This window comes from Miscanthus floridulus, chromosome 4 (assembly GCF_019320115.1).
Source record: "Miscanthus floridulus cultivar M001 chromosome 4, ASM1932011v1, whole genome shotgun sequence".
NCBI lineage: Eukaryota > Viridiplantae > Streptophyta > Magnoliopsida > Poales > Poaceae > Miscanthus > Miscanthus floridulus.
Window position 1 is genome coordinate 25,431,590 of NC_089583.1, and position 69,792 is coordinate 25,501,381.

Here is a 69,792-nt window from a genome sequence, read left to right on the forward strand (position 1 = left end):
CCCAAAGGATTTCGACAGCCGCCCCAGGATAACAGAGTCAGGGGCAACTGCAGGCGAGCCTATATGGGGCCGAGACCCAAGCGAGCGAAACGCCTGGGATGCCCAAAATTGTGTCCGAGACCAGCAGGAAAGTATCCGAATGGGATCCCACCATAGGGAGGCACCGAGCCACTGAGGCCCAACGAACGGCCTCGGCACCCACTAGAGAAATCCTCTGGTACTCTTGGAGTGTGTCTCTGGACCGCTAGCCGTCCCCTAATGAACGGGGTTCGGACCTCCACTTGGACTACCCAATAACAGCTCACCAGAAGTGCCACCGCTCGTGCCCATCGAGGGTAGCGAGGCACATTCCAACCCTCCTTCCGAGCGAAAAGGAAGCGCGAGGGTCGCATAAAAAGTCAGGGGAACCCCTGACGGCCTTCTCGCCCTATGCGGAGGCTAGGGGGCTCCTCCTGCAAATATGCCGAGACCTCACGACCCGGGCTCGCGCCCAAAGGGGCCTCGGCAAACAAACCCTCACGCGCGAGGGGCGTATAAAAAGTCAGGAGAACTCCCAACGGCCCTCCCACGCAGAGGCTAGGGGCTCTTCCTGCAACCTTGCCGAGACCAGAATGGGCTCAGCAAACTAACCCTCCGTTCAAACGAAAAGGACACGTGAAGACCAGATAAAAGGGCCAGAACACCCAAGGCAAAGACAAACGGTCCAAAACCGTGCTAGAGGTTTCGCTACAAACACGATAAAAGGGCGTCGAGCCCGTTACGGTCCAGGGGTTCGAAGGCTGGGCCTCCAAAAGGTTTCGACAGTCGCCCCAGGGCAACAGAGTCAGGGACGACATCTGGGCGAGCCTACGAATGGCCCAGACCCGAGCGAACGGTCGCTCGGGGCGTCCTAAGTCGTGTCCGAGACCGGCGGGGAAGTATCCGAATGGGATCCCACCGTATGGAGGCACCAAGCCACCGAGGCCCGCAAATGGCCTCGGCACCCACTAGAGAAACCCCCTGGTACTCTTGGAGTGTGTCCCTGGACCACTAGCCGTCCCCCAGCGAACGGGGCTCGGGCCTCCACTCGGACTACCCGCTAACAGCTCACCGGAAGTGTCCACGCTCGTGCCCATCGAGGGTAGCATGGCACGTTTCACCCCTCCTTCTGAGCGAAAGGAAGCATGAGGATCATACCCAAAGTCAGGGGGCCCCTGACGAACCTCTTGCTCCGCGCAGAGGCTAGAGGCCTTTTTCCCTGCAGCCTCGCCGAGACCCCCGCAACCCGAACTTGCGCTTGGGGGCTTGGCAAATGCAATAAGAACTACTCGTTCAGACACGGAAATGAAGAAAGCCCCTGGAGGAGTAACTCCACTCCCCCAGGGGCTTGGGGGCTACACCCAGCGGGTGCGCTCGCACGCACCCACCAGAACCTCAAAAAATAAGCCCCAATTCCTACGGGGCAGGTATGAACCAAGCCTCGGCAAACCCTCAGGGGGAGTGCGCGCACTCCCCCCGAGGCTTGGGGGCTACTGTCAGGTACCTTAGAATGGGGTACCCCAAGCAAAACATCAAATGGGTTGCCCCAGTCCCATCTAAAAAATAACGATGATAAAAGCAAAAAGGTAAGTCGTGGGTCCCTCCCCGTTGCGACCAGGCCCACTGGGTCCTCCTCCTCCTCGCCTCGAGCCCCGAGAAGGAGGTCTCGACATCCTAGCGAGGCTCCCCAGGGAAGGCCTCGGTAGGGAACGCCGTCTCCGCCTCACCCGAGGCTCTCCACAGAAGGCCTCGGCAGGAGGCGCGTTCTCCGTATCGCACGAGGCCTCTCGCGCGGAGCCTCGGCAAGGAGCCTGATCCCCGTCTCGCGCGAGGCCCCATTCTCCGTGTCGCTCGAGGCCAGCTCGCCCGCAGTCCGTCGCCCCCCGCCTCGACCGACCCTCCCAACAGCTGGTCACGTCCCATTAATGCTTTCAACCACTTCCGTGATCTCAGCCGGACAGCGGCTCAACGTCACAGAAAGACCGACACGACCCAAAGTCGCATCAGCACCATACCGGCCAGGACAGGGCACGGCGGGGATTACTGGCCACTGTGTCCAAACACTATGACCACGATCAGCCGCCGTCAGCGCCTGGGACAGGATATGGTGGGGATTACCAGCCACTGTGTCCAAACACTGTGACCACGATCAGCCACCGTCAGCACCTGGGACAGGATATGGCGGGGGTTACTGGCCACTGTGTCCTACCACTGTGTCCACGATCAGCCGCCCGCTAAAGGCCTCGGCGTTGTACACCAAGGCCTCGGCACTGTACACCAAGGCCTCGGCACTGTACATCAGGGCCTCGGCAATATTGGGGTCCGCGCCTGCCGAGACCCCCCACTGCAGTACCAGCCTCGGCCCCGACCAAGTTTCGGCCTCATGCATAGTCCGTCCCCAGTGGCTTATGGTCGCCGCCATGTCCACTCCGAGGCATTCCTAGGGCTCCCACGACGCACAGGATCTGATGGGACGACCACGCCATCCCAGTACTCCAAGGATGGGCCACTCCGACGACCACGCCTCCACAGGAATAGGCCACAGGGCTTGGACATGCCGTCCCTGGTGGCACGACGCCGCATAGTAATACATGTACTGCCCTTGTCCCCCCTTCAACTATAAAAGGAGAGGACTTGGGCCACTTAGGGGGGAGGCCTAGAGAACACACACACACGCACACCTTCCAGCCGCTTGAGAGCAACGTCTCAGACGGCCCCGCAACACCCTGCCGAGACCTGGGACAAGTTCCCTCTCTCCCTTAGCTTGTAACCCCCTACTACGAGCACTTCGGTGCAAGGAATACAAGTTCTATCCCTCAGACTGGACGTAGGGCGCCGATTGCCTGAACCAGTATAAACCTTGTGTCTCTTTGCATCACCATCCGGAATTGGGAGCACGCAGAACAAATTCACTAGTCGGTTGAGGACCCCCCGGTCCGAAACACCGACACCACCCAAGTGTTGTTTTGGTGAATAGGCAAGTCTTCAAGTTTGCATCTTTGGAGGTGAAGTCAACTAGATATAAGTTGTTGTATCTAAATCCATTGAATATCACTTGATTGTTATCTACCTTGGATACAACAACCTCCTTCTCGGTGAATAAGCATTGAAAGCCAAGATCACACAATTGCCCAACGGATAGCAAGTTGAAGCTTAATGAAGCAACATAGAGCACATTGGAGATGGAATGGTCATTTGATATTGCCACTTTGCCCAATCCTTTAACCTTGCCCTTTGAATTATCTCCAAATGTTATTTTCTCTTGTCCATCTACCTCTTCATCTAGTGAGGTGAACATACGAGGATCATCGGTCATATGTTGAGTGCAACCACTACCAATAACCCAATGGCTTCCACCGGTCTTGTAGTTCACCTACACACATGAGATTCAAACTTTAGGAATCCAAACTTGTTGAGGGCCCTTCACCTTCTCAACAAGTGACTTAGCCACCCAAATCTTCTTAGGCCTACTCTTGTTGGGGGTCCTAAGAACATGACTTTCATCTTTCCACTAGAATTTTTTTAAGCATGTAGTGAGCATTGAAAGCAAAGGGTCTAGCATGCTTGGGCAAGGGTTGTGGTGGTGGAGTTTGACACTCATGAGCAAAGTGGCCTTCTTGTCCACACTCAAAACATCTCTTTGGCTTTGGCTTTGGCTTTGATTGTTGGTGTTGAGCTTGGGCCTTCTTCTTCTCTACACTTGCCATATATCCAATGCCACTTCTATCCATCTTCATGACGGTATTCATGAGTAGCTCACTTTGAAGATGCTTGCCTCTAGCAAACTTGCTCAATCCCACCTTGAGATGCTCTTTCTCCATCTTGAGCTTCTTGTTTTCTTCCTTGAGAATATCATTGTTCTTCTCTTCCTTGAGTTTCTTGTTTTCTTCTTTGAGCTTCTCATTCTCAAGGATCAACTCTTTGTCATGATCAAGAGTTTCTAGCACAATGGTGTTGTGACTTTTCATCACTTCAAGATCTTTCATGAGCTTCTCATTGTCACTCTTGAGCTTGACATACTCTTCATAGTCATTGCACTCAACCACTTGTTTGCCTTTGCTACTAGATCTATGCTCAATGCTTTCATCAATTAAATCATCACATGAAGTAGCTATATCAATCTTGACAACATGGTTAGTAGCATTATGTGGCTTATTTGGTAAAAATTCTTGAGCAATAACAAGAGTATCATGATTAATCTTAAGAGTAGTGTATTCATATTTTAGCTTGTTGTGGCTAGTGATGAGTTCATTGTGCACCCACTCAAGTTTATCATGTTTATCTTTAAGCTCTTTCTTAGAGGATTTGAGCTCCTTGAGTTTGGATGATATAGCATCATTAGTTTCTCGAAGCTCATCATTAGCCTTTTCTAATGTATCACACTTAGCTAAGAGTGAATCATTTTTAGCATCAAGCTTTTCATTTGTAGCTCTACTCTTTCTAATGATCTTAGTGTATTTTCTTAATATTTTGACAAGATCATCATATGTAGGTGAGTCATCATCATCGCTATCGCTATCATCATCACTAGCATGTTCATCATCACTACTATCATCACTCTTAGTTAACTTGCGTTCACCTTTGGCCATAAGGCATAGGTGTGTAGAGGATGATGGCAATGATGGTGGTGAAGATGCAAGATCAATAGCAATGGTGGCCACCTTTTCATCATCACTATCATCATCGGATGATCCACTTGATGAATCAATGTCCGTGAGCCAATTACCGACAATGTAGGCCTTTCCACCTTTCTTCTTCTTGTAGAAGTCTCTCTTTTTGCCATCTCTCTTCTTGTATGGCTTGTTCTTTTTCTTCTCATCTTCATCTTCATTGCTTGAGTCATCTTTCTTTCCCTTGTTCTTGTTCTTAAACTTGTCTTTCTTGGGCTTTGTACATTGATGAGCTAGATGGCCAAGTTCGCCATAATTGTAGCAATCCATCTCGGAGATTGGCTTTCTTCTTGAGCTAGTGAAGAACTTCTTCTTCTTGCCATCAAACTTGATGCCACTCTTGTTTAGCCTTTTTAGCATCTTGGCGGTCTTCTTCACCATGAGAGCAAGGCTTTCTTCATCATCTTCATCACTTGAGCTCTCATACTCAAGTCTTGCTTTGCCCTTATCTTGGCTAGCTTTGAATGCTAAGTCCTTCTCTTTCTTCTTTGTAGAGGATGAGCCATCTTGTGGGGTGATGTGCTTGTACATCTCATGAGCATTGATCTTTCCCAAGATTTGTATCGGTGTAGCGGTGGAAAGATCACCTTGGTATAGCACGGTCACAATATGGCCATATTTGTCAATGGGGAGGACACTCAAGATCTTTCTCACAACGTCGGATGGCGACATTTGAGTAAGTCCAAGCCCATTGACTTCCTCTACAAGAACATTCAAACGTGAATACATCTCATTAGCACATTCTTTAGGAAGCATCTCAAATGAATTTAGCTTTTTAATCACAAGATGATAGCGTTCCTCACGCTCACTCTTAGTTCCCTCATGGAGTGCACAAACATCCGACCATAGTGCATGGGCGTCTTTGTGGTTCCTTATGTGGTTGAACACATCTTTGTAAAGACCTCTAAAGATGGTGTTGCGAGCCTTTGCATTTTATTTTTCATAGTTCACTTCATCGCCTTGAAGTTGTGCGGGATTCTTAGGTGTTGGGAACCCTTGAGAGGCGGCTCTAAGTATTCCAACGTCTAGAGCTTTTAGGTATGCCTCCATGCGAATTTTCCAATATGGAAAATCATCCTCCTCGAAGATAGGAGGAGGTCCATCCCCGTGAGACATCTTACTCTAAGCGGTTAAGCTTAAAAACGTGAGCACGAGGCTCTGATACCAATTGAAAGGATCAAGATGCCCAAGAGGGGGGTGAATTGGGCTAATTCTAAATTTTCTTGCAATAATCAAATCCTACGGATAGCCCAATTAACCCCTTGTGCCTAGAAAAGTGTTTCTATCAAATTAACGCACAAAAGACTTGCAACCTATGTTCCAAACTTACTCTAGCATGGCAATTCTATGAATGTAAAGACAAGTATTGAATTGCTCAAAGTAAATACTTAAAGTAAATGCTCAAAGTAAATGGAGAGAGGAACACGGCGATGTTTTGCCGAGGTATCGGAGAGTCACCACTCCCCACTAGTCCTCGTTGGAGCACCCGCACAAGGGTGTAGCTCCCTCTTGATCCGTGTAAGGATCAAGTGCTCTCTACGGGTTGATTCTTCGACACTCTGTCGCGGCGAATCACCCAAAGCCGCTCACAACTTGAGTTGGGTCACTCACAAGCTCTGCCGGGTGAACACCAAGCTCCCAATCACCACCAAGCCATCTAGGTGATGGCGATCACCAAGAGTAACAAGCACGAACTCTCACTTGACCTCATGAAGCCTAATGAGAAGATGGATGCACACTTGTCTACTCTTGATTCACTAATGAGGTTTCACTCTTGGATTCTCAAATCACAAATACCTCACTAGGACCTTGCTCTTCTTGGCACTCACAAACGTGTTTCTCAGCTGTTGAAATGAGCAAAAGTGCCTCCACACACGAGTGGACCTTCTATTTATAAGACAGCCTAAAAAACGAACCATTATGAGCTTCTGCGGGGTGACCAGACGCTCCGGTCATACTGACCGGATGCTCCGGTCAGTTCAACCCGCGCAATAGTTTTTAAGTGATGACCGAACGCTGTCAGGGTCTGGTCAGTAATGACCGGATGCGTCCGGTCTCTATTGGATGCTTACTGTACTCGACCGGACGCTGGATACTCAGGGTCCAGTCAGTATTGACCGGACGCGTCCGGTCATATTTTCTCAAGTCTAGACCCTTACTGGTGTCGACCAGACGCTGGCCCTTAGCGTCCGGTCATATTGACCATCCAGCGTCCGGTCACACCAGACTTGTTCTCCTTGGTCAAATGAACTGATCGTACCCTACGGCCAGCGTCCGGTCAGTATTTGACCCTCCATTCACTTCCAACTCTCAATCATTTGTGAATGAAGTTTGCTCCATGGGATCAAAGGGCTTCATAGGAGCTACCTAGAGCTAGTTTTAACAAGTGTGCACCACACCTAACTCACTAGACTCAACTAGGTCAAGCTACCCGTCCATACCCCCCTTAATAGTATGGCCAAAGAAAAACAAAGTCCTAAACTACTCTAAGTGTCTCTTCAACTCCAATCGACACTTAGAACTAGTCATCCTTAACCTTGTCATCCATCCTTTGAAAACTAAAACGATTTCCAACGAGGGGGCATGACAACTTTGATTGCCCGATTGATCTCCATTTCCATGACCTAACTTAATTGCATCTGCAAAACACACGTTAGTCATAGTAATCTTGTATTGTTATTAATCACCAAAACCCAACTAGGGGCCTAGATGCTTTCACGTTGTGATCGGAGGTGGCCTAGCACTCAATGACACAGGATTTATACTGGTTCAGGCAATGTGCCCTACGTCCAGTTTGGGTTGGTCGGTGACTTTATTCCTGAACCCAGGTACTCAAAGCTTGCAGTGGGGTTACAAACGAGAAGAAGAAAGATAGGGGAGCAAGAGGCTCGGTCGGACTCTGGTCAAAGCACCGAGAGCGATAGGGGCTCCGCTATGAGCTAAGTGTATGAGCGTGGGCTCGTGGTTTGAACCTAGCGGTTTCTGTTGTGGTGTCCTAATGATCTGAATGAATATGAGAGAACTGGAATGGTGAACCTTCCTATTGGAAGAGAGTGCATCCTCTTTTATAGACGAAGGGGATGGCCTTACAAGTGAGGGAGAGGGAGAATGTCAATTGCTAAGTCTTGCTTCCCATGCCGTCGGGTACAAGATAATGGTAGGCACCTACAACACTGTTGAGTGTCAAACGCACATGGGAGGTGGTGTTGCCTTCTTTGGGTATGGCAGACGTCGGTGCCTAGCACACTGTTGATGCCTAGAGGCACGTGAGGGGCTTTGCCAAGTTCGCCCGGTATAATAAAAGCCGGCGCCTACAACACTGTCAATGCCCAAAGACATATAGGGGACCTTATCATAAGGGAGTTGATGGCGCCTACAACACTGTTGGGGTTCTGACAAGTCTAAAAGGTTGCATGGCACCCTTCTGTCATATCTTGTCGGTACCCAGGGTATGGTCCTGGTATTGTAGTTTGACTTTGTGCCCTGCCCTAACTTTTCCGTCCATTTCATGGTCCTTTCTGAGCGGGCGTCCCCGGTCGGCTGGTTTCAGTTGGAGAAGAGTAGTGTGTAGGGGTTCGGCTAGGCCTTCCGATCGGAGGGCCATCCGGAGGTGGGCTGGAGACCGAAGCGAGTGCTTCCGGTCGGAGCCAGAAATGGAGTTGGCCCAAGCCTTTCGGTCGGAGAGGCCGTCCGGAGGTGGGCTGAAGACCAAAACGAAGCCTTCCAGTCGGAGAGGCAGGCTAGAGTTGGAAGCGGGCGTCGTTCCTCCTTGGCCAAGCCTTTCGGTCGGTGACCAGATCCCCTTTCTGACATGTCTTTTTAGGTACTTGGGCCAGCCTATGAGTTTGTGTGTTGTTTGCAACGTTGTCTGCTGGGCTAAGCCTTTGTTGAGAAGCCGATCCGCGAGGGACTCCGGGTTTATGAACCCGACAGGAGCCCCCGAGCCACCGGGCGATTCAGGTAGAATCGTCTAGGGGATTTTTGTCTTGACGGCGGGTGCGCGTGAGCACACCCGCGGGTGTAGCCCCCGAGCCCCCAGTCGATTCGGGCAGAATTGTCTGGGGGTTTTTTTGGAATCGCCAGTGGGGGAAGTTTTGTTTCATCGGTGGGTGCACGCGAGCGCACCTGTGGATGTAACCCCCAAGCCCTTGGGTGATTCGTGCAGAATTATCTGGGGGTTTTTGTTAGCGAGGTGTGTGTGCGTGTTTAGTAGAGATGGAGTCATCAACCAAGGTGTCTTTGCATAGCCGAGGTGGTTAGTTTTAGGGATCGAACGAGACGGAGCTCATGGATCCAGGCGTCGATGCACGTCGTGGGTCGAGCGAGCTTTGGGGTTGTGGATCCTAGCATCGGTGCGTGCCATGGGATCAGGTGAGTTATCTCAGGGATTGGACGAGTCAGAGCTTGCTGATCCTGGCATCGGTGCGCGCCGTGGGATCGGGCAAGTTAGAGTCGTGGACCCTGATGAGTTAGTTCAGGGATCAAACGAGTCATAGCTCCCTGATCCTGGTGTTGGTGCACGCCACGGGATCAGGCAAGTCGGAGTCATGGACCCTGATAAGTTAGTTCAGGGATCGGACGAGTCGAAGCTTGCTGATCCTAGCGTCGGTGCGCACCGTGGGATCAGGTGAGTCAGAGTCATGGACCCTGATGAGTTAATTTAGGGGTCGAACGAGACAAAGCTTGCTAATCCTGGCATCGGTGCGCGCCGTGGGATCGGGCGAGTCAAAGTCGTGAACCCTAATGAGTTAGTTCAGGGGTTGGACGAGATGAAGCTCGTTGATCCTAGCATCGGTGCACACCGTGGGATCGGGCGACTTGGAGTCGTGGATGCTGATGAGTTAGGGTGCAGTCAAAGCATAGTCAGATGGGGCGAGTTCAAGGTCGTAGACCTAGGTTTTTGGTGTGCCGTGAAGTGTAGCCGGATGGGGCAAGTTCAAGGTCACAGACCTAGGTTTTTATCTTGAGCCCTCGAGTCCTATTGGGCCTTTGTAGGGATTGGTTTTTGAGTTGTGTGCGTTACCCTGTCCTTGGTTTCTCACAACCGGAGGGGCTGAGTTTTGTCGCTTGTCCCGATCGCTCGGGCTCGAGTGACGTGCTCGGTGAGCTCGCTAACAGGTATGACCGAGTAGAATCCGGATTCATCGTTCGTGACGAGGTTGGCATAGCCCTCTTATGACATTCCACTACTCCTTTACCTACAACCCGACAGATGCCTAGGTCATTCTAGAGACCGATCCGGGTGGCCTGACGGCCTCCACTCGATGGAGATTTTATGGGCTTGGTAGAGGCTTAGGATCAAACGAGAAGGTTGAGATGACTCAGTCTACTTTGGGGCAGACCAAGCGAGGGCCGCATGGGGCTCATCTATGTTTTCTCCCCTGGCTTTGTCGTTGCTCATGTAGAATGAGGCAACTACCACTTTGTGACGCAACACGGAGTGTTGTGATGCATTTTGTTGCATGTGTGATGCTTAGTTCCTGAGCCCTCGGGTGATTCATGCCTGAATCATCTGGGAGGTATGGGCGTATGAAATGAATGCGCATATGGATGTATGAATGAGTTATATAAAGAAATAGTTAGGGTCGGTAGTGTTACATTGATGACTCGAGTGATGGGGTTTGCAGAGCTCCAATCGGAAACATCCGACCAGGACCCATGCTTGTCGTTCATGACAGAGTTGGCATGACCTACATGGGGTGTCCCTTTGCTCCTTACCTATCTCTCAGCGTGTTTTCCTGAGCCGTTTGATCGATGCGGGAAGTCCGATGGCCTCTCCTAGCGAAGATCCTGTTTGTTTGGGTTTTTCAAGTACAACCTGGGAAGGCGGAGGGCCGCCTACGAGTGGTGGCGCTTTGGTTCCCATGCCCGATGTGCGGTAGTGGTGAGCCATACCCAGGCCATGTCCCGTTTCGTCGGTTAGTGTGCTTGTGTTTTTCCTTTGTTGATTGGGTCCTCCGGACCACGAGATCACTGACTTCGAGGGTCCTCCCCCAGATCTTCCTTTCATGGTACCTGCGGAGAGTTTGTTGATAGCAAGCGGAGCGGATGATGGTCGTCTCGTGGGCCTCTTTGAGTAGGTCGACTATGTCTTGCTGAGCCTCCACGGCCCGGGCGTGGTCGAAGGCCTTTACTCTTGGGGCACCGTGGTCGAGGTTGGAGGGTAGTACTGCCTCAGCTCCATAGGTTAGGAAGAAGGGTGTGAACCCTATGGATCAGTTCAGGGTTGTTCTCAGGCTCCAGAGGATCACTGGGACCTCTGCAACCCATCGCCCGATGTACTTGTTAAGTCGATCGAAGATGCATGGCTTAAGTCCCTAGAGGACCATGCCATTGGCATGTTCGACCTGACCGTTGGTATGTGGGTGTCCGACTGAGGCCCAGTCGATCCTGATACTGTATCCATCACTGAAGTCCCAGAACTTCTTTTTAGTGAAGTTAGTCCTGTGGTCTGTGATGATGCAGTTAGGAACGCCGAACCGATAGATGATGTCGAGGAAGAATTTGACCGCCTCTTTTGAGCGGATGTTGGTGATGGGCTTGGCCTCTATCCACTTGGTGAACTTGTCGATTGCTATGAGCAGGTGAGTGAAGTCACCTGGGCCCTTTTTGAGGGGTCCTACCATGTCGAGGCCCCATACCGTGAATGGCTAGGTGATGGGGATGGTTTGAAGCTCCTGTGCCGGCAAATGAGTTTGTCGAACATAGAATTGGCATCCCTCACATCTACGGACGACCTCCTCTGCATCTCATAGTGCGGTGAGCCAGTAAAAACCTTGGTGAAAGGTTTTTCTGACCAGCGACCTTAGGGCCACGTGATGTATGCATATTTCAGTATGGACCTCGAGGAGGAGCTGTTTCCCTTGATTAGTAGGGATGCACTTCATGAGTATCCCCGATGGACTTTGCTTGTAGAGTTCATCACCGATGGCAACGAATGTCTTGGCACGTCGAGCGATTCGTCGAGCTTTAGTCCTTTTAGGTGGGAGGACCTCCTCGAGGAGGTAGGCAAGTAGCGATGCTCGCCAGTCGGTTTGATCGAGCACTAGTACAGCGGAGTCGGCAAGCGACGTTGTTGTAGAAGTACTAGGGTTGGGGCCCCCGAGCGTCGGTTTGGCCTTGGGGTCAGAGCCCCCTAGCGCCGGGTTGGCATCGGGGTGTGCCTGGACCGGACCTTCCAAGACGCGAGCGGGCAGCTCATGGAGGTCGTTGATGAAGACTCCGCTTGGAGAGGGATCTCACTTGGTGGCCAATTTTGCGAGAAAATTGGCCGCATCATTGTCCTTCCAGGGGACGTGATGTAGCTCGATCCCTTAGAATTTGTCCTCAAGCTTGTGTACCTCCTGGCAGTATGCTGCCTTGAGGGGCTTTTGCAGGAGGACTCCTTCATGACTTGATCAATGACCAACTCCAAGTCACCGCGAACATAGAGTCGCATAGCGCCGAGCTTGATGGTGATGCGCAGTCCATTGATAAGGGCCTCGTACTCCACGGCGTTGTTTGAGGCTAAAAAGTGGAGGCAGATAGCATACCGGAGCCTACTCCTGTCTGGGGAGATCAAAACCACTCAAGCCCCTGAGTCGGGTGCCATTACGGACCCATCGAAGTACATTGTCCAGTACTCATGGGTGACGTCCGGGGTCGATAGCTGCACCTCGGTCCATTCGGCGACAAAGTCTGCGAGAGCCTGAGATTTAATGGTGGTACGGGGGATGTACCTGATGTCATGGCCCATGAGTTTGGGTGCCCACTTGGAGATCCGTCCCACGACGTCATGGTTGCGGATGATGTTCCCGAGCGGGTATGAAGTGGCGACCACAACTTCGTGGTTGGTGAGGTAGTGTAGGAGCTTCTGGGTCGCCATCAGCACGGCGTATAGGAGTTTCTGCACCTAGGGGTACTAGACCTCGGGGTTGGTGAGTACCTCCCTGATGAAGTATATGGGCCACTGGACCTTAAGGTTGTCCTGGCTCCTCCCTTTCGATGACCAGGGCGGCGCTTACCACATGGTTGCTAGCCACAACATAGAGGAGAAGGGGTTCTCCCCGTTTAGGAGTGATGAGGATTGGGGCCGACGTCAGGGACGCTTTGAGGCTCTCTAGAGCCTGCTGAGCTTCCTTAGTCCAGGCGAACGTGTCCGTCTTTTTTAGGAGCTTGTAGAGTGGCATCCCTCGTTCGCTGAGCCAGGAGATGAATTAGCTTAGGGTAGCCAGACAGCCAGTGAGCCTTTGCACGCCCTTGACGTTGCGTATGGGGCCCATGTTGGAGATGGCTTAGATCTTTTTGGGGTTGGCCTCGATGCCGCACTCGGACACAATGTATCCTAGCAGCTTCCCCTTTGGACCCCAAAGACACATTTTTTGGGATTCAGCTTGATGTTGAACCTTCGGTGGTTCGCGAATGTCGCGGCCAAGTTTGGGATCAGGTCGCAAGCTTGAGCCATTTTGACCACTATGCCATCAACATAGATGGCGATTGTTGGTTTTGGCCATTCAGCCTGATTAGGTTGATCGAGTAGGTCGATCTGGATGGTGAAGCATTGCTGCATGCACCTTTGGTAGGTGGCATCAGTGTTTTTAGGCCGAAAGGCATGGTTACATAGCAGTATGAACCATACAGGGTTATGAATGAGGTCATGAGCTAATCGGACTCTTTCATTGCGATCTGGTGATAGCCTTTGTAGGCATCCAGAAAGGAGAGGACCTCGCAACCCGAGGTGGAGTCGACTATCTGGTCTATGCGCGGCAAAGGAAAGTGATCCTTTGGATATGCTTTGTTGAGGCTAGTATAATCAACGCACATTCTCCATTTCTCGATCTTCTTTTTAACAAGAATAGGATTGGTGAGCCAGTCAGAGTGGAACACCTCTCTGATGAACCTGGTTGCTAGGAGTTTGGCGATCTCTTCACCTATGGCCCTGTGCCTCTCATCGTCAAAGCAGCGTAGACGCTGCTTAGCGGGCTTTGAGCCCAGGATGAGGCGTAGCGCATGCTCGGTGACCTCCTGTGGTTTGCCCGGCATGTCAGAAGGTTGCTATGCGAAGACATTGTGATTGGCGCGTAGGAAGTCAATGACCTCATATTTCTATTTGGCTGGGAGCTGGGTCCCGATTCATACCATTTTGGCTAGGTCGGTAGGGTTGATTCCCACTGCCTTGGTTTCCTTGAGTGGGCGGAAGGCTGTCAAGGAGGCTGGTTTGTTGCTGTCTGGGACAACTAGGGTCGACGACTCCTCGAGCCATGGGAGCTCAGCTGAGTTGATGACCACAGTGGCGAGCTCAAAATGCTCATGGTTGCACGTGAAGGCGTGCGAGAAGGCGCTACTCATGGTGATGACACCATTTGGTCTCGGCATCTTTAGCTTGAGGTAGGTGTAGTTAGGGATCGCCATGAACTTGACGTGGCATGATCGCCCCAAGATGGCATGGTAGGACCCTGGGAAGTCCACCACCTTGAAGGTAAGCACCTCTAAGCGGAAGTTGGCCTTGTTGCCAAACGTGATGGACAAATCGATTTGCCCAAGTGGGTATGCCTGTGCACCTAGGATCACCCCGTGGAAGGGAGAGCCCGCTAGGTAGACCTCTGACCGAGGGATGCGCATGGCATTGAGGGTGTCGACGTAGAGGATGTTGAGGCCGCTGCCTCTGTCCATCAGCACCTTAGTGAGGCGCTTCTTGTAGACGATGGCATCGACGATGAGCGGGTAGCATCCTAGTCTCGTGATGTGGGAGGGATGGTCCCTCTGATCGAAGGTGATTGGAGATTCTGACCAGTTGAGGAAGGAGGGGACGGCCGTCTCGGCGGCGCATGCCTCCCTATAGCACACCTTGTGCTGGCGTTTGGTCCAGATGGCGTCGGATCCGCCGAAGATCATGATGTACTCCTCAGGGTCGGGGAACCATCTCTGTCCTTGCCTGCTGCGCCTCCTTTCTTGGCCGCTGCCTCTTTGTCGTCTCCTTCTTTCGGCCTGCCGGCCTACCGGAGGAAACATTTGAGGAGCTCACAGTCCTTGTAGAGGTGTTTGACAGGGTAGGTGTGGTTGGTGCATGGGCTATCCATGAGTTTGTTGAAATGGTTAGGCAGGCCCTGCTAGGGTTGCTTGCCCATGTGATCAGCTACGGTGACCAACGCGGTGTTGTCCGATTGGCGCCGATCCTTTTTGTTCTTCTTGCCCCTCTGCATGGAGGGGCCCTAGTCTTAGTCCTTATGCTTGGCCTTGCCCTTGTCCTGGCCTTTATTGAAGACCGCTCTGACCGCCTCCTTGCCAGAGGCATGGTTTGTGGCCACATCGAGCAGGTCGTGGGTGGTACGGGGTTTCAGGTAGCCAAGCTTGTGGATCAGGGACTCACAAGTTGTCCTAGAGAGGAATGTGCTGATGACGTCCGCATCAACGACATCAGGGAGGGAGTTGCATCGTTGGGAGAACATACGGATGTAATCCCACAGGGACTCGCTGGGCTCCTGCTGGCAGCTCTTGGGGTCCTAGGAGTTCCTAGGGCAGACATACGTCCCCTAGAAGTTTCCGACAAAGACCCTCTTGAGGTCCACCCAGTCATGGATGCTGTCGTGTGGGAGAAATTCAAGCCATGCCCGAACATGTTCCCCGACATAGATGGGGAGATACTGAATGATGAAATAGTTATCATCCACCCCTCTGGCTTGGCAGGCGAGCCAGAAATCTTCGAGCCAAATACTGGGGTTTGTCTCCCCGGTGTACTTGGTGATGTTGGTGGGTGGCCGAAAGCACCATGGCAACGGCGCCCTTTGGATGCACCGGCAAAAGGCCCATGGTCCTAGGCCCTCTAGGCTAGGACTTTGGTCGTTCGGCCGGTGACCATGCCCGGGGCGCGTTTCATCGCTCCCCTCGATGGTCCAGTCAAGGCCCGTGTCACCTGACCTTGTCATCGCTCGATGAGCATCATCATCACGTCAGGCCTGATGTTGGTTGCTGATGACGCTGCAGGCGTCTTGGTTCGGATCGAGCCGTTCGCGTGGCGACGGTCGGTGTGGAGCATGTGCCAGGTCAAATCACGGCGCAACTGTGGCCTCCCATGCCGCGCTCGGTGGCTGTAGCAGCGAGCGGATGGAGTGATCCATCTGGTGCGTCCTAGCTCCCCCAATGGGATGAGAGGGCGTGTGTTGGAGTCGCTATGCGGAGCTTTTTGCTTGTTGTACGGTGGTGGTTTCTACCAGCACCCGAAGGTTCCAGTAGACTGCCTGCTCCTAGGGGTTGACGGGCTCGGGAGCACCGCACAGAAGTATTACCATAGCGGCGATGTTCTGGCTAGCCCGAGCAAACTATGGGGGGTTGTTCCCCTCATTTATGATGTCGCGCCAGACCTGACGGGCGTGACCCCGAGCGCCGCTGGTCGGGACATGTGCAAGGGGCGTGGCATGCTGTACCGAGTGCGCCGACATGGGCGGCAGCTGGCTATGCCACCTTTGCCGCAGCTCCTCAGTGTGCCCTTGTGCAAGCACGAGTGCCCCCCACATAGGGAAGGAGGGGTGTGAGTCTGTACGGACTCCACAACCACCAATGGCTGCCCCAGAACATCTGCCATAGCACACTCCTAGGATGGACGGTGGCTAGGCGCCATGTCACCGATGCTAGAGTCATCGCTCCCAACCTCATCATCTAGGAGTTCGTAGAAATAGGTCGGAGGGTGGCTCACCATTCCCACGAATTCGGATGTGAAAGGAGGCAGCATCAGCATTTTTCAGAACCCCCAGGCATACATGTCCATGGAGGACGCAAGGCCATAGGGAAACTGGTCATGCAGTGGTCGCAGTACGGACAACGCGGTCCCTCCAGATAATTGACAAAAAATGGTAAATAGTGAGTAAATAACAAAACATATATTACTCACAGTGAGGTTTGAGCAAAGAGTTTACTCGGAAAGAAGCGCAGATGCCGTGACGTTGAAGTCATTGTTCGTCCTGGAGCCGATGGAGGGCACCCCTCCGATGGGCACCGGGATGATTGCCTCCTCGTGGAGTTGTAGTACGCCAAGCCGGTCGGCGATGAAGTCTAGGCTTCCGAAGAGGAAGGCCTGGGATGGCTTGAAGACGGGTGGAACCCACATCCCAGCAGGTGGGAGTGCGGGAAACTTCAGTGAGCCGAAGTGAGTTGTATCGCCTGAGCCCGCCATGGCGAAGGTGGCAGAAAAGTGTTGAACGTACAACGTCTTCCCCACGGACGGCGCCAATTGTCGGTGCAGAAAGTAACCAACATGTAAATATTTGTAGTTTTGCCATACGTTGTGATCAGAGGTGGCCTAGCACTCAATAACACAAGATTTATACTGGTTCAGGCAACTACATCCAGTTTGGGTTGGTCGGTGACTTTATTCCTGAGCCTAGGTGCTCGAAGCTTGTAGTGGGGTTACAAACGAGAAGGAGAAAGATAGGGGGAGCAAGAGGCCCGATCAGACTCTGGTCAAAGCGCCGAGAGCAACAGGGGCTCCACTATGAGCTAAGTGTATGAGCATGGGCTCGTGGTTTGAACATGGCGGTTCTATTGTGGTGTCCTAATGATCTGAATGAATCTAAGAGAACTAGAATGGTGAACCTTCCTGTTAGAAGAGAGTGCATCCCCTTTTATAGATGAAGGGGGTGGCCTTACAAGTGAGGGAGAGGGAGAACCTCGGTTGCTAAGTCTTGCTTCCCACGCCGTCGGGTACAAGATAATGGTAGGCGCCTACAATACTATTGAGTGTCAGACGCACATGGGAGGTGGTGTTGCCTTCTTCGAGTATGGCAGACATTGGTGCCTGCCACACTGTTGATGCCTGGAGGCACGTGAGGGGCTTTGCCATGTTCGCTCAGTACGATAAAAGCCAGCGCCCACAACACTATCGATGCCCAAAGGCAAGTAGGGGAGCCTTATCATAAGGGAGTTGATGGCGCCTACAACACTGTTGGGGTTCTGACAAGTCTGGAAGGTTGCAGGGCACCCTTCTATCATATCTTGTCGGTACCCAGGGTATGGTCCCGGTATTGTAGTTTGACTTTGTGCCCTGCCCTAACTTTTTCATCTGTTTCATGGTCCTTTCTGAGCGGGCGCTCTGGTCGGCTGGTTCCAGTCGGAGAAGAGTAATGTGCAGGGGTTCAGCCAGGCCTTCCGGTCGGAGGGCCATCCGGAGGTGGGCTGGAGACTGAAGCGAGTGCTTTCGGTCGGAGCCAAAAATGGAGTTGGGCCAAGCCTTTCGGTCGGAGAGGTCATTCGGAGGTGGGCTAGAGACCGAAGCGAAGCCTTTCGGCCGGAGAGGCGGGTCACAGTTGGAAGCGGGCGTCGTTCCTCCTCAACCAAGCCTTCCGGTCGATGACTGAATCCCCTTTCTAGATTGTCTTTTTAGGTACTTGGGTTGGCCCATGAGTTTGCGTGTTGTTTGCAACATTGCCTGCTGGGCCGAGCCTTTGCTGGGAAGCCAGTCTGCGAGGGACCCTGGGTTTATGAACCCAACAGCTGTTTTGACCGACGTTGAGCGGTTTTGACCACATGCGGGAGCAGGCCGGCCCTGGAGGGTAGGCCCAGGGTGCGCTGCGCATTTTGCATAAGAGACCCTAGATTTTCATGAAACTAACCTTCACTCCATACTACTATTCACATGAGTCAAAACATTTGTATTTAGCACCCATAAAAATCTCGTCTTCACCTTTCCCAGTCCCTAGTCGGCTCCAGAGCAGAGCATGCCACAGGGGGCGACGCCCTGTGGCCAATCCGGCCGGGAGGAGGCTCGCCGGCGGCGAGGGAGGGGGGCGCGAGGAGCGCGTAGCCCACGCGCTATTTCTGGAAGGCCACTAGTGCGTAGTTGGGGTAGTGGTGGGGGCAGAGCGTGGCTACCCACGCAAGCAGTAGCATAGCGTGCGCGCACACACACTCCCAGTCACCCAGGCACACAAGAGGACTTGAGGCCGTTGACATGGCTCGCAGCGTGCAGCTTGCTGTGACGATCGCCGTCGTGGCCGCGAGTACCAGACGCGGACGTTTGTTTCTATTCTTGTTTTTGCAAGTCCCTGGCGGCTCCAGAGCAGAGCACGCACAGCAGGGCACGGGCGGCGACAGGAGATGGCCGATGACGACCCTTCCACGTGCGTGTGTGTGCGCGGAGAGTACGAGGTGGTACCACGGGGGCGTTCCGGCCAGGGGCAGCAGCGGCAGCGACCCGACACGCCCGTGCGTGGCCGGCTGCCTGCACGCCCGTGGCGGCGGTGGCGTGGCCGTGTTCCGATGTACAAAAGGTGAAGTGGTGCGAGCAGTCGGGCGAGCGAGGGATAGGGACTCACCAAGGTTCAAACGCAGACGGTGGTTATCTTAGATAAGGTCGGGGCGGTGTCGGCCACGTGCGCGGCGGAAGTGTGCAAAGACGGCGACGAAAACGCACGCGACGGCGAGGGCATCGGGCTCGATTCCAACTCAACGGCGTACGTGTGTAGGGGACGGAGGGAGCTTAGCGAGGCCGGCAGTCCTTTGAGTTCCGGGTGGCAGGGTTTGGTTGGGGCTGTCCACGCGAGCGCCTAGTACGGTGGCCATGTCGGGCTATGGCGAGCTTCGTGCGCTCACGCTGGTCGACAATTCTCACTACGGTCTTCTCCAGGGTCTAGATATGAACTTGAGGCAGGGGTGTACGAGAGGAATTGGGGAGAGATGGATTGGGCACGACGAATTTTGGAAAGGGATGTAGGGACGGGCGATCGGTCATGGTGATCGTGTTCTCAGATTTTATAGCCGCACGGCAAGGGGTTCACTGGCTTGCTTGGCGACAAGCACGCGGTGGCGGCGGTGGTGGCGCAGTCGCTGGCCATGGGGCTGGTGGCCATGGCGCTGGTGCTAGCGTACCGCAACTTCACGGGCGACCGGGACATGCAGGCGGCCGTGGGGAAGGTGGCGCACCTACTGGCGGCGACCATGGTGCTCAACAGCGTGCAGCCGGTGCTCTCCGGGGTGGCCATCGGCGGCGGCTGGCAGGCGCTGGTCGCCTACATCAACCTCGCCTGCTACTATGCCAGTGCAGTTCGGTTGAGTCGATGACGCGTGGGCCGCACATTGGACAAAACCGCTCCACGTTGGACAAAACAGCTTCACCTGCGTCCAGATGCTAAAAGTGAACGGTTTTGACAGTTGGGGTACTGGCATTAGACGGTTTTATAGTTGAGGATCAAAATTAGACCAACATGATAGTTGAGGAGCTAAAAGTGGACTTAATCCTATAGAAAACCATTTTCGTTTTCTATCTTTGGCTAGCGAGAAATCCGAAATAAAAAAAAATTATCAAAATCTCTATTCCTAGGAATTAGAAATGATATATAGTCTTAGAGTTGTTTGACAAAAGGACTCCAACCAAGCAGCCTCTAGTGGTTGAATGAAAAGTTAAAGTAATTAAAAAATTATTATTATCAACGATGTTTTTTAGCAGAATACTAATTCATAAGACATGAGATCCTAAGGAAAAAGAATTAAATACGTGTACCACTTAAGCTCCATGAATTCGAAAAATGCATTTCTAGATATCACCTATAAGCCATGCAACTTTACATCTATGGCCAAACGCGCCCTACTTCATCGGTGTTTTCTTGCTGTTGTGACAAGCCTAACATGCATTTTTAGAGTCCATAAATACATCCAAGTTTGGTACACCATGATTAGTTCGTATAGAGCCCATGGTGCATTTAACTCTAACGAAAAATGGACATATATTACTTGGACAATGTTTGTACTATTTCATACTTTAGGTTCGATAGTTTAATTTAAATATGCTAGTTTGGTATCAGTATGATAGAAATTGGTTTATATAGTTATGGCTCGTTTACATATTACCATCTAAATAAGTTAAAATCACACCATAAAAGAGCGAGTTTTTTTTTTGAAGCTATCCCTCTTTCATAACCGTTAGATCTTGACACCGTTTCACATGAGTCTTCCGTCATCCGAGATCTTACTCTCCCTCATTAATAACCGCTCGATCTAAACGCCGTGTCATATAAGCCTTCCGTCATCCGAGATCTTACATTACCCTACGCCCCCTCGGTCCCATGGCTCGACTCCCTCTCAGTCACGTCCTCACGTACGCCTAAGCAACGGACTTAGACATAATAACGTGTGTGGAGGAAAAATCATATGCTGTCTTTTACAAGATTTAGAGCTCTTTTTTATTTGATTTGGAGCTTTAATTTGATTTGGAGCTTTGGACGATTTTTTTCTTTCCTTTCCTTTCCTTCGGAGAGCAGAGTCTTTGGGCGCTTTGATTTGATTTGGACCTTTGAACGATTTTTCCTTTCCTTTCCTTTCCTTCGGGGAGCAGAGTCTTTAGGCCGTCCAAAACGGGAACGACGGACAAGTAAACATCGCTTCGCTGAGGCTCCTCCCGCGAGGACGAGAGAGTCCTGTTAGGAAAGTGCTGCCTCCCTCCCGTAATGCTCTTGCCGTGTTTTATTTTTTTCCCCTGATAATAAAATAACTCTGCTATTCCTTATAAAGATAAAGATAAATAGTAATACAATATTATGGGTCTTTGAATGTTTGACCTTTACTTAATATAAACAAATATTTCTATCAAATTGTTGGTTTTAATTAGAAACAAATTTTTAATATGACATGAATTAGTCCATGGTCTAACTAAATCAATCTGTAAACTCAAATCTTGAGCGGTTTCACGTCCAATCTAATCAGAACAAATGTTTCTTCAAGCTGTCTGCATATACCAGTACAACTTTCAACAAGGATTGACACGTGAAACCGAGAAACGACAACTAAATATTAAAGTTACATATTTTATGGATCCTTAAAAGAAGTCACATAACTTAATATCTAACTCTACCAACTCATGGACAATCAGCATACAAACTCAAGTTATGATACTTTTGCTAGTAAATACTTTGTTCTTTACAATGGGAAACATGTATCAAGGTTGTTTTTAATTCAATCAATAATTCATAGGATATTATCAATATTAACTTATATTATAGATATCATGATCATCATAAAATAAATAATAGCTTCTAATTATATAGAAAGATAAACAGTAAATAGATATGTAACATTGCCATCCTTGTTTCCATTAACTATCCCCTGCGTTTGTGATTGTTGCAGCAACCACTCACAGCATCAAAAGTAACACCTACAGAAATTAAGTTATTCCAGCCGCTGCAGTTGTGGAACAAGATAAAGTGAACAAGTTAAATGCTTGATAGTTTTTTTTTCTCCCATTGCAACGCACGGACATGTTTGCTAGTAACATAAAACCTTCATGAAAAATGAAGTTTTCCTTTTTTTTTATTTCAAAACCCCTTCAACATTTTATCAAAACGTTCTAAAAATCAAGATAGATATAGGTGTTTATTTGTGTTTTTCTTCAGTTTTTTTTTGGGGAATATAGTCGGTAATTGTTCTTTCACTAGTGTCGTCTTCTCTTTATGTATATTTTACTCACTCTGTTTAAAATTACAGTTCATTTTGGCGTTGTTTTTAATCAAAATTCTCTAGCACTGACTAGGTTCCTAGAATTCTCAAATAACTATCGAAAATATATTTCATGGGGAAATTTAATGAGGATAACACTATGTCTATGTATTTTTTATAAACCTGGTTGAAATTAAAGAAATTTATCTATAACAAAGCCAAAATAGACTGTAATTTGAAATAGTAAATGATATCTTGTATTTTTCTTATAAACTTGATTAAAATTAAAACAAGAATATTTTCAGAGCTCGGCACTTGCCAAAGGGCACCACCGTCACCGCATCTACAAAACCTTCCTGCATGCCTTCTGAAGCAGGCAAGGAGTTGCGGCCAAGTTCTTGTGTCGACATCGTTGTAGCTTTTTGCAGCAAATAGTGGTGTGATTTTTGACCGAGTGGTTTCGGCTTATCTTGTAATCCACACTATTTAGCTTTTTTCAGCCGGAATAATATTTTTCTCTCATAACAATTCAGCCAGAACAGTGTTTTTCTCTCACAATAATTTAGCTAGAACAGTGTTAACAAGCATGTTAATTCGATGACAAATACTCCCTTCTAGGATACATACATCCTTGGGCACGTAGGGAAGTTCTTTTTCTAGAGAATCTATTTGTCAACTTGATTCTTTGAGCGAGGTTGGCAATTGAAGTGCATGATTAGTAATGCAAGCGATCTTTGTGGACGTGGAGGAAGGTATTTTACATCAACCTCTGACGGTTCATCTTCCCGAGTATGACGAGTTCCATACCGCATCACCCTTCTGTATTCTCAGAAAACATATCACCATTCCTAAGCGCAACAAGATGATGTAGGGAGTAGCTTCAAAATGTGGTGTAAATCTACGATGTGTAGATGACCGAGTAGTACTGGAAGTTGTGCAGCTCTACGCGTGCACGGTGCACCACGTTGAGATGTGCGTGCTCGTTTGATGTGCATCTCGAGTAGCACTCAGTACTTGCACCACAACCTACCCTGTACTCTCGTGGAACAAGGCAAATTCTCAGTTCCAAGATGCATTCCAGCTCATGCTATCATCACGTGCTACAAGAATGAATGCACAATAATGTTCGGCAAAGACTGAGGAGCAGTACTGGTTAATGGAAACTTCTTAACATTGTCTTCTGAGATTACGAGCTAATGAATTGAGCTTTTGAGATAAAATTTATAAATTCAGTATGTATTTTGCCAATATAACGTAGATTCACAACGTCGAAGGGCTGCGTCAGTTCCAGATAACCTCGAGGTTACAACAGCAACCGAAGTAAATTGTTTACCACAAAATCACTTTCCGGTTTCTGAATAGTATGCGTTGTTCTCGTTGCCACAATTGAGGTCAGTAAAAGTTGCATTAAGGATTCCAATGAAGTGATTGCAGCAACATAGGATGCATACCACAAGTTCAGTGAAAACCGTATCCAGATGTAGACAGAAAGCGCAGTACTCGTACAAAGTGGGGCACGAGTCACACAATATGTTATTGTCATGAAAGTGTGGTGTGCTGGTGTTGTATGACTCTTCGATCAAAACATCAATGCAATGATACGTAGCTCTTCTGCATATTCAAGGAAAAAAAAAAGAATCTACACGTTTACCATCCTTAGCTGTCGTTGTGGCCGACTCATGGAGACTCGAACCATATCAAAAGCACTTAGGAACTAAAACAGATGGAATAAGCCTAATTTTCTCAACAGTCATTATTCAATACCACGATCCATCCAGTTCATGCTATGATCAGATACTATCGATCATGACAGTCCGATAGTGGCATGATGTACAAGGACAAGCATATGAATAAATTTTTCAAGAAAACAAAGACCAGCAGTGTCTAGTGTCTGCACCAGAGGCAATTTGCATAGACAGCAGATACTAACAATAGAAATGTATAATGCCACAATCTTTCATGGGATCTTTTCAACAAGGTTGGCTGACATTCAGAGCTAATGAATTAAGCCTTTTCTATCTGCTTTTCAATTTGTTACTTAGACAGTGACATTCATAAAGATGGTAATGACTGTCGTAGGTTACGACTCGCAGTAAAAAAACATGCTTATAATTGTCCGAAGGTCCTAGCCAAACAATACTTGGACCTCATTTCTCAGCTACTACTGCATACTACCAATGGACAACCTGATTCCTTCTTTCTTTATATATGAATAATCTCATCAGCTACCACTGCATACTACATTACTACCAATGGCAACTGGCAACAAACAATTCTAGACTGCAACAACTCAGACTAAGCTACCAACAGCAACCGAACTAGATTTTCAGCACACACACACACACACACACACACACACACACACACACACACACACAAAAAAAAAAAAAAAAAAAAAACTCCCCAAAGAACAATTGGAAACTTTATACACCAAAATCTTGGTGAAAACCTAACGTAGATGTAGGCAGGATGAGCAGAATTGCCCCTAAAAAAAAGGATGAGCACCACACTGTATGCCAATATACCTAGATATCAGTGGTGGCATCTAACTCTCAGTAAACCAGAAATGCTACTTTAGGGATTCAACACTAATTCACAAAAAAATATGAATCGTCCATCTGAAACCAGGCTGATTTGCATCAGATAAGAATGCAGGACTTTTGGTTTCAGCAAACTGGTGGAAACTGGTTAATTCCTAAAGTACAAAATTCAAATACCTTATAGCTATTCTATTTACTTTGAACAGAAGACACATGTGTGATAGTATAGCAAACTTGTGACTTGTGTCAATTTAAATTGTGAAACAGGGAGTTCCAAAATTAAATACTTTGATTCATAATACTTCCTGTCTTCCTCCATTTCACATTTCCCATCATATTGGAATATGTTCTGTAAAAATATTCATTTGTTCAGGAAAAAAAAAGAAAATAACTATTGCAATGCTTCCATTCTACCCTGACTTTAAAGCTACAAAAGAAGATTAGTGGTTATAGCGTGCCATGTAACTGGGCGATGGATAGTTATTTCACATTAACTCTTTGATTTAGTTCTCCCAGGCCCATGTTTCGAAGCACTAAATCTAAGAAAAACACTACATATGCTCTTGAAGAACATGCTACAAGCATCAATTTTCTTACGCAAAATTTAAATAGTATTCAAGAGTGGAACTGCTGTAATAATTATTATCCTGTTCTTCTTAATGCTTATAAAATGGATAAACATAGCGCAATGGAGGGAATACTAACCAAACAACAGATGACTCTGCACCGTCAAGAAATACAAAAAAAAAAAAGCTCTGCCACAACATGTTACAGGCCTTCTATGACTTTTTAGACATGAGCATAAACGCCATAATTTTTTCTATTAAATCTAGCAGAATACAAAAAAAAATCTGGTCAGCAAGTCTTATTCATGCTAAGTCAGTCAGGGCCAACACAACTAGTTAACTAGGAAAAAGAAGCATTCTCATTACTCATTATTTCGATTTAGTCCTACCAGGCCCTTGTTTTGAAGCACTAATGGTTGGTGGCGGCGTCCAGCTGCCTGGGCCAGACTGGCAGGCGCCTGAGGCCAGGATCGCTTGCCTGGCCAGGCAATGCCTGAGAAGCCGTGATCCACACAGCCCCTAAATCTAAATCTAAGAGAAAGGCTACTACTAAAGAACACGCTAGATGCTACAACCATTGCTTTTTTTTGCAGTATTAAAATAGCGTTCAAGAGTGAAACTATTGTAATAACTTTGCTTCTGCCCTCCTCAATGATCATGCAATGTCAAGCATAGAGAAATGGAGGGAATACTAAGTTACTCCCTCTGTTCAACAAAACATGCAACTACGGGTTGCGTGCCGACAAAAGTAGTTTACGTTTAACCAAATTTCTAGTGAATACTATTCACATTTATGACTTCAAATTAATTTATTAAGAAAATACATTTCATAATTAATCTAATGGTATTTATTTGATATCATTAATATTGATATTTTTTATCTATAATTAATTAAACTTGAGATACTAAACCATAACACTGTGCTAGAAACGGAGGGAGTACTACTAACCAAGCAACAGATGACTCTGCACCATCAAGAAATACAACCAACGCATACTTATAAAAACAGAGTAACTCAACCACAACATGGTCTATACCTTATAAGAATATTTAGACATGAGAGACGTGAATGCATATAATTATAATTAATTATATTAAATTTTAGCAGAATACAAAGAAGTGGTTATGCAAGTCTTATTTGTGCCAAGTCAAGTCAATCAGGGCCAACACAACCAAGAAAGCTAGGAGACAGAGGACAGGGTTGTATCTTATAAAAGATTGGTTACTGACATGAAATATAGAAGTACCGATGACAATAATCTACATGAGGCAGGTAAAAGGTCTGGTACTGAATTTCAAAACACTGAACACTTGAACAGTCCAAAAAAAATATTGACCAACCTAAGAGGATCTAGGTGCCTCTTAAATTAAGGAACCCAAATTCTAGTCAAAGAGGACTAAAACCTGGGAGGTGCAGGGCGTACACCTACAACAGTACACCTCCCACCAACTAAGCAGTTCAACTCCTAACCCTTGGACAGTCAAGCATTCACTTGTGTGTTGAAACAGTTGAATGACCACTGATTGAAAAAGAACATTAGTAGTTGAACAGATATCTCCAGCACCAGACAGACCTAAATGTTTACAAGTCATCTATTCGTCCCCAGTCAACCATGGGACTGACCAAGAAACTAGTTGTGATTAGTCATCGACCAGACGACTAGTCAGGCCCAGTCGGTCCTAGTCGCCCTATATATTCCAGGACATATTACATTATGCATACTATATAAACCTATATATACTATATAGTATATACAATAAAGCAATCATCAAGACTACATGGCAAGAAGATTCTGGCCTTCAGGGTCAAGGGCATCTGCACGTATACACATACACCACAATCAGGTTTAGGCCTTCAGAGTCAAGGGCACTAACACAACACCACACTCTAGAGGCTACTAGAGCAGATCACCAGAGCATCAAGTAGCCAGGGGTGTTGCACACAACAGAGCAGTGTAGCAGAGGGGCAGTGACACAGCAAAGCAGAGTAGCAGAGGGGTCGTGACGCAACAAAGCAGAGTAGAGGTAGGAGAGGACGAATTGCAGCATGAGTGGATGAATCGCAGAGGGAGAGGACAGAAGAGGAATTGTGCGGGCTCATGCCAATTTCTGGTGCCTCCCATGTCTGCCTTTTGGTGGAGCCCTGGACAGTGGTATGCTAACCCTACCATGCCAAACTGGCAAATTGGCAACCCAATAGCTTGCCTCGAAGCCCAGTGGAGCAGACCTGCCCAAGGCAGCAGACACCCTGGTCATCCCCTCCCTAATTGGATAGGACAACCGGAAATCTAGTCAAGCTAATCACCTTGGTGCCCATGATAGAGTTCAAGGTACTGACTAGGCTGACTAATCACGATTCACGATTAGTCGGACAACTTGTAAACACTGTCACTACAACCAACATTGCTGGTAGAAAATTTTACTTGGGTGAAACTAATAAAGAGAATATGATAAACCAACAGAAGAAAGCCCTTCTCAATTCATGCAATGGTTTTCAATTTAACGGAATCAATTTTTTTTTGGAAAAATGGTATTACTACTGTAAGCACATAATGGAAGCTTGAATAAGAAGTTCGAACTCAGTTTCCTTTGATCTCTTCTCAGGCAATAGGTGGAGTAAACTAACAGAACCATAATTTTGTCACATAAAACAGACTGAGTATCAAGGAGTAGGACAAGAGGCCACATTACAGCTGTTATGAACCATGAGACTTTTTAATCCATGTAAGCAGCGAACCACTATTTTCTTATCCATTTTAGGTTCCAAAAAAACACATGGAACGGTACTGATAAAAGATCATAGGAAACTATCATGAACCCAATTCAAATAATCGAACGATGAGCAGACTCGCAATCAACCAAACTAGTTTGTCAACAACCAGTACATAGATATAACACGCACAAAAAAACATCAATCTAACATTGCATTGCATCATAACAAAAAAAACAAAATGTTAATGTTCCATTTCGACATCATCATCCGTCACCGTGAATCAATGCAGAGCACCAGGGACAAGTTTTCCTGTGCCACTCTGGCAGATTATTTGCCCTCGGAAACAAAACCAAGAGAAGCCTCACCTCACCTCGCCTCGCCTCGCCTCCTCTCCGGCGAGCAGTAGGCTCAGCCGGCCATGGGGTGGTTGGCGACGTACTCGATCGCCAGGGGGAGCGAATCGATCTTGTCAGCCTCCATGTCGGGGATCTCGAGCTTGAACTCCTCCTCGATGGCCATGACCACCTCGACGGTGTCCAGGCTGTCGAGTCCCAGATCCTTCTCGAAGTGCGCCTCCGGTGTCACCTGCTCGCCGCCGCCACAGCCTAGGGTTAATAGGATTTTGTGGGGGCTCGACGCCATCCAGATGCGGGATTGGGGTGGAGGGGTTCGGTTACCTTGGAGGGGTCGACCTTGGGGTGGCTCTTGAGGACGTCGAGGACGCGGTCGACGACTTCCTCGCGGGTGAGGTGCGCGTCGTGCGAGGACATGGGCCGCGGCGCGAGCCACCGCGCCAGCGCGTGCGGGTGGGACGCCCCTGTCCCGGCGGCGGCCAGGGCGAGCGACGGGGTGGGGGAGAGGCGGATGCGGCGGAGGATCGCCGGACGGAGCGCCGCCGCCGCCATTTCTCGCTGTGGGTTCGGATTCGACTGGCCGGAGGACTCTGCGCTGTGCAGGGCTACAGTCTGCACTTCACCGGTGTGATTTGGCCTTCGGGTTGCTAACTATTGGAGATTTGGAGTTTACAGGAGTTCGCTAAATTTTATTTAAAAAATATTATAGAAAAAAGTTCAAAAAAATTATTATAGAGAAATCAAATACTACTTACAACGTCAAATTACATTTGTGATTTTTTTATAAAAAACAATATTGTACAATGCGTTTATTTGAACTTGTAGGTGTTGATATAATTTTTTTTAGAAATCGACCAAAGCTAGAGAAATTGAAGTGCTTATAATTTGAAATGAAATGAAATATGATTCTCGGAACCAAATGTGTGTGCGCCTCTAATACTTTTGTTTAACACTTGAGCACATCAAGAGGATATTGCAAAAATACTTTTGAAATATGGGAGTCATACATGTATGGAATATGGACCCTAACAAGGGTTTAGTGATTTTGATAGTTATGATGACATAACTATTGTGATTAACAATGTTTACTAGCATACAAGGCATTTAGTTTTATAGATGCAAGAGATGAACTTTGAGATAGGCTATGGTGAAGATAAAAGGAATCAACACCTTAAATGAAGATTGAGTGGAAGCTTTGAAGATTTAAAAGACAAGCAAGAAGCTTAAGACGTCAAATAAGTGAAACTCAAGCAAAATGACGCTAAGAAATTGTCACAACCCAAAATTTCAATTATGGGTTGTGGAAAGTTTTCACTAAATGAAAAAATAATCATTTTTCTAAAACTCGCCAAGTTTTATTTCGTTTGTTGTCAATTTATTTAAAATAAAAATCTCTTTATAATTTTCTTCTAAAATAATTTCTCTACAAATGTTGTATTCATGTTGTCTGCATTACTCTTTTATTATTATGTGAAAAATGGATTAAAAGTTTGATTAAACCTAGAATAGTTTTTTAATCAAAAGTCAAGTTTGATTTTTTTTTCAAACTCTCCAAAGTCTCATTTCAAAAATTCCAAAACAATTTCTAAATTTTTTTGATCGGCTCTCCTTTGAGTTCAGAGTTTCAGACCCTACCCAATTTGCCCCCTTATTGCCATCCTTTTCTCTGTATCTTTCCTCCATTTTCACGGCCATTCTTCTCTATGCACCTGAACTAGCCCAAATTTTTTCTGTTTTCTCCATATACCCGAACTAGCCCAAAGAAGCAAGTAACTAGATCCTTCACTTCAGCAAGATAACAGTTCAGCACATAATTTGATGTCCCTTTCGCTTACATTCTCTCTTGAGCAGTTTGGTGTGTACATTTTTTTTAGAACAGTTTGGTGTGTACATGAGACAATCTAAGAAACAATCAATCAAATAAATAAAAAGTTTGACCACGATTAATGAATGTGATCAAGGCTTGGCAAGAGTAAAGTCATGGCAAGGCGGGGTCTCGACTGGCGTAACTTGATTAGCTAATTAAGCACTGATGATTGTTGCACCAACATGAGCACATATTGTACTTATGGGCATGGCAAGCCAATATCATGTTATGACCAGGTATTCCAGTCGATTCGCTGCGGCCAAGGGCAAAGGATAGCTAGTAAAGCTAATACTCCTATACTAATAGGCAATTCATCGAATCGAACAACTTAAAAAATGTGAGAAAGGTTAAATTACCCCTTCCAAACCGACAGGTCGTATGGACGGTGGTGATATAATTCGAATTACATGCAAGAGTCTCAACTACTATAAAGGCTAGAGAAACATCTTTAAAAAAAATACTTGTTTCCATTTCATCGGCAGGGAGTACAATGACTGAGAAACTGTATTTCATCAGCAGGGACCACATCCTGAAGTAAAAAAATCATCCTAAAAAAAAAACTTGTTTCCATTTCCCTTAATAACTTATTACTAGTTATAGGAGTACGAAGCTAATCAGATATACCATCAGAAGTGTCCACTTTCGGCTACCAACTAGGGCTAAAAACTCTGATAATCCTGCAAAACATGCATACCAAGGTGCACAAAATTCATGCTGGAGAACAAAGGCAACCTGGTAGATTCTTCTATTCCAGTCTAACTGCTTCGCCTGGAAAATGTTCCATGTGGTCACGGCAAAGGGGTGAAAAAGAAGAAAATCACTCTGGCTCTGGATTTGGCTGCTTTCTACAAGCTGTCGAGACGGTTCAATCGTTCAATCTGAGTCTTGCTCGGGCTGTACTTGTCAGCTTTCATCCTCTCTCTGAACCCATAAGGTGTAACCTGGGCATTGGCATAAGCTGCAAGTAACAAATTATAAGGCAGAGTTCTCGCAGGGTAGGTGGTCTGCTTTAGCCTGTCAAATATCTTCTCCGCATTATGAATATCGCCCTTTTCTGCCAACGCCTTCAGTAAGATTATGTATGAGCGGAAAAGGGGATGTCTGTCAGGATTATCTTCTGTGACATTCACCAGAAACGAGTCGGCCTTTGCCAACTCACCTGAATTCACATAAAGCTTGACAACTGTATCCCAGGTAAGAGGGCCGCTTGGACACCCATCCAAACACATCCTTTCTATAATTTTTTTGCCTTTGTCCAGAAGTTCATTTTCCGCATACATGTACAACATAGCATTAAAGTACTTGGAAGTGAGCTTTGGTGATGTCTTTACCAACGTGTCAAAGGTCTCTTCTGCTCTTTCGATATGCCCAAGTTTACCCTATGCCTTAATTGCAGCCAAGAAGTCCTCCAACTTCGGTTCAGTGCACAAGTTCCATATTCTCTCTACATCATCTGGCCTTCCAAGAATAGCATAGAGGTCAAGAAGGGACCTGATGGCATGACAATTATCCTTTACATACACCTCCATAGCATTGATAACCTCTTCTGCTTTCTCTGCAAGGTCCCCAGATATGTAGAATTTAGCAACCATAGTCTGGATGCCAAAGTCTGGCTCAAAACCATTTTCTTTCATCAAATTTAAGACTGATTCCATGCCTAATGTGTCATTTGATCGCCCTTTCAAGTCAATCATGAGCTTGTAAGTGAATAGAGAAGGCTTTATATTTTCCTTTTCCATCAATGTGAGAATGTCAACCACCTTATTGCGAGAAACCCTCTTGTACAGCAATAACATTTGGTTGCAAGCAGAGATAGTTAAAGGCAAAGAGAGTTCCCTTATTTCATTGAAGACTTGCTCTGCCTTCTGGGCATCATCACGGCACACACAGTTAACAAGCAGAGTTTCATAAAGCACCTCACTCCTGAAGGCTTCTGGGACCCTCTCAATGTACTTTTCAGCAGCTTCAATACCATGGTTCCGTGCTATCAAATCAAGATGGCTAGCATAATCATGTTCTTCAAAATTTAATAGTTTTCTTCTGTCGATCCACTCCATGAACTGCAGATATTCAGAAATAATTACCAAAAAAGTATGTGCATTTGTGCTACCCAGTTCTATAGATTTAAAATATCATAGCATATGCAAAGGTGGAATGTGCCAAAAGAATGTCTAGAGATTAAATACACTAGTGGTCCTTAAACTTGTCCAGGGATATCATATAGTTCCCAAACTATTACTTGACAATTTCATGTCCCTCAGCTTGCTGTCCACTCGTTGCCTGCCTGCACACTACTACCCTAGCACAGTACCAGCTCCTAACGTTGAGAATAACGACATACATCTAAATGGCACTTGGGGAAGTTAAAATGTAACGGATGACAACAAAGGGAACATGTAATTTCTGATGGCATAGAAGGGATCGCTATAGGTTTCAATGGCATAGAAGAATTTTCTAAACAGTCTAACCCCTCACACCCTCCATGTATTTTCCCTTCTTTTTATCATCGCAAAGCAAAAGATAAAAAAAAATATACATACAAATCAGATATGCTTGAATTAATGATCAGCTGCTTCCTTTGAAGAATACATAATCACCAAAAGTAAGGAATTAAGGCAATATTGTATTCTACATAAAACTTATGCCAGTGCTTGTCCAACAACTTGGATGTTTAGCAAGCACAAACGAATCATTCCATCTAAAGCGTCAATTCGAATTTCTGGTGGTGCACGCTATATGAAAAACATGTTAACACAAAAATTAAAAAATTAAAAATTTGAATGCTAGTTGCCTCTAGCAAACTTAGCTACTCTAATGGATCAGTAACAATGTCCTGATGGATGGCATCTCCAGCATGAGAAGGACATGACATCCTTGAGAAGCCTCATCTACATGCCCATTTCCCATGAAGCAATCAAAGTACAAGACCATTTGAAAATGTGAATCTCCGCAAATCAAGACAAAATGTTTAATAAGGATTTAAATCGAAACTTGTTACCAATGATAATTATAATTCGTGCTCATGAGCTAATCAAGAAATAAAATCCTTGAGCAAACAGGCATGTTTGTTTAGTTTTGACTGAGTGCCTTAATAGTTTTGCTAGGATAGAAAGATTAGAGACAAGTGCAGCACAGACAACAGCTTGAGAAATTTCGTCTTCCTATAATTCTTAGCAACGAGACAGAAAGTGCAGTTTTATATTCCACTGGACAAACATCCAAGCAGGAAAGTTATGCCATGACTATTAAGTGAAAGATATTAAACACTGGGGGCAGTGGAGAAGTGTTAAATTATGCCAAGAATATTAGGTCAAAGATATTAAACATGGGGCAGTAACAGAAAGTGTAATGCCAGACTAAATGCTGAAGACCACTGGATTACCGCTACTTGTAAACTTAAATGCATTTCATTAAAACATATGCCAAATGGGTCCAACACAGCAGCCATCATAGTTACATAGTTAACGAAACAGGTACCTTCAAAGCCTTGTTATACATTCTCTGCTTCCTCAGATGGAACAAAACCATATTGACTTTCTCTCTTTCCACACGGTTACCGGCTTTCACCCATGCATAAAGTACAGGCACAAGAGAACTCGTAGAAGCATCCAATACAATCTGGAAAAGAAAAGGTTTGAAGGGTGTGTCTGGCAGTTTCTTTTCATGATGACTTCCCTTCTGAAAAGGTCCATCCCTGCCTGGCAATTTCGTTCCATGGTGGCTGCCCTTCTGAGAAGATCCATCCTTGCCACTGCCGGGCAGTTTCGTTTCATGACGGTGACCCTTCTGAGAAGGTCCATGTCGTTTCTTGGGTCTATAATTCTTGAACCGTTTCGTCACTGGCCTGCTGCCATGACTGAGCTCACCACCACGGGGCAGAGTAGTGGCATCCTGATATGAGACCTCGCCATCAGCTTTGATGCTAGTGATCCCCTCAATGGGCGTCGAGTGAAACCTCTGAATCAAAGGGGCAACAGTCTCTGAATACCCAGACAGCAGTACTTGGGACGGCCGGAAACCCATCTCGCAACAATCTCACAGAAGCAGTCTTCAACCTGAAAAAGGAGCCAAATGTTGGACATTCGAGACTCGGGGCCTAAACAAAAATTGGAACAAAAAGAAATGTCACTGGTATACAGTCATCATACATTCCCTTTCGCTGGCCGGGGGATCGGGCACCTTGGGCAGAGTGATCTCGAGAGGTCAGGAAGAGGAACCTAGTCCAAGCACGGATTGAAGATTGAAATTATATTACAAGTAACTGGGTACCGGGCAAGAAAAAAAAAATCCTCAGAATCAGATTTGGCACAGCAATACGCCGGAGCAAGCTAGGTTTACGAAATCGATCCGGTCCGGGAGGATACGTACCAGCGGGAGTGGGGAAGAGGAGGAGAGCGACGCCGCAGGACGACAATGCGATACGGGGGCTTGTAGGGTTCTCTAGTAGTCTAGTTGCCCGCCGGCGGAAGTGGAACAGGATTACAGGAAGGGAGAAAGGGGGTGATGCAGCTTTTCCAGGTTTACCCCTAGTAGGGTTTTAGCGTTCTGGACCCCGGATGAGTGTGTTTTCTTTTTTGCTCTAAAAAAAAAGGTGTGTGTTTTGTTTTTGGCTTATAATGCCATGTAATATCAAGATTAGGCACATCTAAAGTCAGGCATAACATTGGAATGGGAAGTTGGCCAAAAGAAGATGAACAAAACGTTATCAGAATTATCTATTTGGCACTGAAACAAATCGGTCTTTCATATTTGACACTAAAAATTTTAAACTTTCTTATCTGACACCAAGTTGAAATTTTCTTCCGTAAATAACACTATCGTCTATTTTCACCTGTAACGATGTTAAGTGGTTTACAAAATGACGTAAGTGCCATTGTCTATAGTTGGCGTTTGGAGCACGCACGCACGCTGCTGCTACTTCTGCACGCATACTGCTGCTGCTGCACAAGGCTGCTTGCTGTGTTCATCATGACCTTGGACTCGTTGAAGCTGAGCATGCCGTCGCCGTCGAAGTAGTAGGCCAGCGCACTCTCGCTGCTGACGATCGACTTCGGTGAGGAGACGTCGCTGGTGGGCGAGTTGCTACTCCACGCCGGGGTGGTGTCGCCGTCATCGTCACTGCAGGCCGTAGCTGTAACACCCTCGGTGTTACGCCTTAATCAAAATACTAAACTATATCATGAGCATCATGTTTATGTATTATTGCATGTGGTAAATGAGAAATTAAATTTTATTGCACTAATTCTCAAATTGAGCTCTAATTTATTCCTTGTCCAAATTGTCCTTCCAGCACGTCATCTCTCTCCACGTGAGAGCTCCATAGCCACAAAGTCAAATGATAAATTATTATCATTCACTAATTATTAGCATACCACTTGACAAGATTTATATCTCCATCAATCTCGCGACGTGCCACTGTCATCTCTCGTTGTTCTAATTATCCCGCCTTTACTTCGCTTGCTAATCACCTTGCTAAATTATCAGTGCACGCACCCTTTCCTCACGCATCACTGTAGACATATGAAAGCAACTGCGATACATTCTCTGATGTTCTCCGCTATTTAATCTCTTGAGCTACATGAATGCACCAGCACATTTCCCTCTCTTAATCATGGAAAGTCTATTCCATTGCCCTTCCAACACGTCATGCTGTAGCAATGTGTAACCCCGTAGAAGAACTGTAGTGTCAGAGAAAGTACTGTAGCAGCGCAGAAGGTACTGGTCAGCATGGAAAATACTGTTCACGCATGGAAACACTGTAGCTCCGCAGAAAATGCTGTTCATCTGACGTCTTTCCCGCGCGCTTTATTACCTTTAAGCAAGCTAGTTTAGCCACTAACTTTACGACGCGTCGCTGTCGCGTCTTTGCTTCTCCATTCCTGCATCTCCTGTCTTTAAAAGGATACGCCGAGCTATTTCGCTCCGCTGCTCACTTGCTTCTCTCAAATAAGTTTCTCTATTTTTACCCGTGAAAGCTACGTCTATCGATTTCTCCCGAGCTGCAATAATCAGCTAAGGTAGCTAGTCTATAATTGATCTTCTCATTCTCTAATGTTTTTTTTGACCTGTGGTCTCCTTCCCTATTAATTCCTTGACCTGCATGAATGAACCAGCACCCCACCGTCAAGCACGTTCAGCCCAAAGCCCACTCCAGTCCTGACGTGCTCGTAAGTCCAAGACCACTCAAAGTTCATCCTTGAATTAATTCTCTCATGACCAAAGACCACACCACCGCACATGGCACGGAGCCAGAGGACAACCCTGCCAACTCGTTCATGCTTCCTGACTACCTAGCTTGTCATGACCACCCACAACCAGTGCTATATATGGTTCTGCTCCGCTCCACGCAGGGCAAGCAATTGCTAAGCTCCCTGGTGTCTCTTCTCTTGCATTGCCTTCGCACATTGATCATCGTAGGTGGCACTTCATTCAATTCTGAGGTAGCTAGCCTGTAAGAATTCCTTCATTCTTCTTCTTATTTTCTTGACCCGTGGTCTCATCTAGTATTTCTAGACCACAGTCATGTGCAAGTCAACAAGTCCAATAGCGTGATTAGCCTCCTCCAATAATATCATTTTCTTCATCTCTAGAGCTCATTTGAATTTATTTATTGTAAAATAAATTTTGTTAGATTCATAAATTCATGATCTATCTGTTAGTGTAATTAGTTCGTATAGTTCAGTGATACCTTTAGGGTTACTTTATTATTTCAAGATGCGTATTATTATTATGGCTATTTAGAGGATGAATTTTTGTGATACTTTGGTAGAAGTGCTAGCCCTAGAATTCTTTTACAGTAGGTTTATTGTATTATTATGTGCTCACTGTAATTTTTGTGGCCTTAGAATAGGTTGATAAATATGGTAGCTAGTGCACCTTGTTTTATCATATATATAGTAAATTGATATCAGCAATAAGGATGTCTTTAGTTGCTAAGATAATACATGAAATGTTTCATACCTGTTTAGTGGGAATAATAGGTAACTTTGTGTATTAGTCATTAGAGTTAGCTTAGTAGCTTGGTAGATGTATTCTTATTTTAAGAGTTGCGGTTGCCTATATATTAATTATTGCATCATCATCACTGCATGCATATAGAGGACGAGCCACTGGAGATCGTGACCTTCGGCGAGCAGGAGTACGACGAAGTCATCGAAGAGTACGAGGAGATCTTCGTGCAGGAGGACGTTCCGGAGCCACCCGTCACTGACTTTGCTGACACCGTGCCTGCCCAAGGCAAGCCCCGGTGCATAACCCCTATTTTTAAATGATCACTGAATATATTTATATGATATGCATTTACGTTACAGGCATTTTATGGAAGCTACATGCATAAATATATCTACCTATGAGTCCTACTAGTACCGGTCGAGTAGTTGCTATGCTCAGGATATCGGTAGCGTGAGTAACCTGCCGTTACTCGCAAATAGGTGATAAATATGATCACTCATGATAAAATGGTGGAAATGAAAAATGGTGACCGGGCAGGGATATGGTTGGGTTCTGGTGGGTGTAAAGGGTTGTGTCCTGCGGCCAACAGGGCATAGCTTGGTTACACTTTTTCCCTGTCTGTGTCGATTAAGGATCGGTCGTTGCATATGACTCTAGGCAAGTCACAGATTATTGTCCCGAGCACATACTTGGGTATGGGCACAGGGAAGGCTTGCTGCTCTCTTATCGCGGATCCGGCTCTTTTTGGACCGACTGATGGGAAGAGGAGGTGGTGGAGGTCCTTGCACCGCACTGAGTCCGGGACTCAGAGGCGGGGGCTTGGAGTCCAAGTTTGGACGGGGACCTGGACACCCGGGACAGGAGAGTGGTGGGTTAGTCCTGCTTGTGCCTGGGGTACAAGTGGGGCGTGTGTCTTCGGGGCACCCAGCTGGGCACATTGATTCGCGAATCGCCGGGCTATCCGGTATGGCTTGTCTGCGGTTTAGCACCGTAGTAAGAACTGCAAGTGGAAAAAGAGAAGGAATAGTATCGATTGCTCAACTCTTGCTTGAAAGTAGAACATGTGCTTATATAGATTGACTAGATGAAATCTTAATATGGCTGATGATAATAATGTATCAATAAGGACTCACTATTAGTATTGCTTTTTGCTAAAAGAGAACCAGCAAACCATAAAGCCTAGCATATTCCTTGGAGTCGAGAAAGTATTCCCACTATCGGATAAGTCTTGCGAGTACATTGTGTACTCAGGGTTTATTTACCCCTGTTGCAGGTGACGCTTGAGGAGTTGCTTGTGTGGAGGATCCATCTAGTGGGCTCAGACGGAATCCTCGTTATCTTATCGCTAGATGTTATCTTTTATTATTCCATTGTTTATCATTCCGCACTCTATATTTGGTATTGTAATAATGTACTTTTCAAGAAACTCTAATGTATGAGATAGACTTGTGTTGTAACTCGTTTTCATTATTGGATCCTTGGGAAAAATGTGGATCTTTCGGGTTCTCCCTTGGGGTGTGCCCGACGGACACCGCTCGCTGTAGTTACTTTCGGAGTGCTTAGTGTCTGATGGAAGACAAGCGCCTTCGTAAGTACGCTATTTCGGGTGGTTCTGCCACAGTAGCTCCTTTCATCCTTCCCAGCCTCGCCGGCGCAGACATGATGAAGAGGACGACGATGGCCACAATGCACGCAGAGGTTGCTCCTGTCGCGGTGCGCTGGTGCGACTATGGCGTGGACGATGACGCCGACATCAACACGTTGCTTCGGGACATACATGTCATCGTGCGCCCTCGCACCCTCGCTGTCGCGGACCTGCCGATGTTGCCTCAGGAGTTTCTTGCGCGATCTCGGCGACACAACTATCACTAGGACTACGAGGACAGCGACTTCCAGGCCGTTCTCCACGGTATTCGGAGCGTTCGGATCCCAATCGCCGGCTTTGCTTCGATGCCGGTGGATGCTTCTGACGGCTCCCCAAGGACACCAGCAGCAGCAGCGCCGCTCAGCTACGGCGACGATGCCACCGAGGCTGATGTGGTCACCATCAAGACGTCGCCCAAGACGAAGCAGCAGCATGCGTGCAGAAGTAGCAGCAGCGTGCGTGCGTGCTCCAAACGGCTACTACAAACAAGGGCACTTACGTCATTTTGCAAACCACTTAACATCATTACAGGTGAAAATAGACGATAGTGCTATTTACGGAAGAAAATTTTAACTTGGTGCCAGATAAGAAAGTTCAAAATTTTTAGTGTAAAATATGAAAGATTGGTTTGTTTTAGTACAAAATAGATAATTCTCCCTATTAAATGAGATCGGAAGTTCATGCTTAGCACTAGAACAAAAAATAAACATTTTTGAAGGAAAAATCATGCAACTTTATTAGCATACGTGTACCCAAAATTTGAAATTATCATAGAAATTTGCATGCCTAGATTTCTCACAACTTTTTACTAAATCATTCGGACCCCAAAAAAACTTTTTACTAAATCCTGAGCACACACATATATATATATATATATATATATATATATATATATATATATATATATATATATATATATATATATATATATATATATATATATATATATATATATAATCGAGTATCCTGAGCATGAGCATATATCGTTATGTGATGACTTCTCCCCCCATTCGGAGTTAGGTGTCACTTCAGCCTAGTCCAAAATCACTTCTCCAAGGCCATCTCCAACAACCACACTTAAAATACGAGACACATTCATTTTTTGGTAGTGCTACAGGCATAGGGTTTAATACATATTCGGTATCTTCTTCAACAACAGGACTCAAAAGAGAATTATTTCTACAAATGAGTTTTCAGGAGAGAGGATCTCTATATTTGAGCTGTGCCTCTCAGGTAACCAAAAATAGATCTCCCATATAGGTACTCTTTTAGAGGCTGATTTTGGGTCTTTTGCTACCCATTTTGGGTTTAGGTTTCCATATGGGTTCCTTGTTGGAGACAATCTAAGTTTCGAAACGCTTTTAGAAACCGAAACGCTCGGGCGTCCGTCCGGTCCGGACGGATCCCGCGGTCGCCCATGTCGTCCTCGCCCGCGTCGCTTGCTCACTCTGCTCGCAAGATGGACCCTGTCCTTGCACGCGCTGCGCACGGTGAGGTCGACATGCTAGGTGCTCGCTAGCCTGCTTCCGTACTCACACCTCCTGTCGCGGTCGTGCTCCATCCGCCTGTCCTGCTCCTGCCGAGGTCCATGCCGCCGACGAGCTCCACATCGGCGACCTCCACACCACTCTGCGGCTTCGAGCTCTATGCTGGCGTCGAGCTCCACGTCGATGAGCCTCTATTCGTCTAAGCAGCAAGCAAATGTTACCTGAAAGTGCATATTGCAATAATATGTTTCAAGTGTTCATATGTTTCTGAGGTATATTGCAAGTATTGTATATTGATGTTACAAAAGTAGATCGAGATGTTGCACTTGTAATGGCTATACACGTACTCCCTCCGTCTGGAAAAGAATACAATTATGGGAAACATGCCCGTCAGAGTAGCCTAATTTTGACTAAGTTTATAATAAATAATATTAGCATTTATGTTTCAAAATAAATTTATTACAAAAATATATTCTATAACTAATCTAATGATACTTATTTAGTCTCAAGACTGATAGTATATTTTCATATAATTTTAGTCAAAGTTGAAACTGTTTGACTTCTCGAAATGTGAGAATTACATTCTTTTATGGACTGAGGTAGTATGTTTTAAGTGTATGTTCTAAATATTTCATCTGTTCCAGACTAAAAGCATCTAGGCCTCTAGTTGGGTTTCGGTGATTAATGACAATACGTGATTACTGTGACTAACGTGTGTTTTGCAGAGGCAATTAAGTTAGGTCATGGTAATGGAGATCGATTGGGCAATCATGGTGGCCATGCCCCTACGATGGAAATCGTTTCGGTTTTTAGAGGATGGATGACAAGGATAAGAATGAACTAGTTCTAAGTGTCGTTTGGAGTTGAAGAGACACTTAGAGTAGTTTAGGACTTTGTTTTTCCTTTGGCCGTACTATTAAGGGGGGTATGGACGGGTAGCTTGACCTAGGTGAGTCTAGTGAGTTAGGTGTGGTGCATATTTGCTAAATCTAGCACTAGGTAGCTCCAAAATAGCCCTTAGATCCAATGGAGCAAACTTCATTCACGTATGATCGAGAGTTGGTAGTGAATAGAGGGTCAAATACTGACCGGACGCTAGCTCTGGTGTGATCGGATGCTAGCTTAGGGTCCGATCAGTTCATTTGACCGAGGTATTTTCATCTGGCGTGACCGGACGCTGAGAGGTCATGTGACCGGACGCTGAGAGCCAACGTCCGGTCGACTCCAGTAAGGTTCCAGAGAGGGAAAATCTCAACTGGACGCATCCGGCCAGTGCTGACCGGACGCTGGCCAGCGTTCGGTCACACTGTAAACACTGGAGTTCAGGGTGGACTGACCGGCGCATCCGGTCAACATGACCGGAGCGTTCGGTCACCCCGTAGAGGCACATAACGGTTCGTTTTTTAGCCCATGTTATAAATACTTCCTCCATTCGTGTGTGGGGGTACTTTTGCTCATTCCAACAGCTGAGAAACACCTTTGAGAGTGCCAAGAAGAGCAAGGTCCTAGTGAGATGATTGAGATTTGAGAATCCCAAAGAGAGCCCTCATTAGTGAGATCAAGAGTAACAAAGTGTGCATCCACCCTTCTCATTAGGCTTGTCATGGTCAAGTGAGAGTTTGTACTTGTTACTCTTGGTGATCGCCATCACCTAGATGACTTGGTGGTGATTGGAGAGCTTGGTGATCATCCGGCGGAGTTTGTGGATGACTCAACTCAAGTTGTGAGCGGTTGTGGGTGATTCACCGCGACAGAGTGTCGAAGAATCAACCCGTAGAGAGCACTTGATCCTTGCGTGGATCAAGGGGGAGCTACACCCTTGCGCGGGTGCTCCAACGAGGACTAGTGGGAAGTGGCGACTCTCTGATACCTAGGCAAAACACCGCCGTGGTCCTCCTTCTCTCTTTACTTTGAGCATTTACTTTGAGCAATTCAATTCTTGTCATTTACATTCCTGGAATTGCCATGCTAGAGTAGGATTAGAACGTAGGGTGCTAAACTTTTGTGCGTTAGATCAATAGAAACACTTTCTAGGCACATTGATTCATCTAGTGGCTCATCCGATGATGATAGTGACAACGAGAAGGTGGCCGCTATTGTTATTGACTCTTCATCATCTTCACCACCACCATCACCATCATCTTCTACACACCTATGCCTTATGGCCAAGGGTGAATGTAAGGTATTAAATGATGATGAGAGTAGTGGTGATGAACATGCTAGTAATAATGATAGCGATAGTGATGATGAAGAATATGAATCACCTTCTTATGATGATCTTGTTAAATTGCTAAATAAATACTCCAAGATCATTATAAAGACTAGAGCTAAGAATGATAAGCTAGAAGCTAACAATGATTCTCTTTTAGCTAAATGTGATATAACCGAAAATGCTAGTGTTGAGCTTAGAGAAGCAAATGAAGCTATGTCATCCAAACTCAAAGAGCTCAAATCTTCTAAGAAAGAGCTTAAAGATAAACATGACAAACTTGAGATGATGCATAAAGAGCTCATCACTAGTCATAATATGCTAAAAGATAAATATACTACTCTCAAGATTAATCATGATAATCTAGTTATTGCTCAAGAATATTTATTCAATGAGCCACATGATGCTACTAACAATGTTGTTAAGATTGATATAGCTACATCATGTGATGATTTGATCATTGAGAGTATTGAGCAAAGTTCTAGTAGCAAGGGCAAGCAAATGGTTGAGGCCGATGATTATGATGAGTTTGTCAAGCTCAAGAATGACAATGAAAAGCTCAAGAAAGATCTTGAAGAACTCAAAACTACCAAGTCCGTTGTGCTAGAAACTCTTGATCATGATGATGAGTTGATGCTTGAGAATGAGAAGCTCAAAGAAGAAAACAAGAAGCTCAAGGAAGAGAAAAACAATGATGCTCTTAAGGAAGAAAACAAGAAGCTCAAGTTGGAGAAAGAGCATCTCAAGATTGGATTGAGCAAGTTCACTAGAGGCAAGTATCTTCAAAGTGAGATACTAATGAACACCATCATAAAGATGGATAGAAGTGGCATTGGGTACATGGCAAACAAAGAGAAGAAGGATCAAGCTCAACAACAACAAAAGCCAAAGCCAAAGAAGTGTTTTGAGTGTGGACAAGAAGGTCACTTTGCTCATGAGTGCCAAACTCCATCACCACAACCCTTGCCCAAGCATGCTAGACCTTTTGCCTTCAATGCTCACTACATGCTTAGAAAGGATTCTAGTGGAAAGATGAAAGTCATGTTCTTAGGACCTCCCAACAAGAATAGGCCTAAGAAAATTTAGATTGCTAAGTCACTTGTTAAGAAGGTGAAGGGCCCTCAACAAGTTTAGGTTCCTAAAGCTTGATCTCTTGTGTGTAGGTAAACTATAAGACCAGTGGAAGTTATTAGATTATTGATAGTGGTTGCACATAACATATAACCGGTGATCCTCATATGTTCACCTCACTAGATGAAGAAGTAGATGGACAAGAAAGAATCACATTTGGAGATAACTCAAAGGGCAAGGTTAAAGGATTAGGCAAAGTGGCAATATCAAATGATCATTCATAGTAATACCTTGAGCTTGTTCAGATGAACTCTGAACTACCTGGACATCATCATTACTAGCTGGTGCTGCTTCTTGATGGCTGGTACTGACTTGATTAGACCCTTGGGTCGACGGATATTTACCTCCGAAGATGCCAATTTGAAGACTTGCCTATTCACCAAAACAACACTTGGGTGGCTATGGCATAGAAGACTTGCTCATGTTGGGATGAGCTCACTCAAGAAGCTAATGAAGAATGATTTGGTGAGAGGGTTGAAGGATGTGAAGTTTGAGAAGGACAAGCTTTGTAGTGCATGTCAAGCCAGCAAGCAAGTTGCAAATACTCATCCAACCAAAGTTTTCATGTCAACCACAAGAGTGCTAGAACTCCTTCACATGGACTTATTTGGGCCAACAACATATAAGAGTTTGAGAGGAAATCTTTATTGTCTTGTGATTGTTGATGACTATTCAAGATATACATGGGTATTCTTCCTTCATGACAAATTCGAAGTTGCATCTTGCTTCAAGAAGTTTGCCAAGAGAGCACAAAATGAGTTTGAAGTGAATCTCAAGAAGATAAGAAGTGACAATGGGAAGAAATTTAACAACACAAACATAGAAGCATATTTTGATGAAGTTGAGATCAAGCATGAGGTCTCTGCAACATATACTCCTCAACAAAATGGTGTAGTTGAGAGAAAGAACCGGACATTGATCACTCTTGCAAGAACAATGCTTGATGAGTACAACACCCCCAAAGCTCTATGGGCGGAAGCTATCAACACCGCATGCTATGCATCCAACCGCCTATTCCTTCAAAAGTTCCTTGGCAAGACACCTTATGAGTTGCTCAATAGGAAGAAGCCAGACGTCTCTTTCTTTAGGGTGTTTGGTTGTAAATGCTACATCTACAAGAAGCGACAACATCTAGGGAAGTTTCAAAGACGTTGTGATATTGGTTTTCTTGTTGGTTACTCATCAAAGTCCAAAGCATATAGAGTATTTAATCATGCCACCGGCTTGGTTGAAGAAACATATGATGTGGAATTTGATGAATCTAACGGCTCCCAAGGAGCACATGAGAATCTTGATGATGTAGGTGATGAACTATTGAGGGAGGCTATGAAGAACATTTCGGTTAGAGACATCAAGCCTAAAGATGATGAAGATGATGTACAAGTAATTGATCCACCTTCTTCATCAAGTGTGCCACAAGATGATAATAAAGATGGGAGAGTAGAAAATGAAGACACTCATGTCTCCCATGATCAAATGGTGGCACAAGCACAAGATGTTGATGCTCCACAACCTCCTCCTCAAGTGGTCAATAGAAGAAAAATACCTCTACTATAAGATCACCCACAAGATCTCATCATAGGGAGTAATGACTCGCTCATAAAAACTTGCTTCATTTATTGCTCATCACTCTTTTGTCTCTTGCTATGAGCCTACCAAGGTAGAAGAAGCTCTTCAAGATCCAGATTGGATAAATGCCATACATGAAGAGTTGAACAACTTCACCCGCAATGAAGTTTGGACTCTTGAAGAGCGGCCAAAAGGAGCAAGAGTCATTGGAACAAAGTGGGTGTTTCGCAATAAGCAAGATGATCAAGGAGTAGTTGTGAGGAACAAGGCAAGACTAGTTACAAAGGGGTTCTCTCAAGTTGAAGGATTGGATTTTGGGAAGACCTTTGCACCGGTTGCAAGACTAGAAGTCATTCGTATCCTTCTTGCATATGCATCACATCATGAAATAAAACTATATCAAATGGATATGAAAAGTGCATTTTAAATGGCTTTATTAATGAACTAGTCTATATTGATCAACCTCCTGGGTTTGAAGACCCTAGATATCCTAATCATGTTTATAGGTTATCTAAGGCATTATATGGACTTAAGCAAGCCCCAAGAGCTTGGTATGAGCACCTTCGGGACTTCCTTATTGAGAAGGGCTTCACCATCGGGAAGGTCGACACCACACTATTCACCAAGAAGCTTGATGAGCACATCTTCATTTGTCAAGTGTATGTTGATGATATCATTTTTGGATCATCAAATGAAGATTCTTGCAAAGAGTTTGGTGAATTGATATCAAAGGAGTTCGAGATATCAATGATTAGAGAGCTTACATTCTTTCTTGGTTTTCAAGTCAAACAAATGAGAGAAGGGATTTTCATCTCTCAGGAGAAATATACAAATGATCTTCTCAAGAGATTCAAGATGGATGAATGTAAGCCAATCAAAACACCAATGCCAACTAATGGACATCTCGACCTAGATGAGGGAGGTAACACAGTTGATCAAACTCTCTACCGCTCTATAATTGGTAGCTTGCTATATTTAACTGTATCTAGGCCCGACATCATGTTTAGTGTGTGTATGTGTGCTAGATTTCAAGCTAATCCTAAGGAAACTCATTTAATTGCCGTAAAAAGAATTCTTAGGTATCTTAAGCACACACCAAGCATTGGTCTTTGGTATCCCAAAGGAGCTATATTTGAGTTAGTTGGCTATTCCGACTCGGATTATGCCGGTTGTAAAGTTGATAGAAAAAGCACATCCGGAGGGTGCCATTTGCTTGGTAGATCACTTGTGTCTTGGTTCTCCAAGAAGTAAAATAGTGTGGCTTTATCCACTGTCGAAGCGGAATACATTGCCGCGGGTGCTTGTTGTGCATAAATACTTTATATGAAACAAACTTTGCTAGACTATGGTGTAGTTCTAGATAAAGTACCTCTTTTGTGCGACAATGAAAGTGCGGTAAAACTTGCAAATAATCCGGTTCAACACTCTCGCACCAAGCACATAGATATCCACCATCACTTTCTTAGAGATCATGTTGCTAAAATGATATATCATTAGAAGGTGTAAGAGCCGAGGATCAATTGGTGGATATCTTCACTAAACCGCTAGATGAGTCAACATTTTGTAGATTGCGGAATGAGCTCAATGTTCTTGATTTTAGTAACTTCACTAAAAAATAAGCTTGTGTTGTCCCTTGCATTGCATTATAATATACAACATGTTTAATTTTTGATAATGCATATAGGGCTTGTCTAACATGGTTAAGATAACCGCCGTAAAACGTATCAAGAAGCTTAACCTTGGATCAAACTTGATAAGCAACTAGATTTACTTTCAAGTATTGCATTGCATATGCATGAATGTTGTTTTGTCGTTTATCTTTAATTACCCTCTTATTGCCTATTTTCTTAAAAAGAATTATAGCCTAAGGCAAAATATTTTCAAAAAAATTTGAGGGTTTGAGAGAGGTCACTCACATAAGTCCCAATTGGTGTTTATTTAGATCTTATTAGAGTTGGGACTTGATTGGGAACAGACAGCACGAAGATTTTTTGAAGATTCGCTGGAAAAGGAGTGACCAGACGCTGCACCGGACTCTGATGTCTAGCGTTCGGTTAGTTCATAGGAGATTTGCTGCGAAGGAGTGACCGGACACTGGGAAAGTGTTCTCCTAGCGTCCGGTCAGATGGTGGCTCTGCATCCGATCGATCAAAGATGAAGGAGACTGCTTGCACCGGACTCTGGCTGCGTCCAGTCAGTTAGGATCGGACGCGTCTGGTTGTGATTGTAGGGGATTTGGACCTCTCTAGAATCGACTAGACGCTGGGTGGCAGCGTCTGGTCGCTGCCACCGGAGTGTCCGGTCAGTAGAAAACATGCACATTCTGGATTCTTTTCCTGTTTCCTTCTCTATCTCGCGGAGGACCCCCATATAATGTTGCGTGCGCCGTTCCTTGACCTAACCCACATCCTACATCACGTCAACATCGCCAAGCCACCGCATCGCCATTGTGCCCTAGTCAACGAGCTCACCTCTGCTGCCGCTCATGCTCGTCGTCACCACCGCCGCCGCGCCGTGCCTCCGCGCATCGCCGCTCGCGCTCGCCGCGCGCCGTCGTGACTCCATGCCTACGCGCCGCCACCAGCACTCAGTCACGCTCGAGCCACCGTCGTCGCCACCGCTGCCATGCCCTGCTCCCCACGCCAGCGCCACCGTCTCACCTCAGCGCCCTGCTCCCGTGCCACTGCCGCCCGCGCGCCCGCAGTTCTCTAGTGCCACCGAGCAAGCCCATGGCCTAGCATCGCCAAGTCCCTGCCCTAACGCCATCGGTGTCCTAGGCACTGCTCACCGTGCCTATTCATCATAGTGCTTCGCCGATCCACGCCACTGCAAACCCTAGCCGACCCGTTGTTTCCCCACGTGTCGCTTCTTTTCTCTTCAGTTCAAAGGTTTGTCAGGTAGCAAGCTCTCGATTCAATTGCGTACCTAATTGCTTGCTTTCTTAGGGTTTCATATCTCTAGATGAATAATTAAGATTATCTGTATATCCTCTCTTCTATCGTGCAGTGAGTCGGTGCCGTTGAGGTCCTATTTACAGTTGTCAGTCAACTCGGGGCCAAGCTCATGAGTACGGATCAAGGCCAAGCCTCAAAAGTGATAGTTGGTAGTTGTTTCTTGTCAGCAACAGTTGCTCTTTTTAGATCCAACCGATGGTTCGCGTTAAGAATGTTGGAGGTGGTCCGGGTGATGAGGATCTGAGGCGTCCGCCTCACTTGCCTGCAGATCCAAAAGGTAAGGCGATAAAGAAACTTGCAACAAAGAAGCAGAAGTATCCAGATGTAGACACAACTAGAGCAGCCGTAGTTGTAGAGGCCGTAGAGTGTGCCAAGAGAGGAGGTGCTCGTAGTGGTGTAGTCATTGCAGATGAGCAGCTTCCACCCACAACAATAGAAGCACTTGAGCAGGTTGAGCGCTGTCATGGTGGTCTAGCTGGGACCATCATGGTTGTGGGATGGCGAGTTGTCTTGGATGAGAGTCAGCCTTAGGGGGAGTCATAGTAGGAGCCATAGGCAGCAGAGTAGACTTAGGAGGGACAGCAGGCCCAGGAGACAGAGCAAGCACCTTAGCCACAGCTTCACCGCTCTGGTCGTACTCGTGCTCTAGTCACACCGAGGGCAGATACATAGCAGAGGGGTTCTCATCCATCGCCCAGACCACAGGGTCCGCCTCTAGTGACTCATCTAGATCTAAGGGCTGCCACGGCCAAGTAGGTGTAGTAGCTCAGATTTGTGGAGTTTGAGCAGTGGTTTCTGCCAAGGCAAGATGAGCGTGCATCAGAGGGCTTCTACACACCACTATAGGAGGATTTTGTCGATGTTTTACCACCGATAGCCTACCACGGGGGTACCTGGGACAGTTGTTTGGGCTTCGGCGAATAGTGGAACTCGGCGGTTACGCAAAGAGATTCACAATTTATACTGGTTCAGGCCCTCGACTTGGTCGAGTAATAACCTTACGTCCAGTTCGGTGTTAGCCTGTTTGCGTCGTATTGCTTTGAGTATTGGGCATGCGTTGCGTTCAGTCATTTACAAGGGATATCCTCACTAGCCCTTTATAGTCCAGGTGCTGAGAGGAGTTGTTTGTGTTCTACTCGGATACAAGGTCAGAGTCCTAAGCTATGCTTCGGGTGCCTTTCCTTGTATAGTCCGAATTGGAGTTTTGGTCTTGCACGTTGCTTTGCTCCGTGTTCTTCTTGGTGATTGGGCTATGGGCCTTGTTACCAAGGCCCACTTCCCTATAATATGGTCTATGGGGGGCCCGTAGGGTTCCCCATCGACAAGCCCCCAAGCATTTCATGATTGAGCTTCAAGGGCTAAGTTGTTGTAGACTTGATCCGAGTTCTTCTTGAAGTAAAATCTTGAGATGGTCTTCTTTGATTCTTCTTCTGACTGATGTGCACTTTTGCTGAAAAAAGTGAACTCTGTGAGTGCAGCCCCCGAGCCTCTGGCTATTTGGCACAAAAAGCTAGAGGGTCTTTCTGTCTTGATGTCCTCCGAGTTCTTTTCCTTTAAGCGCAGCGAGTGCAATTGAGTGTAGCCCCCGAGCCTCTTGTTTTTTGGTACAAAAAAGTTGGAGGGTAAAAAATTAAAAATGTGCTTTTCTGTGGTGGGTACTTGCAGCCCCCGAGCCTTCTCCGGGTTCTTCTCTATTGAGAAGAAGCCGGTAGAAGGTTCTTGATTTGTACTCCTTTGGTCTTTGTCATTTGCTGGTCTTGGTTTGGAGGTAACTATATCAGTGTGCTCGTCCAGAACGTGGTTGTCTCCCTGTTCATAACCTAGGATTTGCTTCATCCTCTGTAGTTGTGATGTATCTAGGTTGTGTTTATTCTGCTAGTTATATCGAATCTTGGTGCGGAGGGTTGCAACCTCGAATTCCACTGGGTTCTTTGCTGCCACTCTAGAATGATCTCCTTTGCTTTCTTTGTTGAATTTATCAAATCTTGTACTCTGTTGTAATCTCCATGTTCTTCCAGTCAAAGAAATAATGAATAAAATGGTTTCTGCTGGAGGCTGAGTTGTCTATTACTGTATCCGAGTTCTTCTCTGTATTTGCATGCTTTGGCTGTAGTGTAGTATTGTTACTAACTTGTTGTATCCTTTTTTGCGTTGCTTCCTTGTGAACGGTTTTAGCATCTGACCGTTGAGATCTGAACGGACCGTTACTTTCCTTTTCCGTTGTGCATGTCATTGATTGCGGAACGGTAATTTTTGGTAACCGTTTTCACTTGGGTCGCGTGGGCCGTGTATTTTTCCCTTTATAAAAATGATTGCCTTGTTACTGTTGCTCCACTTGCCTTTGCGGTGAAAAATTCCCCAATCCTTGTTGCTGAGAAAAACCCTAGCATTGCATCTGCCGCCTCAAATCTCTTGCTGCTGCTGCTACTGCATTTAGCCCTTGCTTTTGATTGATGGTGAAGAAGAACAAGGGCAAGGGTGAGTTTGTTGACGAGGAGAAAACTCTCAAGCAAATTGACAATCCTGAGTTCATGGCCATGAGGCGGATGCACAAGCAGTTCCCGAAACCGACGACGTAGGAGGCGGAGCTGGACTTGCTGGTTGCCCATGGGCTCATCCAAGAGAAATTTCTTTCTAATTTCTCTTCCCCTGGTGAGCATTTGATTCCGTCTCCTTCTCCTGATCAATCTGTTCTTTTTATTCATTTTGTGCGGGCGGGGCTCTGTTATCCCCCATCTGATTTCTTGTTAGAATTTATTGAATCTTATCAAATTCAAGTTCACCATCTTACCCCAAATGGGGTTCTTTTTCTATCTGCCTTCACACATTTTTGTGAAGTTTTTCTTGGAATTCCACCTTGTCTTCTTCTTTTCCGCTACTTCTTTCGCACGCGGCTCTCTGATTCTAAGAATCCTCCTTTCTTTGGTTGCTGCCTCATCCAAACCTATCAAGGGGTGACTTTTCCTTCTCTTACTCTTTCTGATTCTGTTAAAGATTGGGCTAAAAATGGTTTTATGTCCCAAAACTGGCTCCTTCTTTTTCTTCTGATCTTTCTGTGACTCCGAGTCCTCTTCCTATTTGGAAGGATAAGCTTTCTACTGCTAAAACTGCTGCCCTCAAGCATGTACTCGCCCGAGTTAAGGTTTTGCAGCAGTTGAGCTTAACTGGTAACTACATAGTTGCTAGTTTTTACGTCGCCGGGTGCATCCTCTTATGTAGAGGGTGCATTATGGTTTTGAATATACTGGTCCCTCAGATCCTTCTCGGCTTGTTGCTGATGTTGAGTTGACTGAGGAGATGATTCTTGAACGTCTGGGGCGTATTCTGGGGGGTGTTTATGTGATGCCTGCCCGGGTTGATGAATATGATGCTTCTCATCCTCCTCCTACGGTATGTGTATGATCCGTCGAGTTCTTTTTTAATGTTTATAATTTGCATATTTTGTTGACTTTGCCTGATCTCTTATCATAGGGTTTTGGCCGAGCTTTTAAGCTCGAGATAGCTGTTGCTGGTGGTGGTGGGGCTGCCATTGAAGAGGCTGCCGAAGAAGGAGATGAAGATGATGATGTTGTTGCTGGTCCTATTGTAGTTGCTGCCACCGGGCCGGGTTCTTCTTCCGCCAGGTTGTCTACTGGCTTATTTGAGGGTCAACACTCTTATGTTGAGTATGTTCCTGATCCTCAGATTGCTCAATATATCATGTTATCTAGGAAGCGGCAGACTAAGGCTGCTTCTAAGCAGTCATTGCCCAAGAGGCGATGTTCAGCTCATCAACATCCTCCAACAGGTAATATTCTCGTAGGTGAGCTAGTGTTGAGCCTTTCCTGAGTTGTTTTCCTGGCTTTGTCTTTTGATTTGTCTTGCTTTTGTGTATTCATCCAAATTCTTCTTATCTTCTGATAGATGGTCAGTCTGTCACTGTTGATGAGGAGGTGACTGATTATGAAGTCCCCCTTAATCTTCGTTTGTAATTTTTTACTTCTCGAGTGCCCTTGTCTTTTGTAAGATTTGCTCTGATTGAGTTCTTTTTTCTATAGTCGTGCACGGGCTCCTTGTGTCCCAAATGTGACAATTGCTTCTGCTTCTGTCCTGGAGGCCATCCCAATCCCCTCCTTTGAGGTGGTTGAGGATGATTTGTTCAATGTGCCACTCCCGAATCTTGGCTTCTCGGGGGTGGTAGGTAGCTTCAAGAAGGTTATTAAGTAAGCTCTGGCTTCTTTTCTCTTTGTCCTAATAATTTTTGCTTCTGTCTCTGGTTAACCTAGGTTCTTTTTCAAATGCAGGCCTTCAGAAGGTATTTCTTCCTCCCTGGCTCTTGATGCTGGGGATAATTTGCAAGATTCTGCTGCTGGTCAGCTTCTTTTTTGTTTTGTGCTTTTGCCTTTTGTTTAGTCTCTTTTTTGCTGAACAAATTCTTTTTTTGTAGCTTCTCCTCCTCGTGCTGCTCTAGTTGAGCCACATGTTGAGGAGCAGGATGTTGGAGCCCTGATGTCCTCCCATGAGGAACGCTGGGTTGTGGATAGCCCTTTGAGGATTTTTGCTGCTGCTCGTCTGCCATCTGGGTCATCTCTTCTGGATACTCTCAAGGCTGTAGCTTGGGTTGATGCGGTAGTGGGTGAGGGTTCTGATAACTACCCTCCCCTTGCTTCTGCTGTTGATGCTGATCGGCCGTTAGCATCTGGGCCAAGTACTCTTCTGCTAACTCGTTCATGAGAGGAAATGGCTCAGCTTAGCCGAGTTGAACGGTTGGCCAAGTTGGTTTCTTCTTGGGAAACCTTTTCTGGTGCTTATGGCGCCGAGCTCAAGGTATTCGAGTTCTTTTTTGACTTTCGATATTGGTTTCTTCTACTTCTGTCTCACATATTTTTGCTTTGCAGTCTTTACTTCAAGATCAGGATGTCTTGTTCGGTCCTCATGAGGCGCAATTTACTACCATTGCTGAGGCTAATTTGAAAAGAAAGGAAGATGAGCTGGCTCAGGCTAAAGTTGTCCTGACTTATGAGAAGGAGCAGCGTGCTCTGACGGAGGCCGCCCTCAATGCCAAGGTGCTTGAGGTGTGTGACTCTGCTCAGGCTGAGAATTCTGACTTGAAGGAGAAACTGGCTGGTAAGTTGATCTTTTGTTGATCGACTATTTTTCCCTTAGTTTTGCTCTTTTTTTCTTCTGAGTTGTTGATTTGCTTCCTTTCAGTTCTTGCTCGTGAAAAAGAAGCATGGTTGAAGGATAGGGAGGCGATGACTGACACCCTCTGTACTTCACAAAATCAGGCCGAGTCTGTAAGTACCCTTACTAATTCAAAGTTGAAAGAAACCCAAGATATTCTTGCTCAGGCAAAATTGATACGATCTGGTGCTAACCGAGATCTTGTTCAGGCCATAAAATCCGTTCGAGATCTGCAGGCGAAGTTGAAGGCTACCCATGAGCAATTCTGGGCTCTTTATGCTGCAGTCGCTCTAATCATTGCTTCAGTCTGTCGGCAAGAAGACAGAGATCTAGGCCTTGGAGGCATAATACCGGTGCTTTCTTCCCGGTTTTATGATTTTTGTAAGGGGTGGCTTTCACCGATGCATCAACAATGTGGTTTCATATGTCCGGGTTGTTGCTCCTGATGCCCCTCTTGAGTGGATTACTGAAGCTTCTGCAACGGCTGAGTTTTCAAGGCAGTGGGAGGAGGCCAAAGTAGAGCTTAGTGGTCTATCAGACTAAATCTTGGAACAGATGAATGTGCTTCCTACTATGCCTCCAGCTCTTTAGACATTTTGTGTAATGAACTTGTGGTTTCTTGTAATATATACTTGTTTCTGTGAATATGATCAGGCTTTGCCCTGCTTTTGAATCTGTCTTTGACTGCTATGATCAGGCTTTGACCTATCTTTCTTTTACTGCATTTGTGCAATTTCTGAGTAGTCCTTCCACTTTGTGTGACTGGTTTTGTCGCTCTTCGGATAACAATAATCGACTGCATGTTGATATCTGGTTTGTAGAGTTGTTTTTTGCCACTCTTTTGGGCGTGGGATTTGATCATACTGCTTTCTTGAGTAGATAGCCATCCTTGTAGGGTTGTTTCCTGCCGCTTTTGGGGCGAGTTGGTCGGCCATTCTTGCTAGATTGTACAATTGTTTCGACTGCTCTTGGGCCGAGGCAGTTGGTCATGCTGTTCTTGGAATATGTAGCCAAGTTGACTTTGATCATGCTGCTTGTTGGGCAAAGTTTGTCGATCGTACCGCTCTTGGGGTAGGCGACCGAGTTGTAAATTTGTAGATACCGCTTGCTGGGCGAAGTAGTCGATCGTATCACTCTTGAGGTAGGCGACCGAGTTGTTGGAGTGATTGTGCCGCTCTTGGGGCGAAGTAGTCGATTGTACCGCTCTTAGGGTAGGCGACTGAGTTGTTGGAGTGATTGTACCGCTCTTGGGGTGAAGTAGTCGATTGTACCGCTCTTGGGGTAGGCGACCGAGTTTTCTTTGTTGATTGTGCCGCTTGTTGGGCGAAGTTGTCGATCGTACCGCTCTTGGGGTAGGCAACCGAGTTGTATATTTGTAGATGCCTGCTTGTTGGGCGAGGTAGTCGATCGTACCGCTCTTGGGGTAGGCGACCGGGTTGTTTTTGTAGATTGCACCGCTTGTTGGGCGTAGTAAATGATCGTACCAGCTCTTGGGGTAAGCGATCGGACCCGTATAACACAACCGTTTCCGGGTTGACTGTTTGTAGGGTAAGTAAGCAATCGCACCAGCTCTTGGGGTAAGCGATTGCGCCCGTATAGCAACAACCGTTTCTAGGTTGAGCTGTCTGTAGGGCTACCCCTTTTCCCCATCCTGATTACAGGTTGGTTCTGTCCGTTCGACAGGGCTATCAGTCGTACCATCTCTTTTTATGGTAGAGTGACAAATGCTAGCTTGGGTCTCCTTACCCAAGAAGCTATTTGGCCGTTGGCCGTCAGTCAAACCATCTCCATATGGTTGAGTGACAAAATTGCCCGTGTAGCGCAACCGTTTCCGGGTTGGCTGTTAACAGGGATGCCCTTTTTATCCACAACCTGATTACGGGTTGGTTTGTCGGTTCGACAGGGCTTATATCTGAAGTCGTTCTTCTTGAAGAATTTCTGCTTTATTTCTCTTAAAGCTTGAGTACAATATGTTGTACTAATTGTAGAATCTTTTGAGTTGGCTGATATGCCAAGTATTCTTCACTGATATTTCATTTGGAGTCATCAACTCGTATGTGCCGGGTCCTGTTGCATTTTTCACGATGAAGGGTCCTTCCCATGGACTGAGTAGTTTGTGTTGTCCATCTTTCTTCTGGATTAGTCGTAATACTGAGTCCCCTAGCTTTAGTGATCGGGGCTGAGTACTTTTGTCATAATGTCTTCGTAGTCCTTGCTGATATCTTGCATTTTGGATTATTGCACTGTCTCTTATTTCTTCTATTGAATCAATTTCTAACCGCCTTGTTTCTTTGGCTTCTCCTTCTTCGTATTGTTCTATTCTTGGAGATAGCCATATCAAGTCGGCTGGTAGTACTACTTCTGATCCGTAGACCAGAAAGAAAGGTGAGTAGCCAGTGGCTCTGCTGATCTGGGTTCTTAAACCCCATACTACTTTTGGTAGTTCATTGATCTATTTTCCACCATAATCTTTCAAATCTTCATATAATCTTGGTTTTAAGCCTTGTAATATGAGTCCATTTGCTCTTTCGACTTGTCCATTGGCCTGTGGGTGTGCTACTGATGCAAAGTCGATTTCTATCCCACAATCTTTTGCCCAGTATTGAAATTCTCTTGCTGTAAATGGTGAACCAAGATCCGTGATTATTCTGTTGGGCATGCCAAACCTGTGCATGATGTCTTGTATGAATTCTACTGCTTTTTCTGCACTATATTTGACTAAGGGTTTGTATTCAATCCACTTTGTAAATTTGTCGATTGCCACAAATATGTATTCGAAGCCTCCTTTTGCTTTTTTGAGTGGTCCGACTTGATCCAGCCCCCAGTGATATGACCACATCATCAACCAACATGTTACAACCTCCAATTCAAGTAACACCAACTCAAGTATCACCTACATCGACACCAGCCCAAGCCTTTGGTGGCCCAATTACACGTAGTCGAGCAAAGAAGCTACAACAAGAGGTGAACGCGCTACTTTATGAAGTTCAATTTAATATTAATGAGAATTATATACTGCCTAAGTCGTGCACATTGTTGTTGCTCAGGATCACTAAAGAGTATGGCAAGAACACATAAGGTGACGACCACAGAGAACCACACTCGAACCAGACCAGTCCTGTAGAACAGTCGGAAAGAAATATTCATAACTTTTGATTTCCAGAAGCTATGAAGGTGAATGAGCACATTTTGGAAAGCTTGTCGAGTCTACTTTCCAATGATGCTAATGCCGACCAGTTTGGGTTTCTAACTAATGAAATCCGACCAGCTTAGTGCATACTGGTCAGACCGCTTGAAACTGACAGTACTGTCAAAAAGAAAATATCATAACTTTTTATTCCCGAAGGCTATGGAGGTCCATGAGGACTTTTTGGAAAGCTTGTGAAATCTAGTTTCTAATGCTTCAAGGCCGACCAGATCCGACCAGTTTTAGTGCAGATTCGACCAGCTTTAGTGCAGACTGCTCAGAGGGTTAACAGTCTTCTCAGGACATGATATTGGTACAACTTCTCATATTAAACTGTACCATTCTACAATGTTTCGTGGTGCATGCTATACATGGTGTGAAACCTTATTAAGTTAGCTTTCCAATGCAACCAACCACACGTCTTTTGGATTTTCCAAGATGGAGTTATTACCAAAACATTGAAGACTGCGTAGAAGATCAACAGCCACGCGGAAACTGTTTAGAAACCCATTTCATGGAAGTCTGTTCACATAGCCTACCCTTTCGTTTTCTTTTCGTGTTTATACCTATCTAGGAGGGCTGTTCCTAGTATAAATATCCATGTACTTCTAAGCAAAAGAAGACTTTTGATAATTGAAATACAGAACCCCCTTTTGTTCAGCTATGTGCTAACAAATATTGAGAGTGATCTCTACCCCTTTGCTCTTGTGATTTCCTTTGCGGGATTTATAGAAGCGGCGGCTTCATCCGCTCCTAGTTGGTGCTCCTACTCCCTTCAAGGTTTGCCTTGATTGATTGTAGGTTGTGTTGGTTGGTTCTTTGAGAGTGTGGTTGGGCGAATCCTCGATTCAGGTTGCCGGTTAAAGACGGTGGTTGGCTTCGAGTTTTATTTGCCAGGTTGCACTAGTTATCGCTGCCTGCAGCAAGTTATCCAGTTGTTCTTCAGCTAGTTATCTGGTGATTGATCCTACGTCGTGAAGATCGGGACATCACATCGTATCATCTGGTATCAAAGCTTTCGTTATCACGGTAGGATTCTTTACCCTTAGCTACATATATTTTGTGTTCGTCCTATCCACTAAAAAGCCACAAAAATATTTGCCATAGCCTTTGTTTCAATCTGTTATTTTAGTGAGTTTTGTTAAGTTTCAGTCCAATAGAGTCTTGTTTTAGTTGCTGATCATTTTTTTTCTTTCGCGTGTCCTTTGTGCCTCTTTCATATATCTGAAAAATCCCTACAAAAAGAAAATCAGAAACCCATATCATCTCCTTCGCGTAAACTTTGATCCTATCAAGTTACAGCTACTAGTTGTATTTTGTTTTTATCCTTAAGTGTGCAAGTATTATATCTGATCCCTATAAAAAAAGGAAGAAGAAAGAAAAGTGCAAAAAAAAAAGAGTTGAGAAAACAAAAAGTTGTGAAAAGAAAAGTAAAGATCAGTTGGTTTATGTGCACAAGTGCTGAAAGTTTTTCATATCAAGTGAGTAACCAGTTTGCTATCTTTGTTTGGTGCAAATTTTGGTTGGGTCTGATCGCAACACTTGCATCCCAATCATACTCCTTGTTTGCATCAAATCTGAAATTTCTTTGCGCGTGTGTTTGATCTATTTACATCATTCATATCCTGTGGTCGGCACTAGGCAGAGAACTTCTAGTTTGGATTGTTATTTAACTTTACAACAACTAGATTTCAGATTGCATTCCTTGTGTATCACTCCCTACCAAGCTCCACATACAAGCCATCGTAATCGGTACTCTCTGGTCTTGTATTCGCCTTGCCATCACTTTCGTTACCACCACACTCTGTTTTTTTCCTGTAACCTGCAGGGAATTCATAAGAGCTTCGGTTGGTCAGAGAGGTGAGGTTATGAGAGCTCCACATATTATCATATACCACATATAGGCTTGCTTTTTTTTGTATCTATATTAACCATGATAGGTCGAAGATATACCAAGCTTCCTTTCTATGGAAGTACTGATCCAGAGGAATTTCTTGATTGGCAAGATCAAATGGAGATTGAATTTGAAGCCCAAGAATTTTCTAGAACCAAGAAGATATCACGAGCCATACTTGAATTTGAAGATTATGCTCTTGATTGGTGGAAACAATATCCACATAAGCGTCTCATCAAGAATTGGGAAGATTTGAAGAAGGCCATGAGAAAGGAATTTGTTTCAAGAAAATATGGGCTGATTTTGCTTCGTCGTTTGGAGAATGTGAAGCAAGGAAGTAAATCTGTCCAAGCATATTATGATAAGCTAAATTCTTCCTTACATCGAGCAAATGTGATTGATGACATGAATGCAATGACATACTTCAAGAGAGGCCTTAATCCTAATATTGTTGCTGCTATTGAGAGGAAATATTTTAGAGGCATGCAAGATCTTTTGAGTTGTGCAATTAGAGAAGAGAAGAAAATTATGAAGGTGCAGCAAGACAAGATCACAAGGTGCATTAATTTGTGCGAAGACATGTGTTCTAAGCTACAGCCCAATGTATCCTCTGTTGCTAAAGAGAAGCAAGCATCAACTGCATGCAAGAAGAGAGGACATGTTGTCCCAAAAGTTTCTTCAGTTGATTCTAGTGCTAAAAGAAGTGAACATCAGCAATGCAACTCCAAGAAGAACTCTATTGAGCAGCAAGAAGACAACATTGTGCCTCAAGTTGATAAGAGAAATGATGAGGTGTGTAACGTTACTGTGGATCATAATGTTACACCAACTCCTGAGAGAGTTGCTATCCCAAAGTGTCATTTACGGTCTGAAATTGTGAAGAAAGAAGTCACATATAATCCCTTCATTGGTTGTCTCAATTCTAAGCAAGAGAAAGAAGATAAATCTGCTACGCATGCCACACAAATTGAGCTTATAGAAGCCACTATGCCAAGTTGTGAAATTAGAGAACATCTTTCTCTATTCGAGGTTGATCATTTGAATACAGAGTTGAAGGAACATGCTGCAGTCCCACCCCATGGAAATCCAAATATTATTCAGCAAGAAGCACCATCACAATGCATGAACACAAGTGTTGTAGATCCTACAAGTCTTGTGCCTTGTTCTAGTTTCAATTGTGGTGAAGTTACATGTCCCAAAACTATCCAGAAATTTTCTGTGCAACACGGTGAAAATTTAGAGCCAAAATGTGATCAAGAGATTGATAACACTTCAGATTTTGAAGGCGTATCTAATCTGAATTTCAAGACTATCTATAGTGTCAATTTGAGAGCTGAATGTGAGAAGAAAGATGCTTCTATTATGACATCTAGTGGAAGTGACAAACCTGTCCAAGATGAAGTTTATCATGCTCCAACAAATCCAAAGATGCAAATATGTGTTATATCACCAATTGTGGAACATGACAAATTATTGGACAGTTCTGCTGAAATTATGTGCTCCAACATGCCACCTAATGTTCAGATTGAAGGCAAGATCAATGCACATGAATCCACTTCAACCAATGCAAGTTCAATGTCTTTTGAGAAGTCAAAAGATAGTTGTTGTGCTTTGACTATTGCTATCACAATGCCACTGGAAGAGACCATGAATGATGTCGCCTATTCGTATGGTGCTCCACCAGCCAACGAAGTGATTATGCATCAATACCCATGTGAGAATGAGAGCCACATAGCTGAATTGAGTGAGAGTGAAAATAAAAGTAAGTTGTGTGATTCCACTAAATGTGAGGCTGAGAGCATCAACAAATGGAGTGTGAGGGATACATCACACAAAGACAGAGAGCTTTATTGGAAGACCTGTGAGGATAATTTTAACACTAACCCACTAAACTCTACTTCTAGTGTTGTCTCTAAAAATGTGCAGGTGTGCAAGGAAAATGAGGAAGAGATGGATGCTCATAACTCCACCATACTTGACGAGAGAAGTGAAGAGCTAATCGATGTTGATAACCAATTCATTGCTGCCCCAAGTTTGAATCATAGCAATGATGGAGGTAAAAATTCAGAGATACAATCCACTGTTCATGCACCATCATCAAACCTGAAAGGTAATGAAAATAATTTAAATTTGAATTTACAAAATATATTGGTGAGAAATTATGATGATCTATTTGTTTCAAGTGGAATTGAGCATACACAAACACTCTGTGTTGATTTGATAGATTCATATATTAATACAAGTGCTGAAAATTTACAAGTTGATAACCATTGCTCAATCATGAAAGATCATTGCTATGCTTTGACTGATATAAGTAATACTTTACATGCCAATAATGTGGACCATGTGAAATTGCTTACTCATGCTGAATTTTTCACAAGAACATCCCCTACTGAATGTGTGTGCTATGTCATGCTTGATGAATTTGTTGAGATTGATAAAATGCTTGAAAATGTTCTTGACATATCATTTATGAAATCCTTCAATAGTGCATATGGTTGCAGGTTCACGTTTAACATCATTGGACATCATGCTGTAAATCAATTTAATGTTTGTGCCCTTTGCATAACATGCAACAAGTTTGCTGAATTGAAGTTGAATAGAATGAGTAGTACATCTTGCGAACCATATTTTTCTAAAATTGAGATGAATAGATTGTTTAATGCTTATTGTTCAGAATTACCAATGTTATTTCATTGTTCATATTTTTCATCCAAAGAAAGAAATCTTGTGCAAACATGTTCTATTCATTCACCCAATGTTTTTCCATCTACGTCTGGAACCATGGAGTTTGAAAGGTACATCTCTAAATATTTGCATACATTGTGCCATATGAATCTTTATAATGCCATGAATGTTTCACTCCCATCATTTGATATGATTGATCTTTCTATGATGAAACATGATAACATGAATAAAATAAGTGTTTTGGAAGAAATTTTTGTGCTACCGTTTTCAAAGCTAATTTCAGATTCACAAAATTTGAGAAACTATTTCTCTCATCAGGAAAGAAATAATGTGCATATGAATTGTGAAGAAGGCAATGAACAATCTTCAATAAGAGATCATAGCAATTGGCATATGCATCCACTCTCTATATTCTTTCGGTTGTTTTTAGGAGAACAAAAGTCAAAGATAGCTTTTCGTAAAATGAGGGAGGATGATATGACCATGCCAAGGACATCAACATTCACTCTTAATTCTAAGCATCCATTCAAGTTGAAAGCTAAACTTGATTCTAAATCCTTTTGGTTTCCACCTACAAGACTACTACTTGGTTTATATGATTATAGATTCAAACACCTTGCTGTGATGGAAGAAGTAGATGGTAATAGAGACAAAGCATTTAGCCCTGTTAGCCTAGCACAGTTATTGGGCTTAGACGGATTAGAGTCGAGGACGACTCCTTTTCAAGGGGAGGAGGATGATATGACCACGTCATCAACCAACATGTTACAACCTCCAATTCAAGTAACACCAACTCAAGTATCACCTACATCGACACCAGCCCAAGCCTTTGGTGGCCCAATTACACATAGTCAAGCAAAGAAGCTACAACAAGAGGTGAACGCGCTACTTTATGAAGTTCAATTTAATATTAATGAGAATTATATACTGCTTAAGTCGTGCACATTGTTGTTGCTCAGGATCACTAAAGAGTATGGCAAGAACACATAAGGTGACGACCACAGAGAACCACACTCGAACCAGACCAGTCCTGCAGAACAGTCGAAAAGAAATATTCATAACTTTTGATTTCCAGAAGCTATGAAGGTGAATGAGCACATTTTGGAAAGCTTGTCGAGTCTACTTTCCAATGATGCTAATGCCGACCAGTTTGGGTTTTTAACTAATGAAATCCGACCAGCTTAGTGCATACTGGTCAGACCGCTTGAAACTGACAGTACTGTCAAAAAGAAAATATCATAACTTTTTATTCCCGAAGGCTATGGAGGTCCATGAGGACTTTTTGGAAAGCTTGTGAAATCTAGTTTCTAATGCTTCAAGGCCGACCAGATCCAACCAGTTTTAGTGCAGATCTGACCAGCTTTAGTGCAGACTGCTCAGAGGGTTAACAGTCTTCTCAGGACATGATATTGGTACAACTTCTCATATTAAACTGTACCATTCTACAATGTTTCGTGGTGCATGCTATACATGGTGTGAAACCTTATTAAGTTAGCTTTCCAACGCAACCAACCACACGTCTTTTGGATTTTCCAAGATGGAGTTATTACCAAAACATTGAAGACTGCGCAGAAGACCAACAGCCACGCGGAAACTGTTCAGAAACCCATTTCGTGGAAGTCTGTTCACATAGCCTACCCTTTCGTTTTCTTTTCGTGTTTATACCTATCTAGGAGGGTTGTTCCTAGTATAAATATCCATGTACTCCTAAGCAAAAGAAAACTTTTGATAATTGAAATACAGAACCCCCTTTTGTTCAGCTGTGTGCTAACAAATATTGAGAGTGATCTCTACCCCTTTGCTCTTGTGATTTCCTTTGCGGGATTTACAGAAGCGGTGGCTTCATCCGCTCCCAATTGGTGCTCCTACTCCCTTCAAGGTTTGCCTTGATTGATTGTAGGTTGTGTTGGTTGGTTCTTTGAGAGTGTGGTTGGGCGAATCCTCGATTCAGGTTGCTGGTTAAAGACGGTGGTTGGCTTCGAGTTTTATTTGCCAGGTTGCACTAGTTATCGCTGCCTGCAGCAAGTTATCCAGCTGTTCTTCAGCTAGTTATCTGGTGATTGATCCTACGTCGTGAAGATCAGGACATCGCATCATATCACCCAGCATGAGAACGGCCAAGCTGGTGGTATGCATATCAAATTATGAGTGGGCACGTGTGATTGCCTAGCAAACATTTGGCAATTCTTGCATGTTTTGATGAGCTCTTCTGTATCATTGAGTGCTGTTGGCCAATAGAACCTGGTTCTGAATGCTTTGCCGACCAGTGTCCTAGAGGCTACATGATTTCCACAACATCCTGAATGGATTTCATCCAAGATTTCCTTTCCTTTATCTGTTGGAACACATTTAAGTAGTACTCTAGATGATGCTGCTCTTTTGTATAGTTTGTCTCCCACCAGAATGTAGTTTTTGCTTCTTCGTATAACCCGGGTTGCTTCTGCTTTGTCTTTGGGTAGTTTCTTCTCTTTGATAAAATCAATGTATGTTTGTCTCCAATCATTTTGTATGACCATGATCTGTCTTGATTGGTCTAGTTCTTCTGCTTGATCTATTTCCATTGGATCTGTTGTCTCCTCCTTTTCTATGTTCTCGGGTTGTTTGATAGATGGGGCTGTGAGTTCTTCTACAAATATACCCGGTGGTACTTTTGCTTTATCTGATCCTAGTTTGGCTAGCACATCTGCTGCAATGTTGGAATCCCTTAGTACATGATGGATTTTGAGCCCTTGGAAAATTTTCTCCAATTTTCTGACTTCTGCACAGTATGCATCCATATTGTCTTTTGTACAATCCCAATCCTTGTTGACTTGATTGATTACTACAGCTGAATCACCGTAGACAAGTAGCCTTTTGATCCCAAGTGAGCTTGCAACTCTTAGACCATGTATTAATGCTTCATATTCTGCTTCATTGTTAGTTGCCTGCCAAAGTATTTGTAGCACATACTTTAACTGTCTCCCTTCTGGTGATATGAATAGCACTCCTGCTCCGGCTCCTCCTAACTTTAGGGATCCGTCAAAATACATTTTCCAATGATCAAATATTGGTTCGGGCTCTTTTTGACTTATTTCTGTCCATTCAACAATGAAGTCGGATAGTGCTTGAGATTTGATTGCTGTTCTTGGTTTGAAGTCTAGGTTGAGAGCACCGAGTTCTACTGCCCATTTTGATATCCGACCTGTTGCATCTTTGTTGCATAGAATGTCTTGGAGTGGGAAGTTGGTTACTACTGTAATCTTGTGTTCATGGAAATAATGTCTCAGCTTTCTTGATGATATCAACACTGCATAAAGTAGCTTTTGCTTGTGTGGGTATCTCACTTTTGATTTTGTTAATACTTCGCTTATGTAATAGTCTAGTCTCTTCACTTTGTATGCGTGTCTGAGTTCTTCCCTCTCAACCACAATTGCTGTGTTGACAACGTTTTTGGTTGCTGTAATGTATAGCATCATGTCTTCTTTGCCTTTTGGTGGTGTCATTACTGGTGATGATGCCAAGTACTCTTTTAACTTTTGGAATGCTTCTTCTGCCTCTTCTGTCCATTCAAAATTTCCTGCCTTTTTTAATAATCTAAAAAAAGGTAGCCCTTTTTCTCCTAGTCGGGAGATGAATCTGTTGAGTGCTGCCATGCATCCTATAAGCTTCTGTATGTCTTTAACTTTCTTTGGAGGTTTCATATCCATGATGGCTTTAACCTGCTTTGTACTTGCTTCAATTCCTCGGTTGCTGACTAGAAATTCGAGTAGTTGTCCTGATGGGACCCCAAAACACACTTTGTGGGGTTTAGCTTCCACTGCCATGCTTTTAGATTCTTGAAAGTCTCCTTGAGGTCTTCTATCAATGATCCGGGTTCTTTTGTCTTGATTACTACATCATCAATGTATGCTTCTGCGTTTCTTCCAACTTGACTCCCCAAACAAGTTTGAATTGCTCTTTGATATGTTGCCCCTGCATTTTTTAGCCCAAAAGGCATTGATTTGTAGCAATATGCCCCAAAGGGTGTAATGAATGATGTCTTGCTTTGGTCTTCTTCTCTTAAGGATATTTGATGATAGCCTGAATAGCAATCTAGAAAGGATAATAGAGCTGATCCTGCTGTTGAGTCGATGATTTGATCAATCCTTGGTAGGACATATGGATCTTTTGAGCAATGTTTGTTGAGGTCTGTGTAGTCGATGCACATGTGCCATTCTTTTGAATTCTTCTTCTCTACTAGGACCAGGTTGGCAAGCCAATCCGGGTTGATTATTTCTCTGATGAATCCTGCTACCGTGAGCTTGGTGATCTCTTTTTTGATTGCTGCTTTTCTGTCTAGAGCGAATCTTCGTAGCTTCTGCTTAATGGGTTTAGACCCTTTGTTCACATCAATTATGTGCTCAGCCAACTCCCTTGGGACCTCTGGCATGTTGGCCGGCTTCCAAGCGAAGATGTCTTTGTTGTTCCAAAGAAAGTTGGTGAGCGCGAGTTTCTATTTGGGATCAAGATTTGCACTGATGATTGCCGTTTTCTCTGGATCACCAGTCAATAAGTCAATAGTCTTGGTAGTGGCTTCTTTTGGTGGTGTGAAGTTGCTTGGCTTCTTAGCCGGTATTTGAATCTCATCCAGGTTCATTTCGCTGGCTAGCGTTGCAATCTCTTTTCCTTCCTTTATGTCTTGTAATCTTTTAGATATTTGTACTGCTTGTACGTCGCAATCATGTGCTTTCTTTAGATCTCCCTTCAATGATAATACTCCCTCTTGAGTAGTAGGTATGGATAGTGTGGTACTGTCATGTATTTTGTTAAAGCTGGTCTCCCAAGTATTGCATGGTAGCATGATTCAAAGTCTGCAACTTCGAATTTGATGAATTCCATCCGGTATTTGTCTGGTGTGCCAAAGGTGACTGGTAGGGTTATCTGCCCGAGTGGCATGGCTGCTTTGCTAGGTACTATTCCATAGAATGGTGTGCTTGTTGGTGTCATTAGTCCTTCACAATCCAGGTTCATCCTTCTGAGAGTATCTGTGAAAATTATGTTAAGCCTGGCTCCTCTGTCGATGAGTACTTTAGTTACTGCCACTCCAGCGATAGTTAGACCTAGTACCAATGGATAGCATCCTGCGTTTGCTGCACTGGTCCATTGGTCTTCTCTTGTGAAGTGGATGGGGTACTCTGACCAATCTAGATACCTTGGGGTGGCTGGTTCAGCTGCCATGATGGCTCTGTGAGCTAATTTCTCTTGCCTTTTACTTCGTGTGTTAGGAACACCTGAGAATATTACTGCTAATTGGCGTTGGGGTTCTTGATAATCTCCTTCAGCTTTCTTTTCTTCCTTCTTAGAATCTTCTTGCTTTTGCTCCGAGTCATTTTGATTTCTGTTTTCTCTCTTCATGAATTACTGCTGAAAAGTGCTACATTCAACTAACTTGTGTCTGGCCCCTGGGTGTATGTGACATGGCATGTTCTCTATGTTCTCTGGCACTCTTCCTTGGTAGTTGTTGCTCTAATAGTTGTTATTACTATTGTAACCGCTGTTGCTACGGTTGTTGCTATTGTAATTACCACCGTTGTTATCGTTGCTGTTGCCATTGTATCTTCTCTTGTTATCTATGGTTGCCACCATGTTGTCCTGCCTTGGCCTTTTGTCTTGTTGTCTATAATTGGGTCTTCCTCTATTCTCCGGGTTGTCCCTAGCAAACCGATGTTGGGTTATTTCTTCTGATGAAATCAACTTTTCAACAACCCTCTTGAAGTCTTCATTTGTCCTTGGGTTCTCATTGAAATAGTCTTTGTATTGCCAATTTGCTAAGATTCCTTCCACAAGATTCCTTCCGCAAAGGCCTCTATCACCTCTCTGTCGGTAATGTCGTGGACTTGAGCCCTGAACTCTCCAAATCTTCTATAGTATTCTCTTAGACTTTCTCCTCTCCTTTGCCTTACTCCTTTTAACTTGGCTGCGGTCATTGGATGGGTAATAATGCCTGCAAAGTTGTTGCAGAAAGCTTCTGAAAGTCTTCCCAATATCTGATTGATCTTAGCCTTAATTTGTCAAACCATTGTAGTGGCATTGCTTTAAGGGCCATTGGGAAAAATAGAGCCTTGATGTCGTCATCTCCTCGAGCTAACTCAATAGATTGGGAATAAACTCTTAACCATTGTCTTGGTTCTACTTTGCCATCATACTTGGAATGATTTGCTGGTTTAAATTTGTGTGTTAGCTTCAATGTTTGTAGTCTTCCTATGAAGCAAGGGAATCTGTCGTATGGCTCCGTTCTTCCATAATCTGGTGATCTTGCCCTTCTGTAATAAGACCTATCTTCTTTTAACTTGAATTCTCCGTAGTCATCTTCTTTGTCAAATCTTCTTGATATTTCTTGGTAGCGTTGGCTCAATTCTGGTTTGCCTCTTTCTTGTTGCTTTGAGTAATGTTCCTGCCTTCCATTAGCATCAGCACTTTCTGTTGGTCCTAGCCTTTGAAAAATTGATTTTTTGGGTGGTTGCTCTCCTTGTGGCTCTTGTGGAACTTCCTCGCCGAGTTGTTTTTCTAGTCCCCTAACTTCTTTCTTCTGGTCTTCCTCTGACTTTCCATTATTCGTGAGGGTGTGCAATTCTTTTGTTAATTCTTCAATTCTTTCCCTTTTTGTACTTTTTGCGGCTTCTCTTTCCGCCTTCTTTCTGTTGTATTCCGTTAGTTTCGCCTTGTATTTATTCTAGATTTGCTTCCTTTGTTTAGCCCTGTTCCTTCTTCCAGCCTTCAATTTATTCTTCTTTAGTCTTGCTAGCCTTTGCTCATCATTTTCGTTGCTGTCGCTTTTCTCATCCGGTGAGATGTTGCCTTCTGATTCGTCTAAAGATTTTATATCTGGTATCTATGGTGGTTCCAGAGGTTGTTCTAACTGCTCCACCATGTATACAGTGTACCTCTTCCGAGCTCTTCTTGTACGGTATTTCATCCTTCATTTGGTTGAGTTGTCGGTAGTTTCTGAGCTGGATCCGAGTTCTTTTCCCTCTTGATAAGGTAGTTCTTCAATGTATGTGCTAGTCCGGGCTTTGCTTGAGGCAAAAGAACCCGACCAATGCACCACACAGTCTTGTGGGGTAACTGTCATGATCATCCCTTCTTGTGCTCCCTCCAGGAGTATTTTTCTTGCTGAGTTCATCTTGTCTTGGGTAAACTGTTGGTAGATTGATGCCGTGTTGTAAAGTCCATACGTTCCCAAGTTCTTTTTGGAGTTGTACGGGTTGTATTCCTTCACGATTGTCGTCACGTCTCCGAGTCCAATTAGGCTTGGCTCTTTCGCTGTGAAGATTGTCTTGGAGTCAGGTTGTATCTCTTTCTCATAGTCAGTTTTGTATCCACTTTCTTCTTCATTCCGAGTTGGATCCGAAGTTGAAAGTTTCATCATCTTTTTGGCGAGTTCATATTCAACTTTGTAGTCGAGTTCTTTTTCTTCTCGGAGATGGGTACGTAGCTTGCCATCACCGTCAGCCTCGCAGATCTAGGATCCGAAGACGAAGGTTGTTCCCACCGAAAAAGTCATCTTGAGGTTGAGGTCCACCGAGCTCTCGAGAAAAAATTCATCGAAAGCCCCTATCTGGCGCGCCAGCTGTTGATGTTTTACCACTGATAGCCTGCCACGGGGGTACCTGGGACAGTTGTTCGGGCTTCGACGAATAGTGGAACTCGGCAGTTACGCAAAGAGACTCATGATTTATACTGGTTCAGGCCCTCGACTTGGTCGAGTAATAACCTTACGTCCAGTTCGGCGTTAGCCTGTTTGCGTCGTATTGCTTTGAGTATTGGGCATGCGTTGCGTTCAATCATTTACAAGGGATATCCTCACCAGCCCTTTATAGTCCAGGTGCTGAGAGGAGTTGTTTGTGTTCTACTCGGATACAAGGTCAGAGTCCTAAGCTATGCTTCGGGCGCCTTTCCTTATATAGTCTGAATTGGAGTTTTGGTCTTGCACGTTGCTTTGCTCCATGTTCTTCTTGGCGATTGGGCTGTGGGCCTTGTTACCAAGGCCCACTTCCCTATAGTATGGTCTATGGGGGGCCCGTAGGGTTCCCCATCGATAGATTTCTACAAAGCATATCTTAATAGTGGAGCTGTTTTCAGATCTCAGAGGGTGTGCAACATAGAGTCTATTGTTGCAGCAGCTGGAGAGCACATTCACCCCTACCTTTCTTACCTGCCAGGGTTGACAAACTTACTTGGATAGATAGGGTTGTATGTTCCATCTTGGGTCCGTCAGTTTTATGCTTCACTCTGGATTGACTCACAGCACAGATTCATACACTTTGCATTCAGTGGCAGAGATTACAGGCTGACGAGCACTAGGGTCAGAGAGATACTCAGGCTTTAGGAGTAGCCCATTCGGCTACATGAGGTTTGCTATGGACAGACAGCGCCCCCCAGACGTCCTCATGGCGGGATGGTGCCCCTACTGATCTAGTCCGCCACTGCTTCATAGAGCCATTCAGCGAGGGTGATCATACTCCCACTGCTAGAGTGCTTGATGCCATTATAAGGAGGACACTGCTTCTGAGGATGGGGTATCACGAGGGCTTGACTCGCATCTAGTTGTGGCTACTGAACTGTCTGATGTAGCAGACAGTGTTTGACATTTGGGATCTCCTTCTATCAGAGATGGAGGACACTATTGCTGAGGGGTTCAAAGGTCACCGATAGTTGCCCTATGCCCACTAGATCACATTTCTTATTCACAGGGCAGTTACAGTGAGGCTGCCTGAGATGCTAGCTAAGTATAGTGGTGCTATGATAGAGTTCCCTGCATATAACCTGACT

General features: G+C 45.0%; 2 protein-coding genes and 1 pseudogene across 2 annotated transcripts; all 3 read right to left on the reverse strand.

Moving 5' to 3' along the window:
- Positions 1 to 13,799: 13,799 nt before the first annotated feature.
- LOC136548268 (uncharacterized) lies at positions 13,800 to 14,561 on the reverse strand. Its single transcript, XM_066539864.1, has 2 exons — positions 14,514 to 14,561; positions 13,800 to 14,429 (listed from the first exon to the last, which is right to left on the reverse strand). The coding sequence occupies exons 1-2, from the start codon at positions 14,559 to 14,561 to the stop codon at positions 13,800 to 13,802; spliced, it is 678 nt and encodes a 225-aa protein (XP_066395961.1).
- A 13,537-nt stretch (positions 14,562 to 28,098) lies between these two features.
- Positions 28,099 to 28,894, reverse strand: LOC136551183 (acyl carrier protein 1, mitochondrial-like). Its single transcript, XM_066542755.1, has 2 exons — positions 28,582 to 28,894; positions 28,099 to 28,489 (listed from the first exon to the last, which is right to left on the reverse strand). The coding sequence occupies exons 1-2, from the start codon at positions 28,807 to 28,809 to the stop codon at positions 28,313 to 28,315; spliced, it is 405 nt and encodes a 134-aa protein (XP_066398852.1). The 5' UTR covers positions 28,810 to 28,894; the 3' UTR covers positions 28,099 to 28,312.
- A 1,652-nt stretch (positions 28,895 to 30,546) lies between these two features.
- LOC136551184 (pentatricopeptide repeat-containing protein At1g80270, mitochondrial-like) lies at positions 30,547 to 34,289 on the reverse strand (annotated as a pseudogene).
- Positions 34,290 to 69,792: the final 35,503 nt, after the last annotated feature.

Excerpts from the sequence above, each read along its gene's own strand:
- LOC136548268 (XM_066539864.1), bottom strand. The coding sequence starts at position 14,561 with ATGATCTTCGGCGGATCCGACGCCATCTGGACCAAACGCCAGCACAAG. Across the intron at positions 14,430-14,513 it reads GGACCAAACGCCAGCACAAG|AGGGACCATCCCTCCCACAT; the intron begins GTGTGCTATAGG and ends ACCTTCGATCAG.
- LOC136551183 (XM_066542755.1), bottom strand. The coding sequence starts at position 28,809 with ATGGCGGCGGCGGCGCTCCGTCCGGCGATCCTCCGCCGCATCCGCCTC. Across the intron at positions 28,490-28,581 it reads CCAAGGTCGACCCCTCCAAG|GTGACACCGGAGGCGCACTT; the intron begins GTAACCGAACCC and ends GGCGGCGAGCAG.